The 71,511-nt window shown below is 45.4% G+C and overlaps 2 protein-coding genes across 4 annotated transcripts; one reads left to right on the plus strand and one right to left on the minus strand.

Annotated features, from left to right (window-relative positions):
• The first annotated feature begins 3,386 nt into the window (after positions 1 to 3,386).
• On the plus strand, positions 3,387 to 19,578 carry Tdrd6 (tudor domain containing 6). 3 transcript variants are annotated; one of them, XM_060369692.1, is made up of 6 exons: positions 3,387 to 4,980; positions 5,560 to 9,447; positions 12,229 to 12,356; positions 13,929 to 14,018; positions 17,723 to 17,786; positions 19,187 to 19,578. In XM_060369692.1, the coding sequence occupies exons 1-6, from the start codon at positions 3,387 to 3,389 to the stop codon at positions 19,246 to 19,248; spliced, it is 5,826 nt and encodes a 1,941-aa protein (XP_060225675.1). In that variant the 3' UTR covers positions 19,249 to 19,578. The 3 variants fall into 3 exon arrangements, with proteins under 3 accessions (XP_060225675.1, XP_021498873.2, XP_060225674.1); XM_021643198.2 differs by having other exon boundaries at positions 3,387 to 9,447; XM_060369691.1 differs by having other exon boundaries at positions 3,387 to 9,447; positions 19,205 to 19,578.
• Positions 19,579 to 22,289: 2,711 nt separating this feature from the next.
• On the minus strand, positions 22,290 to 55,352 carry Pla2g7 (phospholipase A2 group VII). The gene is made up of 12 exons (XM_021643201.2): positions 55,167 to 55,352; positions 41,540 to 41,679; positions 37,218 to 37,339; positions 36,678 to 36,822; positions 34,815 to 34,908; positions 33,683 to 33,751; positions 32,869 to 32,992; positions 30,948 to 31,061; positions 28,754 to 28,845; positions 25,823 to 25,993; positions 23,278 to 23,426; positions 22,290 to 22,817 (listed from the first exon to the last, which is right to left on the minus strand). Exons 2-12 carry the CDS (start codon positions 41,643 to 41,645, stop codon positions 22,681 to 22,683), a joined length of 1,323 nt encoding a protein of 440 aa, XP_021498876.1. The 5' UTR covers positions 41,646 to 41,679; positions 55,167 to 55,352; the 3' UTR covers positions 22,290 to 22,680.
• Between the last annotated feature and the right edge of the window lie 16,159 nt (positions 55,353 to 71,511).

Below are 71,511 nucleotides of genomic sequence, written 5' to 3' on the forward strand. Positions count from 1 at the left end.
CAACGCTGGCCTCTGATTCACGGAACTCCACCTGGCTCTGCTTCCCAAGTGCTGGATTTAAAGGTGTGCACACGGGGCAGGTTGGTACCCACGGAGGACCTTCCCCTTCTCTGAGGAGAAGGAGAGGGAAGGATGGGGATGGCTGTGTGAGGGGAGGACTGGGAAAAGGGAAAGGGCTGTGATCAGGATGTAAAGTGAATAAAAAATTAATGGAAAAATACATAATAATATTTAGATGCTAGAAACAACTCTTACAATGATAAAGTTACCAATGTATGTTTCATTTCTCTCTGTTTATCTCCATGGGCATACATGTGCAATTTTCATGTTTGGCATTTTTATGTATATGAATTATCTATGTAATAAAAACTTCATAATCTGGGGTAATAAATAAATAAATGCACCACTATACCTGGCAGCTGGCACTCTATTTAAACTCTAATCTCACTTTAGGACCCCAAAGATACATGGACTTGGGAGATTCACTGGATCTCTTTGTTCCTCTTCCCAATGTTGCTGCATTGGATAAATCCTTTTTTCTCCTTTGCACTATTAATTTGCCTTTTGTGATTGTCTTATTGAGGGTGGGTGGCTGAACCTAGCTTAGAGCACAGGCCTTGACCTCCAAGTCCAATAACTCTTAGGCATGGACAAGACAGTAGGTTAAATGGGAAGGAAGGTCTGGGGTGCAACACTATGGCAGGGTACTTGCCAAACAAATATAAGGCCACAGGTTCAATTTCCAGTACCTATGCATAAATGAGAACTCATTGTGTCTATAAGCTTCTGGTGTATAATAGTCAGTTGTATTACTTAGTATATATGCTTGTACCTGGCATATTGGAATATCTGTTATTCCTTGTGGTGATCAAACCATTTCTTAAGGTGAACTCCCAACTTTCATGGTATAGCTCTTCATTCTAGATTTAATCTTTCCTTAAACCTTTAATGGGTGTTCATATTCCAGTGCTGTGCAAGGCATAGAGAACAGAAATTAAGAGTTTCCTACTTTGATGAGGTTCACACTGCGATAGCATGGGAAATAGCCAACAGTTTTAAAATATCATAGGATACATAATGTGATGGGACAAGACAATACCTATGTTCCTCCATCTTGTATTCTTGCTGAAGCCGTTTCAAGTTTAAGTAGAGTTTAATCTCCTTCCAACTTTGTTCTAGGAATCCAAGGTCAGGATGCCCTGGCTAACTTAAATTAGCTTCTGTTAAACTTAGCTTCTGTTAAACTGTGCAGGACCCCCTCCAGCTCACCACTTATCTTAGCTTCTGTCAAATTGCTTGCTTGCATAAAGTCACCCTCCACTCCCCAAAGTGAGATATCTAAGTTTCTGCCTTCAAAACCCCCGTGCTTTAGGTACTCCATGCTACACTTCAGTCTGGAATACCTGGGTATAGTCCCAGACAGCTGGAATAAAGACTTTTAATCAGCTACAAAATGTGTCCGAGTGGTTATTTCTAGTGGGCTCCCTGTCACATTAGCACTGTAAAGAGGCAGGGACAATCAGATCTGCCTGCTGAATAACAGAGTCACCAAGAAGAGACATTCTTGCTAAATACTTATTAGTGTTTATTTTTATTTTTACTCACGTGTTATGGGCGTTTTGCTTATGTGTGTATATGTGTTCAGTGTGCTTGCCTACTGCTCACCAGATGCCTTGAAACTGGAGTTACAGATAGTTTTAAGTAGCCATGTGGATGCTGAGGGCTGAACCTTCTGATCCATATGTCAGCCCCCAAATTTATTTGTGTGTGTGTATGTTTGTGTGTGTGTGTGTGTTCATGGAGTCCAGAAGAGGGCAGAGAATTATCTGGAGTTATCATGAGCTATCCATGGTGACAGGATTAACTCTGTCCTCTATAAGAGCAGTAGCTGCTCTTAAACCCCTGAGCCATCTCCAACACCTTGCTAAATATCTTTTAAATCCAGTGTTTGTTTTTCTTCCATAATGGGGGAAAAAGGAACTACAGAAAAAGAAAAGGGGTGGGGGAAGACTGGAATTGAATTTTTCAAGGATAAGATCGTCGTGGAAAAGCGAAGGCTTTGGGAAGTCAGATTTATTCATTCAATATCATATGTGTATTTCATTTCCTCCACCCTATGTGGCCCGGTGGGAAGCCAGGTGATAAATTGCAACACAATGGGGAAAGAAATAGTGCAGGGAGATTCAGAAACCTTTGCGGTTTCTAATCTGGAACATACTGCAATTTAGTTGGGCCTGGGGCACAATTAAGCACTGCTGTGTGTTCTTGTATTCTGAAGCCTGCAGTGGGATATGTGTGGGCAAACTGAAAAGTCCTGTAGGGATGTGCGAAACTTTGTGAATGCACAACAAACCTAATGTCCTTGTCTACTAGGCACATCTCAGACTATACCTGCACTCCCTATGCCACTTTCATCCCCTTGGGAGAGATTTCTACGATTTTCTTGGTAAATTAGGAGAGGGGGAAGAAATCTGATGTAGCAGGCACAGCAAGAATTTAAGAAATAACTCAGTCCTCTTGGCTTTTTTTGGGGGGGGGTTCATCTCCCTATGTGTTCACCCTGAATCCATAAATTATCTTCAAAGTTGGGTGTCCTAGCTGGACATAGCTTGGCAACAAGGAAGGGAAGGAAGCCACACAAGAGAAGGAACCATTGACCTCTGACTTTATCGTTAAGTGTTTAACAAATCTGTCAGTCATATGTGAAGCAGGGCCGTAGATTAGAAGGAGACTAAAGCAATCTACTCCAATGCACCAGGCGGGAAAAATTCATCCGGGCCCTGCAGGGCGCAAGCGCACTGCTGGGCCTCAGCCAGGCCTTGCCTAGAGCAATGAAAGTTCTAGCCTCAACGACGGGAAGGCACCGTTGGCGCCTCCATGTTTTTTCCCTTCCAAGCTTCACTTTGGGAACTCCAATGGCTAGCACCGTGCTTGGCGCGCAGTGCTCCAGCCACTGCGGGAAAACCGAAAAAGAAGTGACCTCCCGGCCCTGCGCTCCTGCGGATCTTTGCCAGGTGGTAACACGGAGCACCCTGGAGGCAAAGGCGTCCCAGGAAGAAGCAGAGCAGACCCTAATCCTGCCTCCCCCCAGGCTTGTTGGCTGTCCCCGGGAGTCCCCTGTCCCCAGAGGCCACCCCCCAGGCCAAGGTGAGACTTCCCCCGCGCCGGGGAGGCAGGCAGCCGCGCGCTCCCCGAGCCTGCGAGGCGCCGTGGGCGGTTGGCCGGCCGCCGGCTGCTACCAGTCGCGAGTCCCCGAGGCCCTGCGCCAGGCGCCTGGCCGAAGGGTCTCCTCTCTGGGCGTCCCTCCCTTTGCGTCGGCGAACCCCGAGCCTGGCTCGGTGGGACCGTCTCAGGACGCGCGGGGCAGCTCTCCGGCGGCCGCAGACATGAGCTCGACTCCCGGGCTGCCCACCCCGGGGGCCTCGCTGGCCCTGCGGGTGTCCTTCGTGGACGTGCATCCCGAGGTGATCCCGGTGCAGCTGTGGGGACTGGTGGGCCAGCGACGGGAAGAGTACGTGCGGCTGAGCCGGGAGATTCAGGAGGCCGCAGCCACGCGCGGCCCTTGGGCGCTGGGTGGGGCCTCGGCGTCGCCGGGAGAGCTGTGCCTGGTGCAGGTGGGGCTCATGTGGCACCGCTGCCGCGTGGTCAGCCGCCAGGCGCAGGACAGCCGCGTCTTCCTGCTGGACGAGGGCCGCACCATCACGGCGGGCGCGGGCTCGCTGGCCCCGGGGCGCAGCGAGTTCTTCCACCTGCCCTCCGAGGTGCTGGGCTGTGTGCTAGCCGGCCTGGTGCCCGCGGGAGGCGGTGGCGCCGGCGGTGGCGAACCCCAGCACTGGTCCTCTAGCGCCGTGGACTTCCTTAGCAACCTGCAGGGCAAGGAGGTGCACGGACGGGTCCTGGACGTGCTGCTTCTCCATCGCCTGGTGCTGCTGGAGGTGCCCGTTGTGGCTCAGCAGATGGAGGAGCTGGGCCTGGCCAGGCAGGTGCCAGACAGCCTCTTCTGTTCCCTGCTCAAACGCTACCTGACCGCGGCGGGGCTGGGCAACTCCGGAGCTCCAGTTCTGCCGCGAGCCGCGCCCAAACAAGAGCATCCTGGGTTAGATTATTTCTATCCCCAACTGCAGCTGGGGGTGACGGAGCCCGTGGTGGTCACCCAAGTGTGCCATCCTCACCGCATCCACTGCCAACTCCGGAGCCTCTCGCAGGAGATCCACCGCCTCTCTGAGAGTATGGCCCAGGTATACCGGGCGTCCACGGGGACAGAGGATGAGGACTCTGGCAGTGCCACCTGGGAGGAGAGGGAGGAGAGCCCAGACAAGCCGGGGTCTCCGTGTGCTTCCTGTGGCTTGGACGGACAGTGGTACCGGGCTCTCTTGCTTGAAACTTTCAGGCCTCAGCGCTGTGCCCAGGTGCTGCACGTCGATTATGGAAGAAAAGAACTAGTGAGCTGCAGCAGCCTTCGCTACTTGCTGCCCGAGTATTTTCGAATGCCCGTGGTGACCTACCCGTGTGCCTTGTATGGACTCTGGGACTGCGGAAGAGGCTGGTCCCGGTCACAGGTTGGTGATTTGAAAGCTCTGATCCTGGGCCAGTCAGTGAACGCCAAGATTGAATTTTACTGTTCCTTTGAGCACAAGTACTATGTCACCCTGTATGGGGAAGATGGAATTAATCTCAACAGTGCCTTCGGAGTACAATCCTGTTGCTTGGCTGACCGATTTCTCGAGAGTCAGGGGCTAGAGGAGGATGAGGAGGAGGAAGATATGGAGGCTGCTTTTCACTCTCAGTCCCCTGCTGAGGAAATGGAGGAGGAGGTTTCCCTCCCGTCCTTGAGCGCCATCAGGCTGAAGATGAATGCCTTCTATGATGCCCAGGTGGAGTTTGTGAAGAACCCCTCGGAGTTCTGGATTCGCCTGAGAAAGCACAAGAACACCTTCAGCAAGCTGATGAAGAAAATGTGCAGCTTCTACTCTTCGGCCAGTAAGCTGGATGGCGTGATTTTGAAACCTGAACCGGATGACCTGTGCTGTGTCAAATGGAAGGAAAATGGCTACTACCGGGCCATGGTCACCCGACTGGACAGCAAGAGTGTGGATGTGTTCTTGGTGGATCGGGGCAACTCTGAGAACGTGGACTGGAGCGACGTGCGGATGCTGCTGCCTCAGTTTCGGCAGTTACCAATACTGGCTCTGAAGTGCACCCTGGCCGACATCTGGCCTTTGGGGAAAACGTGGAGCCAGGAAGCGATCTCATTTTTCAAAAAGACAGTACTCCACAAAGAATTAGTGGTCCACATCCTTGACAAGCAGGATCGCCAGTATGTCATCGAGATCCTTGACGAATCCAGAACAGGGGAGGAGAACATCAGTAAGGTCATCGCCCAAGCCGGATACGCCAAGTACCAGGAATTTGAGGCAAAAGAAAACATCAGGCTCAGTGCCCACTCGCCGGGGCACGTTTCTGGTCATTTCATGGCGGAGCCTGGCAAAAGACCTTCCGTCAAGAAGGCTGAAGGAGAACAGAAGGCGAAGCGAGACAGTAAAACCCTGCCTGTTTTAGAAGCTTTGGCCAAGGTGGCAAACCTTCCGAGTATCTCCGCTGGGCAGGCCGCACACGACAAAGAGAAGGGAACGGCCGACTCTTCTCTCCTCACTCTGAATTTCTTGAAACTGAAGCCAAGCTGCTGTGGGAAAGGCGAGCTGGAGGTGGGCAGCACCGTGGAGGTGAAGGTGTCTCATGTGGAGAGCCCCGGCTCCTTCTGGTGCCAGCTGATGAGGGATGCGCAGGGATTCAGAACCCTGATGTGTGACATCGAGGACTTCTGCAAAAGCCAGCCAGCCCCCTACGAGGGGGACACCCGCGCTTGCCTGGCAAAGCGGACCGCCAACGGAAGATGGTCCAGAGCTCTGATCAGCGGGGCCCAGTCTCTAGAGCACGTCAGAGTGGTGTTTGTGGACTATGGAGACAAGGATGTGGTCTCTATGAAGGACATACTCTCTGTCAGTGAAGCGTTTCTCCAGGTCAGAGCTCAGGCATTTAGATGCAGTCTTTATAATTTAATTCAGCCAATCGGTGAAAATCCCTTTGAGTGGGATGAAAAGGCAGTCCAGGCTTTTAGTGGGTTTATAGATAACGCCTGGCAGAATAACTTAGAATTAAAATGCACAATCTTTGCTTTGGCATCAAGGCATGATGAAGAGTGGTTCAATGTGGTGGACTTGCTAACGCCCTTTCAGAGTGCCTGCCATTTTTTGGTAGAAAAGAGATTTGCAAGGCCTGTAAAACTCCAAAAGCCCCTGGAACCTTCGGTCCAGCTACATTCTTACTACTATTCTACCCATGACCTAAAAATCGGAAGTGAAGAATTGGTGTACATAACACATGTTGATGACCCTTGGACATTTTATTGCCAATTAGCGAGGAACACAAATATTTTAGAACAATTATCATACAACATTATACAGCTAAGTAAAGCCTCATTGAATTTAAAAGCATCCAACTTGAACCCTGGAACCTTGTGCCTTGCCAAATACACCGATGAAAATTGGTACAGGGGGATAATAACAGAAGAGGAACCAAACAAAGTCTTCTTTGTTGATTTTGGGAACACTCACATAGCAAGTGATGGTCTGCTCCCCATCCCTCGAGATGCCTATGATGTCTTACTTTTACCCATGCAAGCTGTTAAATGCTCGTTATCTGACATTCCTCATCATATCCCGGAGGAAGTCACGGCATGGTTCCAGGATACTGTTTTAGATAAGTCATTGAAGGCTTTAGTTGTAGCAAAAGACCCAGATGGAAGATTGATTATAGAGCTATATGATGACAGTATCCAAATTAATGCTAGTATTAATGAGAAGCTAGGGCTCCTCGGATACAAAAACAGAACAAGAAAAAAGGATAAAGAGAGTGACATAATCCTCCACGCAACCGAAGCTCCTGAGGATAAAAATGAGAGCGTGAAGTCACCGCCTACAGAATACTTGAGTAAATCGGGAGATGGCAAATCACACAGTATAGAGATTATGGGCGAACCGTGCAAACCCAAGATGAGCCCAGCATGCAAGGAGCTCAAGTATTTACAAGGCTCAACCAAGGCCAACCTAGTCACTCTGTATCAGGACTCTATGGGAAACAAAAATGATGGGGGCTTTCCCTTAACAAGAGAAAAGAAGGAAGACATGTTTACCAGCTCACCTGTGGGGGCTGCCAAACTAGACTCCGCTCTTCCTGAGGGAAGGCTAGGGGAATCCGGCAGCAAAGACCTGCCTCCGAAGTTCTGTGAATTCCCACGGAAAACCATAGCGCCTGGCTTTAAGACCTCTGTGTATGTGTCCCATATCAACGACTTCTCCGATTTCTACATCCAGCTGATAGAAGATGAAGCAGAGATCAATCGTCTTTCTGAGAGATTAAATGATATCAGAACAAGGCCCCAGTTTCACACGGGTCCACCTTGGCAAAGTGGAGATGTGATATGTGCCATTTTCCCAGAAGACAACTTATGGTACCGAGCAGTGGTCATGGAACAACAGCCCAACGACTTCCTCTCTGTACAGTTTATAGATTACGGCAACATGTGTGTGGTCCACAATAACAAAACGGGTAGGCTTGGCCCCATCGATGCCGTGTTGCCAGCACTGTGCCTCCATTGCTCCTTAAGGGGGCTTTTGGTACCTGACATGGTGGGCTGCAAGGAGATGGTGGCTTACTTTTCCCAAAGGACAGAAGAGGCTCAGATAAGATGTGAATTTGTTAAGTTCCAAGGCACCTGGGAAGTGGTCCTCTCGGATGAACATGGAATCATAGCTGAAGATATGATGAGCAGGTTTCCGCTCAACGAAAAGTCTCAAATGGGGCTTACCACCCAAATCATGAAAGGGGACTCTTCAAAGTCTGCTAACAAACCTGACATGGACACTTCAGTGTTTCTTAACTGGTATAATCCCAAAATGAAGTTGATAAGAGCCTATGCCACTGTCATAGATGGGCCTGAGTACTTTTGGTGCCAGTTTGCCGATTCTGAGAAGCTGCAGTACTTAGAAACTGAGGTTCAGAGTGCCGCAAAGCAGCTTGCAGACAGGAAAAGCTGTGCCCAGTGTCCCCGAATTGGAGATCCGTGCATCGTGAGGTACAGAGAAGATGGACATTATTACAGAGCCGTCATCACTAATATCTGTGAAGATCACCTTGCGTCTGTCAGGCTTGTGGACTTTGGGAACATCGAAGACTGTGTGGACCCCAAAGCACTTTGGAACATCCCTTCTGAACTCCTGCTGGTCCCCATGCAAGCATTTCCATGCTGCCTTTCTGGTTTCACTGTCTCTGGTGGAGTATGCCCTCAAGAAGGAAATGATTATTTTTATGAGATAGTCACAGAAGATGTGTTGGAAATAACAATATTGGAGATCAAGAGGGATGTCTGCAACATCCCCTTAGCAGTTGTGGAGCTGAAAAGCAAAGGCGAAAGCATTAATGAGAAGATGAAGAAATATGCCAAGATGGGAACCCCCAAGAGTGACCTGTACTATGATAAACATGGAGCAGAGAGAAAGGGAGGCCTTAGGCCCACCAGTCCTGACCTTGGCCTTAAGAAACCAAGTCACAAAATGGCACAGGATAAGCCGTTTTATGTGGAAGCCCGGGCATGTGAGCTCTCTGAGAGGATTGAAAAAGATTTGAACATTGAAACCAAGACAAGTAAATTCTATGAGCGTAGCACCCGGAACATTTTCGAAGCTTTCGAGAACTCATGCAAAGGTAAAATGGGCTCTGAGAGGCTAGATGGCAACATGGATTACCATTTTGTGGACAGAGCCAAGTTTGACGATACCTACCTCATTACAGGATTCAACCCTATAATGCCCCATGCTAGTGAGCCGAAGGAGCTATTGGAACTGAATTCACTAGAGGTACCGCTCTCTCCAGACGATGAATGCAAGGAATTCTTAGAACTGGAGTCCATTGAGTTGCAGCACTCCCCTGTCGGGGAGGAAGAAGAGAAAGAGGAACTAGGCCTGGGGTCTCCGATGGCACCTCCGTCCCCCGGCTGCGAGGCAGGAGCCACCCTGGAACCGTTTATGGTGCAGCTTCCCCTGGACTGTGAGACGGAGAAGCAGCTAGACTTGGAACTCCCAACGCCCCAGCTGTCCTTGGACGACAGCCTCAGCCCTTTCTCCGCAGTCGTCAGTCCGAACATCCAGGAGTCCACGTGTGCCGAGGACGAGGGGAAGCCGGGTTGTGCGGGCTCCTCTGACGACGGCCACAGCAGGTCACCAATCCTCCACCACCGGAAGAGCGGAGATTCTCCCACCCATGATGACCTGAACCTATCCGAAGAGGAGTTTCCACAATTTGAAAGCAGAGACAACACTGCTTTATTGGCGCCTTTGTTCTCGGGGGAAGAAGCCAGAGACGGAAGGAAGTGCGGGGTCGCTGTGCCAGGTGTGTTGGTCTCTTTCCCCTTGAAGCCTTTCACTGGTTCTTGTTTGTGTTCTAGAAAAGGGGTAGCTATTGGCCGAGTTACATTAAAAAAAAAAAAAAAAGAAAGAAATTAAATACAAAGAAGATACTCAGTTTTGAATTTTATGTCAGGCGTTTGATTTTTGCTTGTTTTGGCTTTAGAGAAAAAGTCCTGCTCTATGCCCCAGACTGGCCATGAATCCACTGGGATGGCCGGCGTATGCCATCTGCCTCACCAGGAAGGACATTTTGAAGCATGGAAAATACAGTTGTAAAATCAGTGGAAATTAAAAAGGCTGAATAAAATGCCATAATATTAATTTTATGTTTTAAAATAAGATGGCTCAGCAGTTAGGGATACCTACTGCTTTTGCAGAACGCCCAGGTTAGGGTCCCAGCACCCACAAGGTGGGTCACAACCACCATACTTGTCTCCAGTTCTCCCCGGGGGATCTGGCCCCCTCTCCTGACCTCCACTTGCTTCCGCATGCACACACTGAGGCACACACACATTCATATAATTTAAAAAAAATAAACAAAATGACTAAAATCTGTGTCTTAATAAAGACAATCCCATGTAAAATGCAAGGAATTGTTTTGTTAAAATCAAAACAGTAAATGTACTGCTACATTTTGAAAATGTGGGCTTCCCTTAGTCCATCATGCCTGTAAACAGATTTACAGTGGAGATCATTTTGCCTGTGTTTTTGTTGTTGTTGTTGTTTGTTTGTCTGTTTGTTTTTTGTTTTTTCCTGGACTTAATTGTATCGTGTTGACTTTGCCATGCATTGAGAAATCTTTAAACAGAATTTAGGTTTAGGGAGCTTCTATTAATAAAAGAGTCAACAGTCGATAGAAACCTCGGGGGGCAGTCAATAAATATTAACCTTCTTATTTGCTATTTTCTGCTTCTTAAAGATTTGAAGGAAACAACGAAAACCTCCTAAATACTTTAAAGTGGGTGTGGGGGGGTATGGGGGTGTGGGTGTGACTGTGTGGGTGTGGTTGCCCTTGGAGGGTGGGGTAGCCAGACTTCCCTGAAGCAGGAGTTTCAGGCAGCTGTGAGCCCCAGATGTTGCTTCTGGGACCCACAGTTGAGTTTTCTGGAAAAGCAGTGTGCATTCTTCAGAGCTGGCCACCTCCCTAGCTCCAAAAAAAAAAAAAAAAAAACAACAGCAAAAAAAGTTAAAGTAACATTAAATGGTTACCACTCTCAGCTTTGCATGAACAAGCTTGTGCTTTTCAGATGTCTGTGTTTATATTGTTGAGTTTGAACCATGATATAAAAATGGAGAAAGCAGTGGTAGAAGGAGAATGAAGAGTCACAGATTTCTACCACCTGGAAGTTCTCAGGGGTCACACCATGGTGCACTTTCCTTTGGTCATATTTTAGTCCCCTGTGTATGTTTGTTGCAAACAGTTTAAAAGCTAAATGCAGATTATACTGCCATACAGAAATGGAACCTCTGCTTTAAGCCCTTAAAGCCTGTTCAGTGGGCGAGAGAGATGGCTCATCAGTTAATAGTACAGCATGCTCTTGCAGAAGACCCAAATTGGAGTCCCAACACCCACATCGAGCATCTCCCAACCACTTGCAACTCCAGGTCCAGGAGATCCAGTGCCCTCTTCTGGCCTCCGTGGGAACCCACACCCGTGTACGTAGACACACACAAATACAAACATACATGAAAGTCAAATATTTTGAATGTGTCCAGAATGGATGATAACCTTTGCCAGATATATTTCATACAGATGGCGCACATCTGAAATACACAAAGATCTTTTAAAAATAAACACTAAAAAAATGTCCACCAAATTTTTCAATCAGCAACTTGGCCAATTAACTGAATTGACAGTTCTCAAAAGTAAAGACACAAAATGGTGTCCATGGCCACCAGGGAAATTCAAACTGAAGGTACTTTGAAATTCCTAATTCTAGTAAAAATGGGTGTCAGAAAGAAAACAAATGAAGAAGCAAGAATGCGGATGTTACCAAAAGTGAGATGAAGGAGGACCCTTTACACACTGCTAGTGGAAGTATAACCTAGTGTATGGAAATTGCAACGGAGCCTTCTCAAAAAGTTGAAAATACAGCCGGCTAAGATACAGCTGTCCCTGGGTGAATATACCCAATGGGCTCCTGTATTTGGTTAGAGTGTCGTAATAAAACACCAAGGCCAAAAGCAACTTGGGGAGGAAAGTGTTTATTTCGTTTTGTAGCCTGTAGTCCATCGTGCAGTGAGGTCATGGCAGGAACCGCCTCCGGGCTGATACGGCTCATACGGGAGCTACAGAGGGGTGCTGCTGACTGCCTTGCTCCCCATGGCTTGCTCAGCCTGCTTTCTTACAGAACCCGGGACCGCCAGCCCAGGGATGGCACCACACACCGTGGGCTGGGCCCTCCCACATCCTCAGCCACTAATCCTAGACCGTGCTCAGTGATAATGACGGTAGCTTTTGGTAGGGATTTTCAGTGTAGAGGTCAAATTCAGTTCTTGTTTTTAGCTTTGTTGTTTTGGTGGAAGTGGGAGGATTGTATAGAGTTGTGCCACATGTATATGTGTGTGTATATATATATGTGTGTGTGTGTGTGTCTCTGTGTGTGTGTGTGTATATAATAAAATTGAGGAAAGATACTTAGAAAATATACTAATATATAACTTGCATGTTACTAATCAAATGAGGCTAGGAGAATGCTTCTCCTGTGTGTCTCGTGCTAAGGTGCTAGTCTGTACACATTGAATCTTCCTGTATTCGATTTAGCCGTCCAGCTGCAGAACACCTACACTCTGAAAGGCTTCTCTGTTGGATCGAAATGTGTCGTGTGGTCGAGCCTAAGAAACACGTGGTCCAAGTGTGAGATTCTTGAACTAGCCGAAGAAGGAACAAGGGTAAGGGAAGGTGAAGGAGTTTGTTTCAAAGTGCCCTTGCTATGAGAGCTTTACTAATGTCACCACAACATCAACGATTCCAGGTAGCTATCTGTCTATCTCTGTTCGCTAATCCCTGCCCATTTCTCCTGACGCCTTGATGAAGTTTTTGAGAGTCAAATCTACCCTTCTTTTAGTGTAAACACTGGTAGGGGCTTACAGTTTATTGTGGTGTTATTATTGTTTTGTTTCGTGTAATCTGGAAAACATACTAGAGTTGCTGGCCTGTTCTTTAAATTCTCTATTCCTGGGCCTTGGCCTGACGTAACGTGTTCTGATTTTCTTGAGGTGGGGGTTCATGAATATCCGTTTTCACACTATTAAGACTGACTGGGCTGGAGAGGTGGCTCACTGCTAAGAGCGCCTGTGCTCTTGTAGAGAAACCTGGGTAGGTTCCCAGCACTCCTGTCAGGCAGCTCAAAACCACATCTCTCTCCAGCATCCTCTCCTGGCCTGCACACCCGGGTTGCACATTGGGGCAAGCAGGCACACGCATATGCAGCTGAGTAAATCATAAAATGGGAGAACCACTGTGTAGGGTATAGATGGATTTCATAAGCATTATGCAGACAACCCTCCGCTGAGTGTCAGAGTGCTCTCCAGCCTTAGGTGTTACTTAAAACTTTGGACCATATTTTAGACATCATCCTGTTTTCCTCATATACGCACACACATATATGCATGCTTTTGATCTGGTGTATGTAACAAAGCAGTCCCATTGCACCTGTGTTCCATCCCATCCGCCACATGATCTTTATCTTCTTTTGCTGCTGTTTCGTTTTTGAGACAGGGTTTTTTTGCCTTGCAAGTGCTGGGGTTAAAGGCATGCCCCGGCTTACAACATAATTAATTGCAAAATATCATTAATGATTTCCTTTAGCCATTTCCTCTTTGGAGAAACACAGTTTGATATTATGAATAGGTTTTCCTTATAGTTTCAAACTCTATCCTCAAGAAAGAGCCAAATACCTGTAATCTATCCAGTTCTTTGATATGGCCACACACCTTTTGAGGCAGAAGTGTACATGCTACATTTATTGTCTTTGTCTGATTTTAGGTCTTTTTTCCCGTTAAATTTGGAACCCTTGAGATCTTAATTTTAATTGTTGTTGATCTCTTAGCATACGTACTCAAAATGTTTGTAGTGCAGTGCTGAGGTAAAATTTAATACAGCATTTTTTTTTTTTTCTTTTGAGACAATGGCTTGAACAGCCAAGCTAGCCTCAAACTCTACATGAACCAGTTTCCTTGAACATGTGAGCCTGCTGTTTCCACCTCCCATGTGCTGGGATGACAGGCATGCATCCCCACACTTCGGGGGTGGAGCCTAGGGCTGTGCCTGCCAGACAAGCACCCCACCAGCTGAACGAGATGCCCCACCCCAAAGCAACCATCTTTCCTGTTTTATTGTAGACATTCCCACGACACCTTGGGCATCTTCAGTTTGTAGAGCTTGTCTTTTTGTTTTGTTTTGCTTTGCTTTGCTTTGTCGTTGTTGTTTTCTTTCTTTCTAAGTGTTCTCTTTCCTCCTAGGTTGTGAACCTTTCAAATGGTGTGGAAGAAACAGTAAGCCCCGAGAATGTCTGGAATGGCATCCCCAAGGTAGATAAGAATCGCGCTGAGGTACGGCTGTGGGACCATTAACTAATGAAAGCACTGTTCTTTATTTTTCAAGACGGTTGCACAAGCACTTTCAAAGTCCTTGTGTTAGGAAGAATGAAGGGGGAAAAAAACCTGCATCAACACAGTTGACAACATCAATAACAAAATCAGTTTCTGGGATTGGAGGCCAAGTATCACTTTGGACAAACAAGTCATCCATGGTTTGCTCATTGATTTTTCCAATTTGAGGTTAAAGAATGTTGGTGAGTTATACGGTATATTTTTGATCTCCCCCCCCCCCAAAAAAAAATCCAAGACATAGGACAAAATTTAAAATGAAGTTGCTGGAGATAGCTCAGATCATTTCTTGCAGAGGACCTGAGTTGACTTCCCAGCACCCACTTTGGATAGCCAATAACTGCCAGCAACTCCAACTCCAGAGTATCTTATGCCCATTTCTGGCCTCCAAGGACACTTGCATTCACACAAACACACACACACACACCACATATATACATACACAAAATATTTTTTTATCTTAAAATGAGAAAATAACCCCTCCTTGCAATCAGCTTTGCAGAGCCGAGCTGGTTGATGCCTTGGTTTTTTTTCACACCTTTTACCATTTAAGTTGAATGTTCGTTCATTGCCAACACAGATGGTACTGCAGCACACAGTTTTACAGTCTGCTGAGGACTCTAACGGTGGACAGTTTCCACAGTCACCAGGATTGTGTCCCTGGGTATTGAAGTTTGTTGTGTTTGCATAGTTGGATTTGGACTTAATGCTTCCGACAGGCCTGCTCATCATGGTTTGCCTCTGCTGATTGTCTTTTCTCTGGAGAGATGCTTCAGGTTTCCCAACCTTTTTAAGCTGAGTCATTTGGGATTATGCCCTGAGCATTTCAAATCCTATAAGACCTGGGCCCTGTAAACATGTTCTGGAGGAGGCTGAGGTTTTCATTTTAGTGGGGTATTGCCTAAGGTTCCTCTTGCAAACTCCGTCTGTCTGTGGCTGATGGCTCACACGTCAGTTAAGTTTTCAAAGCCTTTGCCGTGATGCTCGGGTCTGTCTGATTCTCGGGCAGATCTGGAACTCAACAAGGCGGTGGTCAGGTGTGAAACACTGTTGGGCTGCTGCTGCGAAGCAAAAACATGGAGCCATTCTGAGACTTAGCCTCAGCCTGTACTTAGTGTGAGGGTTAAAACCATGCCGCTTCTCTCCTGAAATTTCCTCTACGCTGTGTCACTTTCTGGAAGTGGAGGACACACATGCGTGTATACATGCGTGCATGTGAAAGACAGAGGTCAACCTCAGGTGTTCCTCAGGAGCCATCCGCCATGGTGACTTTTGCTTTGATGGTCTGGTTATTGTTTTGAGACAAGGGTCTCTCGCTGAAGACTGGGCCTGTGCTGACTGGTTGCTGCCTGTCTCTGCCTGTGTCTACAAAGCATGCTCTACCGTACCCAGCTTTTTATATTAAGGTTGTTGATTGACGTGAGTCCACGTGCTTGTGTATCAAGCACTTTGCCCACGATAGTGCATCAGCCCTGACAAGCTTTGGTTTTGATCCCCTAGGGTAGAGTTCTATGTTTCTTTCTTTGTCTTTTGTGGTCTTTCTGTTCTGTTGTGACTGAGCTTGCCACTGGAGTGAAGCAGGTGTAGGGAAAGGAATAAACCTAGCCTTGTTCAGATAACAGAAGGGCAGAGACAGGCTCCTCCATAGTCTAGGTCCCCACACACCCTTGTTACTCAGTACAAGACCAGAAGAAAATAGCACAGTAGAATTTCTCCCCATTTCCTGTCTTCCGGTATTCAGGGTCATTGCATTCCAGCCTTTGGCTAGAGACAGAGCCTTTCTCTGATACTGCTGTCTAACCCCACAAATGGTTTCCATTTGGCCTGCAAAAGGAGTACAGGTGTGTGTGTGTGTGTGTGTGTGTGTGTTTGTGTGTGTGTTTGTGTGTGTGTTTGTGTGTGTGTGTGTGTGTGTGTGTGTATGTGTGTGCATAGCTCCCACCTACCATGAGTCCCAATTATTTTCATTGTCAACCTCTTTACTCTTGAAAACTTGCATTTGCTTTTTTTTCCATTGTGTCTGGAACTGTCAGTGAGGAGAGAAGTTAGGGACCTCATTCCATACTGGCCACAACTGGAAGGCCATAAGCAGTGTCTTGACGTTCAGATACTGCAGCCTCTTCCGGGCATGTGACTGTTAAAAGCGTTGGACGTCACTCTTTAGCCCCCTTTGTCAAACCACAACATCCTGTTACAATTTTACTAATTTTCCCCCCTTCTGGTTGGATCCAGCTGTTAATTTTGAAGCGTCCATACTCCAATATAGATCTGTGGAATTCTAGCTGGATAAAATGCCCCGTACCAGCCAAAGCAGGGTGGAGCGGGACTAGTTAGGAATACCCAAGTGGTACACTCATATATGCAATCATTGGTGGCATTATCTAAGCCAGCTAGCACAGGCAAAGAGACCACTTAGGAGGAAAATATTAACATTGTTAAATTTGGTTCCTACTGGGGCTTAAATGATCCTGTAATGTGGGGGAGCTCAGATAAGACACCCACTCACCAACGAGCATTATGAGTCACTAAATCATGCATGGCTTCATGAGACATGAAGCCATTAGTGTCTACGTGTGTGATTTTTAAGAATTTTTATCTGAACAATTTAATTGTACCACAAAATGCCTTGCTAATGAGTTTCACTTGCACATTATGCTTTTAGTTACTGAAGGGACTGCGATCATTAATAACTCACTGGGGTCTCAGCATGGATAACAGGTCTGAATAACAGCTATCTGAAGAGCGACGTCCCCCTTTTTAATTCATTTAGAGTTCCAGGCAGTGTGTTCTGATCCCGTTCACACCCTTTCCCCTGCTCTTCCCAGATCCATGAGTCTTCCCTCCCCACCCATCTTCGCATCCTTTGTTTCACACCCTTAAAGACTAATTGTGATGATATCCAGATATTCTTGGGTGTCTGGTTTCCCAGTGGGGCATAATCGACCTCGCAGGAGCAAGGCTCTAGGGAAAAGCTGTCTCTTCTTCCAGTTGTCAATGTCTCCGTGGCTGGGGGGCGAGTGGGATTTCAGGCTCAACACCCATCTCCATGCTGGGATTTGGTCCAACTTGGGTTGGCACAGGTCTTGTGTGTGCCGTCCTAATTTGCTGTGGGCGCAGCTGCCCTGCTGTTTCCAGAACACAGTTTCCTTATGGCTCTTACACCTTTTCTGGCCCCTGTTCTGCAATGGTCCCGGGCTTTGGGAGGATTGGGTACAGTCTATATGTTCCCTTTAGGGCTAAGTATAGTGCATCTTCCCGGGTAGGCCTGGAGCTCTCTGGAGTGTGGAGGATGACCTTGAACTTCTGGTCCTTCTGTCTCCTCCCAAGAGCGAGGATGATAGGTGCACACGCATTTGTCCAACCACCTCTCCCTCCTCCATCAAAGCTGCCAGGGTTGGGAGAGCTTACATTCGGGAGACTGCTGCCTCCCCGCCGGGGTGACATGCCCCAGCAGATGTAAGGAAGAGGGAGGAGTCGGTGGACCCAGGGTGCGCTTCTGACCCTGATCCCTGGCTCTGAAACCAAACCATGATCACACCAGGAACGCACTTTCCCGTGTATCCCCATCTGCAGTGAGGTTCTGACTTTAAACTACTCTGTGCTTACCGTTTTGTCAATGATGATAACTCAGAGGTTTCATTTGTTAGGCTGTCTTCCAAACAGTGGGGAAGGACCTTTCCTTCATGTCGTCAGATGACACCACCATCAAAGGTAACCCGTGCGCTTAAAACCACACTATTTTTGTCACCCAGAATTTCCAATTCTTAAAGACAGCATTACCTTTAATCTCTCAAGTGGAATGGTTTGTCAGCTTCTGTGGATAGTAGCAGAATAGCAGAACTGTGTGTGTCGGGGCGGGGGAGGGATGTTTAAATGTAGTGAGTTGGGATAAATAAGAGGAAGATTTGCTAAAATGTCAGAGGGAGTTTGTTGGTGAACTTAAGTTAATCTTAGAAGTTAACTTCTGAAGTGGATAAACTAATACTTTAAAAGGCATGAAATGGTTTTCCCAGGGTAAGCAAGGTGGCATCAGTGGGTAGGTTAAGGCACCAGCTGTCATGCCTGGAATCTTGAGGTCAAACCTAGGGACCCACGTGGTGAGAGAACTGACATTTGCAAACTGTCCTCTCGCCTCCACACGCACGTGCCCACCCATTCTCCCTTAATAATGATAATAATAAATATAACTTTAAGATTAGGTGCTTTCTCAGAATTAACTTGTTTACATATTTAATTTGTCCATCTGTCAATCTTCTGGAGTTTCTTTCTGGACATTTAGTTTATCTCCATGGTGCCGTATTGCTCGGTGGGTATGGGGACCCGCTGCCAAGCCTTGCTGACCTGACCCTGGATCCCACACGCTGTGTTCCAGTTTGCTTTCAATTCCTGTGATAACACAACCAGGACCAACAGCAACCTGAGAGGAGAGTGTTTGCTTGGGACATTCCAGCCGCAGTCCGTCATGGAGGAAATTGAGGGCAAGAACTGAGGCGGGAGCAGAGGCAGGCTAGGTTGCACTGCAGTTCATCTTCAGCCACCTTTCTTGCACCTCCCACGACCACTCGCTCAGGGCTGGCACTGCCCACATAGGCTGGGTTCTCCCGCGTGGTTTATTAATCAAGAATGTGCCACACAGACTTGCCCAAAGAACAGTCTAATACAGAAATTTTCTCAATTGAGTTCCTTCTCCTGGACGATCCTAACATGTGTCACTTTGAAAACAAACAAAAACCCACTTAACCGGTACGTGGCATAAGGAGGAACTGACTTGCCAAGTTGTCTGTATTGCCACACATCTCCATGCACACACACACACACACACACACACACACACAGTGTACCAGCATGCTGGCTCTTAGAACTGTAGACAAAGTCAGCCCCCCCCCCCCCCCCGTGGCTGTAGTAGAGATTGGCTGCTGTGTTACTCTCATTCTAGCAAAAGATGAAATCAGCCAACTTCAAAGCGCCTTAAAGAAGCTTTAGTACTAGGTACGGAGAAGAGTGTTAAAAAGGAAACGACTGATTTCTTAGGAATAGTTCTGAGTCCTTTGTGGGGCTTTCCTCCTCCTCCTCCCTGCCTGCCCTGTTGTTACTCTGCTTTCTCTTCTCAGGCTTTTCTTCTGTTTCAGAGGAGCAGCATGGAGGAGATGCAGATTCGACTCTGGAGGTATAGGCCCTGCCAATCAGAAGCTGCCTTTAACAAGCCACGTGCTACCCCAACTGGAGGAAATGTAAACCATGCGGCCCCTGGAAGTTGTCCTTCGTGGGGGAATGATCTGAGATGGAAGCAGTAGGTCTCAGGTTGACAAAGCAGCCTGTTTATTGCTCTCTAGAGGCATCTGGGCTTGTCCCTCAGCCTGTAGTCTTCTAGTGTTTTAGCCAGGATAATTTATTTTGCCAAACAATTGGCTAGCTTACTACTATATTCATAAAATTATATCTTTCCAATAGATTGTTTATATTAAAGTAGAAAACTCTAGGTTTGTGACTGACAGGAGCTGCCAAGTAGCACATCTTTGTTAGCAAGGTCGTCAGAACCCTTGTTTTGCTTTGGAAGCAGATGCAACACAAGATTTAAATAAAGTTTATTCTTAAAGCTGTGGTGGTCTCCCGTGTTCTTTTGTTTCTCCTCTGTAACTGAGGAGTGGAGAGGCTTGGTGCTATGAAAACTTAGCTCTGATCTGGCATGGTGGGACACACCTTTAATCCCAGCACTAAGGAGACAGAAGCAGGAGGATCTCTGTGAGTTTGAGGTCAGCCTGGTCTAGATAGTAGGTTCTAGGCCAGCCACAGCTACATAATGAAACCCTGTTAAAAAAAAAAATAGCTATTACCTAACTGGTTACTTTTAAGTTTACATTTCAAAGAGAGAGAGAGAGAGAGTGTGTGTGTGTGTGTAAGTAGATATGAATGTGGATGCATGCATGCCAAAAGACACATGTGCAGACCAGTAAACAACTTTGCAAGAGTCGATTCTCAGTACACCACCTGGGTTCTGGGGATAGAACTCAGGTCATCAGGTACAACATGAAAAGCGCTTGATACATGTAAAGCACATTTGTCCTTTCCTATGAGAAATGCCCAGTGTGCTAGTTTATGTTTTAAATTGTAGTTCACGGAATGTTTTTGCATTATTTTTCTCCTTTGAGCATATGCGTAGAGAACTGTAAAAAAAAAATCTTAAATAAAACATCATTTCGGGCACAACACTTAACCATTTTAAAAATAAAAAGGTATGCCCAATGTGAATAAGGTGAAGGTATATATAAATATATATATATATATATAATATATATTAAAAATAAATAAAATATTATCAGCCCCTGAAGTCCCATGGGAACAGTGAGAATTGAGCACCTTAAAAACTGGGTGTTGCTGGGCAAGGTGACACAATTCTTTACACCCAGCACTCATAAGGCAAGGGCAAGCAAATCTCCACATTCAAAGCAAACGTGGTCTACATGCTGGGTCCCAGGCTAGCCAGCATTTCACAGTGAGACCCTGTCTTAAAAATGTAAACAACAGCAACAAAAAATGTGGGTATTGTTTCAGCGATTGGAAAACGGGAGAGGTTGCGTCACAAAACAACTGAGGAAGAGGCTGGAGAGATGTCTCAGCAGTTAAGCCTTCATATTGCTCTTGCAAAGGACCAGAGTTCGGTTCCCAGCACCCATTCAGGGCAGCTCATAACCACCTTTAACTCCAGTTCCAGGAAACCTGACTGCCCTCTTCTGGCCTTCATCAGCACCCACACAAGTGGCAGGCTCACCAGAAGCATTCATACACACACACACACACACAGAGAGAGAGAGAGAGAGAGAGAGAGAGAGAGAGAGAGAGAGAGAGAAGAGGGAGAGAGAGATATATTCTTACAAACTAATAATTGAAGAAAAACAATGCTTGCTGACAGTTTGGCTGACGCAGAGAAATGTCATTAATGACCAAGAGGAAAAGAAGGTACACCATGGCCAGATGTGTAAGCCTTCAGTTTTATGTTAAGGAATTTTATCTATTTAAAGACTTAACGTGACTGGCTACCAGGGACTAAATGATGGCAAACCGGAACACGGTTGCCTCCTAGGTGGGCAACAGAGGGTGACCATTGTCGTCCACACCGCCCAAGGCAAATTCACACTCTGTAGAAATCTGTAGAAGTGACAGGATGCAGGATGCTTAAACCCAGATCATGTGCTCCCCTCGTGGACAGCCTAAATGCTTGCAGCCACTGTGAAAGACTCCTTGTCTGATTCTCAGATGCAGACCCATGTACACACCCCTGAAATGCCGGGGAGATGGGCCAGTGGGTGAAGCATTTGCTACGAAAGGGCATGAATTTGAATCTCTAGAGCCCAGGTAAAGTCGGGGACAGTAGGACTTGTTTGTGACACCAGCGCACCTTCATGGGACAGGTGGCAGAGACAGGTGAATTCCTGGAAGTCTGAGGACCAGTTAACTTGATAGATGCAAAGAGAGCCTGACTCCAGCAAGGCGGAAGGATGCTGCCTAGTCTCCACGCATGTGTGATGACATGTGCACTGGCATGTCCATGCACACATGAATACACACATGTACCTCTCCATGTGCAAACACATAGCACACACAAAATGCTATAAAACCCCCTTTAGACTTTCACTTAACTGTCAATTTTACAATATTGTGTGTGTGTGTGTTTTCAAGACAGGGTTTCTTTGTGTAGCCCTTGCTGTCCTGGAACTCGCTCTGTACACCAGGCTGATAGGGAACTCAGAGATCCGCCTATCTCTGCCTCCCAAGTCCTGAGATTAAAGGTGAATGCCATCACATCCTGGCTGTCATATAAAATTAAAACACCCAAAGCTGGCTGAGAATTTTGAACGTTTCCTTTGTGTCCTTGGAAGTCTTTGCATGAGTGGGGATACCTGGCCTGCTTCGCACAGCCTGGATGCTCACAGCACGTCCATTTAGTAAAGCGAACACATCAGAGATTACGGTATTGAAAACCTAAATTACCAACTCTGATTCTATGACACTTGTCTCAGATATTCTAAACACCTCACATCACCTTTCATCGTCGATTGAATTGAACAGCACCACCAATTCTGCCCCAAGACAATGACTTCCTGATCAGAACAACTAAGTTTCTTACCTCAGCCAAAGGTCACAGAGAAACGCTACACAAGACTCTCATTTTGCTCGAACTCGACTCTGCTGCTCAGAACAGAGAACCAAAGACAGGACAGTCTGTTCTGTTTTTATTATAAGTTTGAGGATCTCGTGTCATCTGCAACAGCTTTTCACTGGCACTGTTCCTGTCAACACACTTCTGTAAGTGCAATATGAAAGTGGCTTTTCATTTGACACCTAAAGGACCAGCCTTGCAAAATTATGATTTAGACTGTTGATAATTTTCGTATGCTCTATTTTATGTTTTGTTTTTGTTTTTTGTTTTACATTTAAAGGGGGAAAGGTCTAAGCATCCATTACTATTCCATAGTAAAGTGTACATTTAAAAATGGTTGGGTAAATACATTATGGTTTCTCTATCTCCTGCGTATTCTCTCTCTCTCTCTCTATCTCTCTGTCTCTCTCTCAATTTTGAAAGGAGACTCTCTCTCAACAAGCTCTTCTAATTCTGGGTGTGTGAGTCTGGAGAGTGCTGCAGAGCCGGGGGCTGAGTGACTCCATCATAGGGTGACCCAGGGATCAGGTTCTCATTTTTTCCTTCCACCAGAGAGTCCCACTGATCAAAGTCTTTATGAAGTCCTATTTTTAAAAAAAGAGAAGACATAAATGTTGAGACTATTAAACAGTTGGATGCCACTAGGTGGCAGCATAGAGTCACAGATTACAGAGCCAGTGCAGTACAAACAGAATTCCCAGAGGACAGGCGTTCTGTCCAAGGCCACCAGGTTGCTTTAGCAAATTCATAACCCTCCAGAGAGGCTTACAAATAAGCAAGATGCTGTCAGTATCCCCCAAACGAAAGTTCACCTCAGGATCCATAGAAGGACTGTTAGCTTCAACATTGACATATATACACATGCACACACCTATTAAACAATGCAAGGCAACAAAATTCACTTTTTAAGCCTAACTTTCTGCTTTATCTACTGGAAACCAAATGGAAACAGCTACAATAAGAATAAGACTGAGTGAATAGAAAATGGTTTTGTCCATTGAGAACCAAGCACTCTGAGGACCAGAAGAATGAATTGTTTCTTACCTAAATGCTTTTGTAAGAAAGCCAGAGAAGCTTTGTTGCTGAGGCCAATGGCTACACTGGAGTCTATTTCCCCTCTTAATTGCAGCCTTTTTCCAATTATTTTGCCAGATAGATAAGTAAAGTCGACAAAAGTCTGGTGCACTGAACCCCTAAAAGAGAAATAAATAACTTACATTGCATGAAAAAATATATTATTATTATTATTATTATTATTATTATTATTATTATTACAAATGTACAAAAAAGTTTTGGCCCCATTGAATAATTCTCTGCAAAATAAGGAAACAAAATGTGGACTCTGGTCATTTTTATGTATTTGAGGGTCAAAATCCCTTCATTTAATCATCCTAAAATTCAATTCCTCTTCTGGCTAGAAAAATAAAAACTTCAACTATTTTTGCTTGAAAGTCTTTTTAAAATCTTTATGTTCATTGAGTGTGTGCATGCACACTTGCTGGCAAAGACCAGAAAAGCTCATTGGATCCCCTGGAGCTGGAGACATGGGCCTTTGTGAGCAGTCTGACTTGGGAGCTGGGATTCAGAATCAGTCCTCTACAAGGTCAGCAACTGCTCTCAACTCTAGGCATGTCTCTAGCCCCGCTTTGAATAATCTTGTTGTGAGTTTAAAACCACATCAGGATATAAGCACACGGCTATCACTCAGGGCATCCCTGCGTAGCTTGGCAGTGCTTACATATTGTTCCAACAAAATGGATGCTCTCACCTTTTCCTTAAAGACTTTCAACTACTTAAGGATGAACTGCCATCCCTCAGATCTATAGGCATTCGGACAAAAGTAGTCAATACCCAGCTATCTATTAAACCGACAATAGCAGCACTGTATAATTCATGGCATTAAAAGCCTTTTCATTTAAGTCTGGGGCTGAAGAGATGTCTCCATGGTTAAGATCACTTGCTGCGCCTGAAGATGACCTGGGTTTGTTTCTTAGGGCCTACACAGCGGCTCACAGCCAGTTCCAGAGGGACCTGACAATCTCTTCTGGCCTCTGCAGACACTGCACACACTTGGTGCACAGAGATACAAGCAGGCCAAGCACTGAAATGCACCACATCAAAAAAGAAAGCGGGTGTGAGCGGATGGGGCTGAAGACACCTAGAAGGCTTCACTACGATGAGCAAGTTCTGTGGTGGAGCGATAGAAGGGGAATGGTTTGTACGTTATGAAAAGGGCTGGCACTGGAGACTAGAGGGTGGTGAGGAACAGCTGGATGTGAGTACCCTGATGTGAGTAGCTTGTGCTGCCACTTGAGGCCATGGTGAGGTCCAGGCCCACGTCTGGCTCTGTGGTCCTGCAGCAAAAGGGATCTCCGTCAATGTCCATGGCCCATGTTCCCACCAAAGGCCACACAGATATTCTTGGTCCTGGCTGCCACCTGGGGCCATGTCAATGTCTGAGGGCTGTGCAGAGCTGGCCTTGCCCCTCCCTGGTTTGTCTCTCAGGAGAGCTGGCCCCACCCTCACTTGGAAAGTATGGCAGAGCTGGCCTCTGTGGTGTCGGCACAGAAGAGCTGGTGATCTGACTAACTCAGCCACCATCCATGTCCAGATCCAGGGTTTTGAGATGGCCTACCCCAACATCTACCCAATCTACCCCATCTGTGAATTGCTACGGTGCATGAAGGCACGGGCCCTGTAGAACTAAAGCTGCAGGATCTCCAACATACAGGTCAACAACAGGATATCAGAAGTCCCAATGAGGATCCAGCATGGATAGTGTAGCAGAGACCAGAGGCCTCAAACCAGACCAAGGACTCATTACAACGAGCATTTCCATGTAAAGCTGTTTGGGTGTAAGGGTCTACTGTGTGTCACACCACAGCTTCGGCAGAGAGATTTACTTCCTTATTTATTTCCTTTTCTTTTTATTTATTGGGAGGGGGTGATTGCAAAAGTAGAGGGTAGGTATGGAGGGTCAGGGAGATGAGTGGGACTGGGGTGCGTGATGTGAAATTCACAAAGAATAAAAGTTTTAAAAAGTTGAGGCTGTCAGTTACATTTTGGTAAGCTTTTCATGACCAGCATGGCCATTGCAGAGTACCAAGACATCAATGGCCAACATCTGTAGCATCAGTAATTTACTTACTAAAACAATGAGTTTCATCTTGACAAGTTTTTGCTGCTTTAGATTAGCCAATGATTTTTAATTTCTTTTTAATTCTGAAATTACATAAGATGTCACATTGAAATGAAGGCAGATGCTATTTAGAGTCCAAGCTTTTACATTACATTCTTGGATCTACACAGTAATCCATTAGACATGCAGAGTTTCAAATGTGTTTTGCTGTACGGTTGAGATTACTTTTTAGTGTACCGCTATATGATAGCCCAAAAGGTTTACTTGTGACCTTGCTTTAAATAATGCAAGTTACTCCTTTCACAAGAAAAAAAAAAAAAAAAGAGTAAGCGTAAGAGTACTGACAGACTATATTCTAAGTATTAAAAATGTACCACTCAGCACAGCCTATTCTGCAGTGGTTCCCAAATGTTTCAGGTACAGACCACCGCCCACGCCATGAGCACTTACTTGAGTGTGATCATTTTCCTTTCTCTGCCAGGCTGGTAGAATTTTTTCATTTTTTTGACGTCGTTGGGAGACTGGAAGTGGGCAGAGTTGACAAAGAAGAGAGGCTGAGTCACCCTGGAGGGCAGCTCCTCGCTCACGGGATACATCCATGGGTCAAGAGCGACCCCACATCTGCAGGCATCGTCGACAGTGACTGGTTATGGGCTGGCCAGAAGAAGCCTTCCTATCTCACCAACCATCTTACTACAGGGATCTCAAGGAAGCTACAGTCAGCTCTGTATCACAGCTGACCTGGAATTGCATGATTATATTCTTTAAGAATCATGGTATAATATATTTACTCAGTTGGAAACAATTATTTCTACATACTGTTTTTTTAAGTATCTACTAGATGAAACATACAATAAAACTAACTGTACTAAAATTTGGGAGAACTCTAGATCCTTTAAAAAGTATTAATAATCATTAGCTACATCTATGATAAAAGTGTTTATTCTGGTTTACTTAGAAGTGATAAACATTTAAAGTGTTAGCATCTATGAATGCAGGGGATTAATAGAATAAACATTTTGCAAAAATAAAAAAAAGAATCATAACAAAGAAAGCTATTTCCTTAAAAGGTTTTCATATTCTTTTTTTTTTTTTTTTTGGTCACATGGTTTTCAAAATACATTTAAATCGGTTGTAATTTCTTCAAGGCTGAAAAGTAGCAATTTTGCCCCATTTCTTCTGTGTTTCAAGACTGCGGAGGATAACACAGGCAGGGAGAATGGGGTTATGTGGCGATGCCCAGAGAGGCCAGCAGAGGACACTGCATCTCTTGAGGCGGGAGTTATAGGTAGTTATGAGCTGCCTGAGGAGGTGCTGAAGACTGAATGCTCTTAACTGAGGATTAATCTCTCCAGCCCTTTTCCAGAGTCTTAGGTGCTTCACAGAGTGTCCGTTACACCTATTTCAGAAGAGCAAGCTTCCCGAGACACTCAGGATTGTACTGAGAGGGCAAGACACCTTAAGCACGCCATGTGAAAATGTAACTTTGGAGACCGGAGAGATGGCTCAGTGGTTGAGTCTTTTCTGTTCTTCAAAGGACCAGAGTAGGTTGCTCACAACCACCAATAACTCTAGCTGCAGGGCACCTGACACCTTTAGCATCCTTGGGCACCTGCACTCATATATACACACACACAGACACACAAACACACAGAGAGAGAGAGAGAGAGAGAGGGACAGAGAGACAGAGAGAGAGAAAGAGAGTCAGAGATACACATTCACAGAATTAAAAATATAAAAATAAAGTTTAAAAATTAAGAATCAATTTTTCTCCTTCCCACTAAGTTTGATCTTATGTTCCTTGGCCTCTTCAAAAGCCCATCCACATGCAAACTGGATGATAGCAGAGAATGCCCTTATATTGATGGGAAACGTCTCAATTAGTCCAGCAAACTTCCTGGACAGTTGGTCTGATGTGACTTTAGGATGAAGTTATTCAAGAAAAAAAAATGTTTCTATACATTAGAAAAGCGGGCTCTTTTCTGACTAAAAATCACAAAATGACTATGATTTTAGATCGAGCCTCACCTCAAAAGACAAAAGAAAAAGGGAGCTAATGATAAAATTAAAAACTGAATGTGTTAAGGAAGATTGTAACAGTGGTGGCAATGTTATCACAGACATGACACCGAAGAGACCCAGTGATGAAATTCCAAGTGAAAATGTCAAACCCTTCATAGATAAATAAGGACAATGGAGGATGGGTGAGGATAGGTGGAAAAACTGCTTTTAAAATCAGCTTACAAAGCAGTAGGTTTCTTTAGGGCTTGCTCATGAATACTTAACTTGGGAAGACCCTCCCTGCACTCACTCTGCTCCATCTCCATCCACACATCCCCACTCAAAGCCTTCATATTATGGCTTCTGGTGTGTTACCCACTCCTCTCCCTCAGAGCCTCTGTTTCACTGCTTATGAGACCCTCTCTAGTTTCCTGGCCTCTACACAGTCAGCCCAATGAAGCCAAGATCCACAGATGAGAGGGACATAGATATACAAAAATATATATATACAAAGAGCTACAAACAAAGTAACAAGAAAACGACCCAACTTAGAAACAACAACAGAAACAAAATAAGAATGGGCCAAAGTGTTCTAAACCAAGAGTTCTTGAAAGGAAAACAAATGGCTAGTAAGCTATTTTAGAAGTGTTCAGCATCTTTAGCTGTTAGGGAAGTGATGATTAAAAGACTTTGAGAGGCCATCTCTTCCCAGGGAGAATCAACAACGGATGGCAAGGGTGTGGGGGAGGGGGAAGCCTTATTCACTGTTGGTAAGAGTGTGAACTGCTGCAGGCACTTTGGAAAACAATGTGGAGGCTTCTCAGAAAGCTAGACATAGAGCTACCGTAATCAGCTGTGCTATTCCAGGGCATACACCCAAAGGACTCCGCATCCTACTATAGAGAAGCCTGTGCAACTGTGTATACTGATGCTCTATTACTATGGCAAGGGAACACTGTTAGCGGCAGGACAGACAAATGGCTTCTGCCTAGGAAAGGTTATAATCTTTATGAAGCAAAGAACAATAGTAAGGCTTGAGTTGGAGAGACAGATCGGTGGCATGGAGCAGTTCTTTCTCTGGCCAAGGATATGGACTCAATTCCCAGCATCCACATGGTGGCTCACAACGATCTCTAGCGGTGGTTGTAGGGCGTCTGGCCTCTTTCAGCACAAAGCACGTACAAGCTTCACACACATAGAGACAGACAAAACATCCATCCAGGTAAAGTGAAACACCAACATGAATAAAGTAATAAGACTTATAAACCCAAAAAGATCCCTTAAATCACTAGAATTTCAGAAAAAGTTATCTGTCATGTGTGTTACCCTGCCCTCTATCCCAGCCATTTTCAGTTGCTTTGCTCTGTCTCATCCTCTTACTTGAATCTCTGATCTTCACTAAGGGATTGAATAACTGTTGCTCCTCCAAAAGAATGTCCAATCACAGCTACTTTATTCCTGTTGATAGCACCCTGGGTGGAAAAGTGAGACACTGAGTTATCATCTCACCAGGTATTAGAAGAGTACATGAAATAATTCTGCCGTATAATTATTTATCCATTTCACAGCTCCTTGATGACTTAAAACATAGAATATACGCACACAAACACGCATACACACACACCTGGGTACATGTGTTCTAAACACACACACTCAGAGGTAAACCTACTGATCTTTAACACCCACACCTGAAACTGAGCCCCTCTCCTGAGCTCCGCCTCACCTCACCCCGTGATTATCAGTTTATTCATTCTAAGAGTATCCCTCCAATGTCTGACATGTCAGACCCTGTAGTGTCATTTTTAGTGAGCTCACAGTTTATCATGAAAAAAAGCGGTAAAGACTTTTGGTGATGCCACGCAATACAGCACACTGGGGCCAAGGAGCACTAGGGTAGTGTGACAGCTAACCCAGGCTCTGCCAAGGTGCAGGGGCCACAGGAGCTTCTCGGAGGAGGTGGGGTCTGAGTTGAGTTAATAAAAAGGAGTGTCTGCATCTGGCCAAAGAAACATGTATAGAAGCAGGAAGACAGGGGTGGCTGGTTGAGAGTGAACGCTGGATGGTACAGAGAGGAGGCCACCATCTTATCCTCAAATCAAACTAGTTCTAGTTCCCTCTGCGCCACAATTCACGCCATTTACAGTTATATCCCCCCCTCAACAACGTTGTTTGAAACATTTCCCTAACTCTTTCAAGATCGAGCTTAAAATGATGCCATCACTGTTCAAAAAAGTTATACTTCCCTTGGAAGTCCAAGGTTGAACTGTATGAAATTGCTGTTTTCAGCTCAAATTGGTAGTGTTTCTTTACATACAATTCAACCTGGGGCAGGTCTCACGGCTGCCTGTCTTGCATGAGTGTGCATGTGTGAGTGTGTGTGTGTGCCCATTCTAGTCCTGCATTATTTCTCTTGCTGTGATAAAATATCCTAGAAAAAATAAGTCAAATGAGATGAGAGAGTGTTTATTTAGCTCACGATTCCATGTCTTTAGTCCATGATGGCACGGAATTCAAGATGATAGGAATTTAAAACAGCGAGTCATATTGCATCAACAATCAACAGCAGGGAGAAAGTAACGTATGTCTGATTTACTTGCTTGTTAGCTTACTTATCTGCTTGTGCTCAGCTGTTCAGGACTCCCTGCCTAGGGATTAGTCCTGGTCACAGTAGAGTGGGTCTCCTCCATCAATTAACATTGGGTTGGACTGTGGTTATGTTTTGTAGGGGACTGTCTTAAATTAATTGATGGGGGAGCCTCCATCAATTGTGTCTCTCTCTTCCTAGATGATTCTACATCACGTCAAGTTGACAATCAAAACCACCCATTACAAAGTCTCTTATCATGTACCTTGAAATATGGTAGCAAAAAAGCAGCCAAAAGAAAAAAAAAGAAAAGAAAACAAAACAAACAAAAAAAAAAAAACCAATACAGAAACATAGTCCAAGGAAGAAAGAGCTCTGTTAAAATCTCACCTTCAGCCTATCACAGACGGCCTCTGAAAGACTCCACCCAGCAGGGTATCAAAACATATGCTGAGATGCATAGCCAAACTTTGGGCAGAGTGCAGAGAATCATATGAAAGAGGTGGGAGATAGAAAGACCTGGAGGGAACAGAGCAACAGAACCAAAAAATCTGGGCCCAGGGTTCTTTGGTGAGGCTGATACTCCAAACAAGGACCATGCATAGAGATAACTTAGAACCCCTGCACAGATGTAGCCCATGGCAGCTCAGTGTCCAAGAGGGTTCCTCAATAATAGGAACAGGGACTGTCTCTGACATGAACTGATTGGCCTGCTCTAAGATCACCTCCACCTGAGGAGAGGGCAGCCTTACCAGTCCACAGAGGAAGACAATGCAGCCAGTCCTAATGAGACCTGATAGACTAGGGTCAGATGAAAGGGGAGGAAGACCTCCCCTATCAGTGGGCTGGGGAAGGGGCATAGAAGAAGAAGAGGGAGGGGGTGCAATAAGGAGGGATTGGGGTAGGGGACTACAGCTGGGATACAAAGTGAATAAACTGTAATTAATAAAGTAAAAAAATTACCTAAAAAATAAAAATAAAAAATCTCACCTTCAGCTGTTTCATATCAAAACCTGAACCTAGAATGTTCTCTTTTGGGGTTCCATGTTCAATGTCGAGAATCGCACTGAGAGCCTGGGAACATTCTTTCGCTCTTTGCCGAACCTGATACAAAAATCAGAAGGAAATGATAACATAAGATATTCTAACATCTTAACGTTTGTGTAGGGTTGCCTGTGAGAGAAAGGGTTAGTTACACACTTAAAACACCTCATCAAAAATCAACGAGAATACAAGCTAGCATGGTGACTGGGGATTCCAGCTTGGGTACCAGCTTCAGCGAGGCAAGCCTCACCTCTGGCATACCCACCCCCGGTGTGACTTGTTTGGGTTTCTATTTATTGTACACTAACGGTGGGGATGTGTGGACAAAGCCTATCCAACCCAACGAGGATACCAACTGACCAAATAAATTGTGCAAGCCAAGTTCCAAGCCTAGCTTGGTGAACGAGTAAGTTTCTCAGGGTCGCTTACGTGTGTGTGCATCTCCCTGGAGAGAAGTCTATAGTAACTGCTTCCTGCCTGTGTAAGCTCAGTGAGGGACCCTGGGAATCTTGTAGCTTTCTCAGCTTCCTGGGGTCTCCCTCCTCCCTCTGCAAAGGAAGGTGCCCTAAGTGGCATAATAGTCTATTTCAATGAAATGTGGGCGGGCCTAAGTATCTTGCCACATCTGACACAACCAAGATAAAGAAGCAACTGGAATCCTTTCTCTCAAGTAATCAATCAATCCAATGACCAGGGGAGACAGATCCTGTTATTCACTGATACTTTGTAACACATCAAAGTACAAGGTCTTCCCACTGCCAGGTGATAGAAACTAGCATTCTCAGACCAGTGGTGTATGCCTCCACACCTGGGCAAAACCTGAATATTTAAGACTATTGTATGCTATCTCTCCGAGACATTTTAACTAATGCCTCTGGGGTTGAAAATCTATTCATCTGGTGCCTAGTCCGATTGTCCCCAGAGAGTCTCCCTCTGGCAGCTGATGGAAGCAGATGCAGAGACCCACCGCCAAACATTAGGCAGAGAGAAAGCACAAACTGGAGACAGGCCTCCATCAGGGCCTTCTCCTTGGAGCTCAGAAAACCCTGACGAAGAGGAGGAGGAAGAATTGCAGGAGCCAGAGGGGTGGAGGAAACCAAGAGCCCACAGCCCAACATGCTCCCACTAAGCAGGGTTCATAGGGGCTCACAGAAACTGAAGTGGCAATCATAGAGCTTAGATGAATCTGGGCTTGGTCCTCTGAATATATATATATATATATATATATATATATATACATATGACACACACATGTTATGGTTGTTAGCTTGGTGTTTTTTATGGGACTCCTAACAGGGGGAGTGTTAACAGGATGTCTCTGACTCCTTTGCCTGCTTTTGGGACCCTTTTCTTCCTACTGGGTTGCCTCCTCCAGCCCTGATATGAGGTTTTGTGCCTACTGTTATAGTAACTTGATTTTACAGTACTAGTCTGATGTCCCTGGGAGGCCCTGCTCTTCTCTGGAAGAGGAAATGGAGGAGGATTGGATCTGAGGAAGAGGAAAGGAGAAGGGAAGAGACTATGAGGCATGAACAGAGGGGAAACTGTGGTCAGGATGTATTATATAAGAGAAGAATTTAAAAAAGAGGAAAAAAAAGAGAGGAAAATACATTCATCTATTTCATATTGGTTTTGATAATCAAAAAACTAGACACTTTAACAGAAGAGGATTCTGAATACCACTGCCATTTCCCAGGGTAGTTTTGTTTATTTTTCTGTGAAAGAGAACTTTCAATAAAAGGAATTTTCACCCCTCAGAGTCTTCTAACAGATCTGTGGGTAAGTGAGAGAGCTAATAAATTTAACAAAGGTCATCATTTTCTTTGGCTGTTGAAGGATGCCATGCCCTTCCCTCACTGAAATGCACCTGCTCTTTCCGACCTCTTTCCGACTCCTCCGGTTTTATCCTTTTTAAGTAAATCCAAGTCCCGTTTTCCGCTTTCGCAGCCTCCTGGTCATCAAAATAGTAGGTTGCCGATGCAGATGCGTCTCTAGGACACAGAGATTCGATTACACTCCGATCCTCATCTGACAGTCTTCCTCAGTTCCATCCTCCATTCAGCTTTCCCCTCATCCGCTGAAATCCCTTTCCTCTTCCACTCTCCCCACAAATAAAAGAGGACACCAAGGGAGAGCTTGGAAAGGACCTAACTGTCCATTGTCTGGTGAAACGAAAAGATAACCTCTCCATTATCACGGTCCTAGAAGGCAACATTGCGACCATGTTGAATAGCCATCCTCATGAGCTGTGTACCCAGATCTGTGGTAAAGTGTTTCCAATACCATGTGCTGTAAAAATAACAGGAAACAAAACAAAACAGCTCTCTAAAACCAAATTCCTGGATTGCCACCTAATAGCTGTCTGACTTTGGGCAAATCACCCTTGTGCCTTCATCTGTATCTTGTGTGAAATGAGTAAAATAACCATTTCATAAGATTGTTACAAATTCTAAAGGACTGAAACAGTGTCTGAACACCTGCAGCTGAACACAGCAGACCCTTATCGAATTCAGAACACTGTTCTGAAGGTCTTGACAATATAGTTCATTCCCTTTTTGTTCTCATCATGTAGAATTCCGCCCATGGTTTCTGTGTGCATATAAAACAGTTACAAGTATAGTTAAGGATGCTAATATAATTTATTTGCTTTTTTTTTGTATTTGAAATACACAGGAACATACCTGTGTTCGACAGCAGCAACTATGAACCCATAAGATGCCAGGTCCATGCCAATAGCAGAATAAACTGTCCTGGAGAACAAAAAGCAGGGAGCATCACAGTTACCAACCACAATTACAAACCTAAGTTTGCAAGAAAATGAGGGGCATGGAGCTTGTTACACCCCACATAAGCACACTGTAGAGCTCTGGTCCTCAAAGAGCTTTTACCCCTTAGGAGGCACCTGCCAGTGTCTAGGGGTGTTTTATTTCCACCGGGGAAAATGTGGCTACTGGACGGGCATCTAGTGATTAGAGGGACACTGCTAAGCATCTTACAGTACACAGGAAAGGACTGGTAAAGGAGGCAATTACGCAGCCTGAACTGTCAAGGATGCTGAGTTAGTGAAATAGTAACTATGAATAAAGAGAACTGAGTTGATGTTATAGTGATTACAAATACTGATCTTGAGAGATGAGGCAAATCCATCTATCTCTACAACATACACACAGATTTAATTACTCTACTTCACACCTCTCCTGGCCATCTTCCTCAGCTCCATCCTCAATTCGACTTTCCTCCTATCTATTGACCTCCCTTTCCTCTTTCATATGTGTATTTATTAAATAAACAAGAGCTCCAAGAAGTTCTCGGAGGAGAACCTGATTGTCCATTGTCTAGTGACATGCAAGTATCCCTTCCACTATCACAGTCCTAGAAGGGAATGTGGGAACCAAATTGAAAAGCTCTTCTCGTGAGCTGGGGACACACCTTGGTGGTAAAGTGATCCCAACTTAAGTTTGAGGGTTTTTAATCTTTGTCATTCATTAGCTGTGAATGATTTTAAGATAGTTACTCAGTTTTGTCATCATCTATAAAACAGCTAAGAACAAAGGCTTACATTTAAGATGGAGGAAGTAAGGGTTTAAGATGTAAACATTTTTAGTTACAGCTATACTTTTTTGTGCATGTGTGTGCGGGTACCTGTGGAGGCCAGAAGAGGGCACTGTATCCCACACACAGCTGGAGTCACAGGTAGTTGAGAGCTTCTTGACGTGGGTGCTGAAATCTGTTTTGTTGCTATTGTTGTTTTTAAGAAATGGATCTAGTCAGTGATGGCTTGGAAGTAAGACTGTCTAGTCTCCCAAGTATTACCTGAATGCTCCAAGACCATGAGAAAAGACAATTAGTGGATATTTTTCGCCAGTCCTCAGAGGAGAATTCCAGCTGGCAGGTATCTTCGTTGAACCTAGGCAATGGTGGGAGGTAAATCAATGTTTCCTCTGGCTTGAATGTTGCTAGTTAATTTAACTTACATCTCCTGAGTACAAATCACCAAACCATGGAGTTTTAACTATGATTTTATAGTTTAGTACACTCATTTAAAAAGCCAGATACTAGATACTCACCAACCAGGGACTTCCATGTGCCTTTCCTATAAGGTCCAGCCCCCAGGGGAGAGATTTTTTTTTTCCTACTTATAGGTGTATTCTGGAAAAGATACTGATTATTCCTATTCTGAGGCTTTGAAATAATGTTGAACATTTAATTTTAAACCAACCATCCAGTAAACTTAGGACATTACGCTCGCTGCAAGCCAGGACCTGAGAGCCAGAGACCCCCTCGCATATTGCATCAAGGTCCAGCCACAGGTAGGGAGACCGTGACTTCACACACCAGAGGGGGCTTTTCAGTGGCACTGGTGAGTTCTTGGCCTTGGGCCTGGTCCTCAGACTTGGCCAGCCTCACATGCCTCTTCTATAAAATGGAGGGGGTGATTAGATCTTGGCTAGTTATAATGAAACTCATATCGCATTAGGCTTTCTGTATAAAGTAACCTATCCAGTTACATAGTAAAAACAGCAAAACTAGAAAGTATCACCTCCCTTCCCTTGAGTCTCAGCTGTCTTCACCATCATTGTTATGATCATTTGTATGCCATTTTCGTATCGTAAACAAATAGGTGGTCACGAAGACTGAACGTGACAGTTGCCAAGGAAGTGACTTATAAATTACTCCACACTACATAGCAGTATTTTCTAGCTTAGGGCATTTTCCTAGTTTAAAGCAATTTCTGTGCAAACCCTAAGATAAGTTTGAAATGAATTCCCAAAGCTGAACACTTTGAAGGCTGAATTTGAAGGTGCAATTAACACAGGCTCAGATTCACACCTGAGCTAACAGATGTTGGGAACAGAAAGTCTCCCTGGCATAATGCAGACATATAAAATGATGACTATCTCAGACTGTAAAAGAGAAGGGCATCATTTGGGAATAGGCATGAAGTAAGGTCTCTTTTTAAAATGAGTGTAACATTAGCAGGGCTTGGCTTCCATTTGGTATTCTCGTCTGACACAAAATGGATGGGGCAACGGTCCCACCAAACCATTTGTTACTCTTATCACACAGGTTGCAAGAATGGAAACTGAGGATCAGGCATAAGAAAATATTAAGACAAGTATGACATTCCCATCCGGTCGCATCAAAATCTGAATGGGTAAAATGGTAAAGAACCCTTATTTCTCTCGACTAATCCCTTAAGAAATTCTGTCTTTCCAGCTTGGGGGATCAGTCAACTGGTGAAGCGTTTGCCTTGCAAGTGGTGACATAAAAACTCCGGGCACACACCTGATATCCCAGTGCCGGGGAGGTGGAGCCGGGAGGGTTCCTGGAGCTTGCTGATGAGTTAGCCCAGGCTAACTGGTGAGCCCTAGACCACTGACAGACCCTTCCTCAAAGCAGGTGGACTGTGTTTCTAAGGAATAACAAACATCTCAGGGTGTCCTCTGGCCTCCACATGAATGCACACTCATGAGCATAAGAACACACACATACACAGTTTAAAAAAAAAAAACAACAGGAAAACAAATCCCCTCCTTACCATCTTAGGAGGAAAATCAACCTCAGTCTTATTACTTGTAACTCTGTTTCTAAACCACTTACACTTGTGCATGTATACTCATGCATATAAACATACACATGCACATAACTTCAGAATGGGACCAACAGAAATCTTACCATAGAGGAAGCCCAAAATGTCGCCTACAAAACTGGATGTTCCAAGAAATTTGCTAAGACCCCAAAAGTATTCTTTGTAGGGGATCCAAACAGTGTCAAAACGATATTGATCTTTAGCCGGGTAGTACAGACGCAAGAAGATGCTCTGTTGGGAAATGAACATAGGCTCAGTCAAATGTGGTCAGAGAAGTGCCGTGCTTTGAACATTTTAATACCAGGTGCCAGATCCCTATCTTTTCCTAAGAGGTCTATGGAAGTGTGCAAGCTGCTGGGGGGTTGAGTAGAAGCATAAAAGAGAGAAAAAAAAAGATGGAATAGTCATGCTTTGAGTAGAAGAAAAATCCGAGAAGAAGTAAAACCCATCAGTAACAGGGAGATAATAAAGGATGATAGGAGATAATAAAGGATGACACAGTAGTAAAAGGCATTGCAAGGGGAATGGCCAATTAGTCATTCTCAGGTGACTGCAGGGTCAAGTTATCACGTGTTCTAGAAGTAAGGGCAAGCCCTCAGGGTTTAAGATTAGAAGCAGGGCATTACCTCATTGGTATAACCAAACATCAGGTCTGTACAACCGACGGGGTAAGATCCATTTCCTTTGGGGATTTTACTGTGGCCAGAGTTGGCAGCAGACATCACCTCTTGAAGCTTATGAAACAATGCTGAAAAATAGGTTCATGCAGTTTCATGTAAACACATGGCAGCAATCCGGTCCACCTCGGGCTTTACTGTGATTAGAAATCCAAGGCAATGAAATACGGCTAATAGTTTCTGTTCTCTCCCTCTTCCGTGTGTGTGTGTGTGTGTGTGTGTGTAATATTATAATACGCCAAAAATGATGACAATGGTCCAAACCAGCTACTGCTCAAGAGCTGGCCCCACTAGTCTAAATTCAGCCTCTGAAGTACCAGGCTGAACACAATTTTGTAGAAAGGAGGAGAACTAAGCTGAAACACCACCAACCTCCTTTGTCCTTCCTTCAAACCCATCACATACATTCTTTGACTCGCCCACTCCTGAATCTCCTCCTCTTTCTGGAGCCCAACCCCTTCCATACACCTGCAACTGCCCTCCTTTCTAGACCTCAATCAAATCCATGCTTTACTTTTAGCTGTTACATCCAAATCACAAAAAAAAAAATCCAGACTCCTACTTTCTCTGATACATTGAGCCTGCCCTCAACATTCATTTGACTGATACAGAGCTGCACAGGCTCTGCCAAACAGCCACAGCTATGTAATCTTTGGCACCCGCATCCTTAACCATGCAACATTGTTCAGAAAGGGTTTGAGTCTTGGCAATCATCTTATTCACATCCTCCACCAATGACTCATATGTGAAGCACCAAGGCCTCCTACACAAGGCTGGCATCATGGGTTATCACCAGATCTTTAGAAATGCTGACTTGTGGTCCTCACCCTAATGCAACTGCACCAAAAAGAGTCAAGTAGTCTGATGCAAATTGAAGAACTACTGGCTCACGGTCCAGGATCTCTTGGCTCACCACACTGGCAAAGAAATGGTAGGAGGCAGCTTCAAGGGACAGACGGCAAAGCAGAGTAGAGCCCAGTATTGGATCCAGGCGGTTCTGTTTCAGACACCAAGCTATGGTGCCCTGGCCTAAGCAGTTTAACTCTTCTCTCTGGTGCCCAGTGGTAAAGCTGTCACCTGCACGACAGTCATGCAGACAAAGTGCATGTATTCACTGACTGTAGCAGGTAACCGGCAATCAACAGCCTTTACTTCCTCCTCTTCCTCCTCCTCTTCCTCCCCCTCCCCGCCCAGAGCTAGTGAACCCTGAGAGTCAGAGGCTGGATTTAGCAGAGTTACCCTAGGACTTCAGCTCTCCCTCAGGGCCCATTCAAAATTCAGAGTGTTTCCTCAAAGGTTTCTGTTTTTTGTTTTGTTTTGTTTAACTTTGCCCTCCTATTGGTGAACATTCCAGGGCTTCTTTAGAATTACGAAAGGTTCTTCCACTCCCATTTCAGGTTATCTGCGGAGCCAGGCCTGGTGTAATTGGGAGGTGACAAGCAGCTGTGTCACCACCCATAAGCAAGCGTGGCAGGGCTGGGGGGGAGCACTACCACTGAATTCTTAGCTACCTTGGAGACCCTATCATCAGAGTTCCACACCACAGAAATGGATCTCCCCTTCTATGAGATCTTAATGCCACAGAAACCAAGGGAACCTCTTAATAACCCATGGTCCTCCTAAACCTTCTCTACTTTAGGAGCCTGTTCATCTTGAATTTGGGAGTCACGGGCAGCACACTGGGTGCGGGCAAGGGTGAGTGTCTTACAGCTTGCACTTCCTATGTGCCTGCATCTCCGTCTCTCCATCTACCTGCATCATAAGGTAGAAGAAGAAAGAGACCTGTTGGACCAGCTGGAGCTTCCGTGCTATAGTTCGTGACTTAGAACTTATCTTTTGCTAGTCCTCTTCAACTTCATTTGAATAGGAACTTTGAGCCCTATAACAGGCTACTCAGTACATGGTTTTGGTAGTCAAATATTCCTGCCTTGAGATGTTCTCATTCTAGGGGGGAAATAAAATGCATTCTTTTTTTATACTTTTATTGTCCTTCATCAGCAGGCGGTGTTATCTCTAGCCCAGACTTGTAAGCCTTTCCGAGTACGGCAGCACGTGCCTGTAATATCAGTGCTTGCCAGGAGCAGACAACAGGATAAATAATTCAAGGCCAGCCTTTGCTACATAGTGAGTCAGAGGTCAGCCTGGGTTACCTAACCTGGTAGGTAACCAAAAGAGGAGTTGGGAGAGATGGTTTAATAGATAAGAGTGCTCACTACGCAAGCCTGAGGACCTGAGTTTAAATCTGTAGCAGCACAAAAAGGTAGGCATGGCCACGGAGAACGGAAACCCCGGTGCTGTGGTGGGTAATGTCTTGGGTTTGCTGACTGTCAGCCTAATTCAGTGAGAGACCCTGTCTCAAGGGAATAAGGTAGACAGTGATAGAACAGGGCCTTGGACCTTTTCCTATGGCTTCCACCTATATATAGAGGTGTGGACACTCACAGACACTCATGCACTTATAACCCACACACTCACCAATTAAGTGAATCATAACCCAAATAGCTATATTTTCTATATAGTCATCTAATAAATTATAAAGAATAATCATCATTTATTTTAATCTATTTAATTATCATTTTTAAATATTCATGTACCCACTTTTGAGCATCTAGAATGAATATGGCATTGGGTTAACACAAGATGATAACTCAGGAGGATGAACAATCTAATAAATAACCCCACCCTTGAGATTTCCAAGTGATGTTTAAAGATAGGAGGAGAGAAAACATGCCTTTAAATTCTCACCCAGCACCACTAAGAGTATATTATGTAAAACATACCCTGAACGAGAACTTACCTGTCATGTGACCTAAAATGATACCTGGGAAGATGAACTTCATTTCAAGTAGGTCACAGGTTGCCTGATTGCAAGCTCTGCACCTTAGTCAACACGGTACCCATGGTGCCTTCGCTTCCTGGCAAGTGTTAAGGGATAAATGGACCTCTGACATATCCGATTAATTACCTGTGCAAATATCAATACAAAGCACAGTCCCTTTCCTATTGATTCATCCATTTCCCTAATTACTAAGTAGGGCAAAGTTTATCTCAATAACACCGAGTTATGCAAGTCCTTTTGTAGATGCCGTGGTAAGAAGTCACTCAACAGACCCGACAACTAGATCCCAAGTGAGTACATCTACCCAAGTATGGGTGTAGACAACGTGACCTCATGCTCAAGCCACCTCAAGCTGTGCTCTCCACAGGACACAGATGGACACACTTGTGCGTCACAGTTCTTTAAGATGAACGGCATACACAAGGCTCCAGAAGCAAAGATGTGTCCTTCTTGGTGCCACGAGATGTACCTGTCCCACACTGGCTGCCCTTCTAGTATGGTCTCTACTGCCATCTAGATCTTCTTCCTCTTTTCTCCTCTCCTGAGCACAACTGAAGAGAAAAAGTGAGCAAGTCCATCCTCTGGAGTTCCAGGCGCCTACTTGCCTCCACTTCTCCTCACACTTAGGTGGAGTCAGTCATGTCCCTTTGGACCTCAAGCGTCCAGGTTGTTATTTTCTCACCTTTCCACCTCCCTGGGACTAGGTTCATTTGCCAAGACACGAGCCCCATCCCACCCTCATGGATCTTGGTTGGAGACTCTCTTGTACACTCCCAGCCAAGTGTCTTCTACACCTGGCAGGAGTTGAATTAGGGCAGTGAAGGAAGGGAGGAGGTGTTGAGGGAATTTTTCATGGTCATAGCAAGCTGGCAGTCTGTATGTTACAATGCCTATGTTGCAAGTATTGTGTTGAAGAAAACATATTCTTGTTTTCGGTTGTAAAGAGAAGAGGGTAAGGTTTCCTCCCTACCCTAAAACAAAGATGTCCCTGAATATAGATGCTCTTATGCGTGTGTGCAAGGGAGCAAGCATGCATATGTGAGCGTTGTAAGCACTCGTTAGTGTGTGCATGAACACACGCATGTTCAACTGCACATGCTTATGTGTGTACATGATCATATAAGCCAGAGGTCAAGGACCAGTGCCTTCTTTGATCACCTCCATCTTTGCTTTTTGAGGCAGGATCTCTCACCGAACTTGAAGCACATGAAGTCATCTAGGATGGATTTCCAATAAGATTAGGAGCCTGCTGCTTCCACCCACCCGACACACACTGAAAACTTTTTACATCAGTGATGGGGACTCAAACTGAGATCCTCATGTTTGCACAGGTCATCGTGCCAGCCTCCTGCATGAACACTTCTTAAAAGGCCTTCCTCATACATCAAAACATGCGACATCTTGAAGTCACTTGGACTTTGATAACTCTTACCTGATAGCCTAAAGTCAAAAGGAGGTGGGTCTTGCCAGTTAAAGGGATGCACCACGGCAAGGCAGCAGAGGAGGCAGAAAGGCACATGCAGTTTGGGTGGCGCCATCTTGGAAGCTGAGCCGTGGCTTCAGTTCAATGTTCTTCAGAGCACATAATTAAAAGAAAAGAAAAAAAGTTCAATGAATGACCTTCACACTGGGAGATGGAGTAAAGACAGGCAGTAGATTCCCAGAACTGGCTGACCAGTCAGCTAGCCAATCACTGAATGCTGGGTTTGTGGGAAGCTATCTCAAGAAAAAAAATGTAGAGAACAATAATGGTAGATACCTAAGGTCTACTTCTGACTTCCACACACATGTGCACACATACCTACAAGCATGTACACACACACATATACACACCCCTAGGCACCTTCTTCATTAATTTCCAAAAAGGTGCTTTACTCTTAGCCTAGGCAGCTGGAAGTCCTACACTAAAGCCTCCAGAAGTTTTCTCCAAAGGTAAGAATCTCCTGCCAGTGGGGATAATGTTTTAGAGAAAACAGAATTATTATTATCTTATTTGAGACTATGCCACTTAGACTCGCCTTGTCCTCCTCCTGCCTCAATCTCCTGCCTCCTGGGTTTGCAAGTGTATGAATGGTAAAGAGGACTTTTAATGTCCCACAAATCAGATCCCATTCAGTAATCCACTCTGGCTGCCCCAGCGCCTCTGGCTGCCAAGCTTCAGACAAGAGTGAGGAGGCAGCCGTCCACTCTCCACGCTGTCCTTGAGGACTCGGGGGCGTCCTTGACGGCTCTACTGTGGCCTCAGTGCATGGGAGACAGGGTAGGCACCCTTCGGAAAGCATGCTTTGTGGGGGAGACACCGCAGAGCAGGCAGATCTGCTGCTGAGCGTGCTGCTCTTCTTACAGCGGAAAGGAACAAGGGGAGGAGTGTTCTGCGGCAAAGCACAGGATGCCCTGATGGGGACACAGAGGGTGACAGTGAGGCAGCCCTAAAGTCCTGTTGGAACTAAGCCTCAGCTTCATTCTGAAACTAAACTATGCTCTTGGGACCAAGTGCTAATGGAATGAGAATAAAAATGAGGGGGAAAAACATTCTTTTTATTTTGCCCTTGGTTTTCTTAAGGGGTAGGGAGTAGGGGTGGGGGAGTCTTATATATCTCAGGCTGGCCTGGGAGTCTCCTGTGTGACCAAGGATGACCCTGAACTCCTGCTTCCACTTTCCAAGTGCTAGGATCAGAGATGTCACAGACATACACCTCCAAGTTGGGGCTCAGAAGATGGCTCAATGGGTAAAGTCCTGCTGTGCAAGGGTGAAGATCTGAGTTCAGATTCCCAGAACCTACATTAACCTGGACGTGCCAGTGCATGTCTGCAATCCCAGCTCTCCTGCGCCTGATGGAGGAGAATCTCTGGAAGCCCAGCCAGCCTGGCAAAGGCAGAGGTGGCCAAGAGGCTCTCTCTCACACCAAATGGAAGGTGAGGAGCCACACCCAAGAATGTCCTCCAACCCCCACACACTCATGGAAGCTGACGTGCACCTGGATTTACACACATAAACACGCATGATGTAAATACAGACAGAACATCAGCAAGAGCGCTACAGCCCAGGGAGAGATGCGATGAAGCCTGTTTCCTGTCTCTGGAAAGATCAACAAGCCTGCGAAAAACAGAGCACAGCCTCTGGGGAGAGATGGGCCAGGCTTTCTGGTTCTCTCAACCTGTTGGTTTGGGTTTTGTTTTGTTTTCACATTAGAACAGAACTCCACAAGCAAAGACGTCTTTTGCCTTCCATTCAGACTTCTGGAAGCACAGATCTGAGTTGCTATGAAATTTAAAAATGTAATATGAGGTATAAACAGCAGTCTACTCAGTACCTGCTACGCAAAGCACGGTCTGGCTTCATGGGTCACATGGTTTCCGTTGTTTACAGCATGGAGCCATTGGGAGGCACCACACTGATGCCATCTTGGTGGCACTGATGCCCACCTCTGGCTGGGTCATGTGAATGGCAGGCTTTAGAGCCAGAGAAATAAGCCCAACACTGATGCAAATTAGAAAAATGTATTCATGTCATATGGTCTTGCTTCTGCTTAACATATATAATTTCTAGATAAATAGAAAAAGCAAACACATAGAATCCCAGAATGGTTTCAGTGATCCCTCCTGAGGGATAGGATAATGGCTGGTTTTCTTTTTGTTTTAACATCTATTTGGCATTCCCCACAGCAGGCAAAAAGAGAGTGTCCCCAGGAAGTGAAACTGCCCCCATCTGAGACTCGGCAGGTGACATCAGGAACAAAAGCAACACCCAACACCGGCAATGGTACCAACCTGGCGTGGGAAAGCAGATGACACACACAGGGCTGAAAACGCACACAGAGTTGAAAATAATCAGGAGAATAGCAAGCTGGGCCACATGCTTGCCATGTCTAGCACCCTGGAGGCTGAGGCAGGAGATTGTCACAAGGATCAAGGGCAACCTAGTGTTATTTAGAGAGTTCCAAGTGGATTATAGAGTGAGATCCTACATAAAAAATAAAATAAAATAAAAAGAAAATCAATTAACAAGTGGGCATAATGGCATATACCTGTCATCCCAACACTTGGAAGATAGATGTAAGAACACACTGGAAGTTCAAGGTCATCCTCAGGTATACGGTAAGTTCCCAAGACCAGCCTGTGCTACATGTTGTCTTAACAGCAATGTACAAACGGTGGAGGGGAGGGAGACGCTAAACCATAAGTCCTAGTGCTAAGCATACAGTTTTAGCTGACATCGTAAGGAAGATTTTGATTTGGTTTTAGGTTTACCAAGACCCATGTATTCATCAGTAAAGCAGCCACCTTGTAACGGGTACACATCACACTGTTTCCAGCATCCTACCCAATCAGTGAGGTTGGTGCCTCTCCTCCACGATGCTCTTCCTAGCTCCCTCAGTCAGAGCCCCCGCCTCTCCACCCACAGTGCCCATAGCAGAGCGTCCTCTCCTCTGTCTATTCTTCTCTCAATGGGTGCACACCTCTTTGTGACAGACCACATCACTCATCTCATGTGCTCAGCACCCCCAATCTGTAGCACTCTGAGTACTAAATATATAACAGCTTCTCCAGGAACGCTAAACCTTATGGAGGGAAACAAAACAGCAAGAAACTCATGGACTTTTGTCGTGAAGTTAGTGGTGTTTCCCAGTGCTCTTGCTAACGAGGCCTTTCGACCACCGGGTACAGCACACAAATCTGATCGTCTAACACAGAAATGACTTCTGTTCCATAGAACCCTGTCCATCTATAGTCCACGAGTGTGTGTAGGCACCAGTCTTAGTAATACAGGATGTATAGTGGAGAAGTATGCTGTCTCATCCTCTGCCCTGAGCACATCTTGCTTCAGGTTCCATCTGCGCCATAGGGAGCTCACGGCAGCCTTCCTGACTTACTAGTTCACATTTCCCTACCTAACTATACTCTCCCTTCCTTCCACATGATTTCCCAACCCTTGGGAATAAAGGATAATGAAAACATTATCCTTTAAGGAACAGGAGCTATCAGAGCCATGGTCCTCGTGTGACCCTCCTTCCAAGTCCTCTCCTGTAGGGGAGAATATCATCCTTTCTCCCTCACCATCCCTGTGCCTTATGTCTGGGGATCTTGAGCTGCCTGTCACTGCCTTCAGCTTCTCCCAGAGCCTCTCCAGCCCCTCCAGGCTATCCCCAGTCCATGCTTTCACTCTGCATTGATTTCTGCTGCTTCGGCACACTTAAAGCGAGTGTGGGGGTGAGGGGAGGCTATGGTTCATTGAGAATCTTCACAGATCAGGGGTTTCAGCCCCACCCCCATAGAGAAATCTTTTCTGGTCCCCTCCCTATCTTGGGTCTAATAAACTTAACGTTTTAACATTTCTTGATGTTCTACGTACCTGGGAGGGGTGGGACTTACAACACATGCCTCTGGCCAGCCTTCTGGTCTGCTTGTCTATCTTGTTTTGTTTGTTAGCTGTTTTCTTGCTCAAGTGATTATACGCTAAGGTGCTGCCAATCCTCTTGAAAGTATTACACGTTTAAAATAACGATGACCCCAAACTTCTGAGGTTACACAGATGAACACAGAGCTTCCTGCTTTTCTGAACAAAGCCCTGGCATGAACAGCCTGATGTCCTTGCCTTCTCCGGGCTGCTTCTGGCTTCCAAGGGTCACTGAAATGTATGGGAGATAGCCACAGGCCCCTGACAGTGGAACACAGTGGAACCTTTCCTTAGGAGGCTTTAAACTCCCTCAGTCTCTTCAAGTTCTGCCTGCTGATAAGCATTTAAGTCTGCATTTCACAAGTAGAAACTAAGTCAGGTAGTAACTTTGGAATTATCTTAGGACTAGAGAATACAAATGTCTATTTTTACTTTGCCTAGCTAGGAGAAACACTGGGGGCCTCTTGTATGCCAGCCAACAGCTCTTGCACCGAGCGTGACTCCAGCCCACGAAGTGATCATTCAATAGTCTCCAACATGACAACATACAGAAGCCTGTTTCCACAGCCGCCAGCAGTGCTGGCCAACAAAATACAACCTGATCTTTGAGAAACATGGAACCAGGCTCACAGCATCCACTGGTATATCCTCAGACTTTGAAACAAAGGAATTTACAAAACAAAGTCAGTCGTGCTGGTAGGCTTAAGCAGTAAGTTTTTAAAAAATGGTAAGAGTGTGCTGTGGGAGGGTGAGGATACTCAAACCTAGGTGATAAGCTTACTGTGGCAATGCACAAGCCTGTAATCCTGGCACTGTCTGAAGTAGAGACAGGAGGATCACCAGGGCATTCTGGCTGCCTGTCTAGCCCCAGGTTCAGGAGAGACACTGCCTCTAAGTAATAAAGTAATAAACTGAATCACGATAGAATAGTGATAGGCTCCTGACATCCTCTTCCGGCCTCCAAGTACACACATGCGTGCACTGATGTGTGCGTGCGCGCGCACACACACACACACACACACACACACACACACACACACACACACCTCCCTCCCTCTCTCTCTCTCTCTCCTTCCTTCCCCCAACACACATACACACACTAATAAAAATGGCATTTTTGGAAGCCTTAAATTGTTCGTATCTTCCCTTTTTAATTAAATTTGAGAAAGTAGTATAGCATCTTATAAATGGGAGGGGGAGCTTTGAACTTAAAATTCAAGCTGAGCGTGGTAGCTCACACTAATAATCCCAGAAGTGGGGAGGCTGGAGAAGAAGGTTTTAAGCTCAAATTTAGTTTGCAGTATAAAGCAAGATTCTGACAAAAACAAAAAACAACAACCCGCAATTAACCAAGTAAATGCAACTAACCAAGTAAACAAAAAATCTCAGTACAGTACAATGCGTTCCACATTGTCTATTACAAAATACTACAAAAAAATCAGCACACATAGGAATATACAGGCACCCACAAGCAAAACACTACAACATCAGACAATTAGGGTGTGCATCAGTGGGATTTTACTTGACACATTTTTAAGATAGCTCATCTGGCTGAGAAAATGTCATGGCTGAATTTTAACTAAAAAATATAGACCTGCCACGTAACCATTAATGTTGAGAAAACAGTCCAAGGCCTGTCTCTCCTAGGAAGGCAAGCACCCTGTCTTGAAGGTTACTGTTTCATTCTTGACTTCCTCTCTCTTTCTCTTAATGCCCATTCTTCAATCTCTGTTAAAACATTTTCTTTATAAATATTGCTCTTATCACCTAAGAATTTCATTCCTTGTGTTTTGATCATATACTCTCCCCTCTCCCACCGCCCAACTCTTTCCCTCCCCCTCTCTCTCTTTTCTCTCTCATCAAGCTAAGTCTCTGTCTTAACAAACAAACTCTGTAAGTCTCTGTCTTAACAAACTCCAGCTTTGTTTTACAAGCTAAAAAACAATAATGAACTCATGTGGGTTTTTCCAGGCATGCATCATTTTTACAACAAAGTATGCTGTGTTGATAATAAGAATATATTATAAAAGGATACAAATTTATATGGTCATGCAGCGTTTATGTTTAAAATAAAATATCAGTAGAGAATTAAGAGATAAGCTCTGATTTCAGACAAAACTGTGTATGAAATAGGAGAGGAAGAGGAAAAGGAAAAGGAGGAGGCTGTTCACATCGGGCTGGATCAGGAAGTCAGAAGTGAGACCAGAAGCAGAAGGTGGGTACCTTCAAAAGCCCACCCCGAGTGAAATACTCTTCCCAGCTAGGCTCCACCCACTACGGCCTTCCAAAATAGCAACATCAGCTGGGGAAGAAGCTTCAAAAGATGAATGTATGAAGGACATTTCACATCCCAATCAGAACATACTCTGAGCCACTAGATGGCAAGTTGTGATGGCACCCACAGAAAACTAATACATGGCTTGTAAAGTTGCCACACACATGTATGTATGTATATAGGTACATATGTATGATATATGTGTGTATATATGTATGTATATATGTGTATATATGTATATATGTGTGTATATGTATATATGTGTATATACATACAATGTATGTATGTATGTATGTATAAACAGATAACAGGTAGACTCAGTTTGGACTAAAGTCTAATAAAACAGTTTAAATACCTCAAAAACTGATCCAATACTGGGCTGAATAGTCAGGGAAGATTAAAAAAAAATATTCTCCCTTGGATGTGATGGTGTAAACAGCTTTTCTTGCAATCACCAGGGTTGATTTGGGAATGACTTGGAAATATCAAGTAGTGTCACTGACCCTCCTGTCAAGGGACTGCTACTGACATAGAATGGGCAAAGGCCCAGCACGCTGTTAAATATCCTCAATGCGCAGACTGGCCCCCACCATACAGAGATACCCAAAACATCTGTGATCCTGGGGTTAAGAAACCCTGGTCCACCAGAAAGCTGCATCCCTGTTCAACGAGGAAGAAACAGTGGCTGTGGAGGTGAGTCAGGCAGTAGAGAGCGCTTGCCTTACAAACACAAGGACTGGCATTCCCCCCTGAGAACGTCTGTAAAAACTACAGGCACGACGGGACACAATTTTAGTCCCATACCACAGAGGAAGAGACAGGAAGATTTCCTCCAACTCCACAGCCACCCAGCTGAGCCTACACCATTGAACTCCAAGCTAATGAGACTTGTCTCAAAACACAAGGAGTACAGCCCCTACAGAATGACACCTGAGGATGTCGCCTGCTCTCTACCTGCTTGTGTATACATGTACCAATGCTCTCACACCTGTCTACACACATTAAACGTGCATACACACAATAGGAAGAAACTACAGAATTTCATATTGTTCAGACACTGGACAAGAAAAGGAAAGCATGTTGGCCATTCATTCATTTATAATGCCTACCTCAATTACCATTTGGAGTTAAACACTGATAACTGGTCTCCTAGGAACACTAAAACAAAGATAGTCTGTGGATGCTTTATGGATGGAGCTGGACTCTTTTATTCCACCTTTATCAAAAACCTTTTGGATTTTGTTTTTTTTTTTTAATTCAACAAGATAATTCCTACTCAGTGTTTGCTAATATAAAAACTAAGAGAGACAACAGTTATCTGCTCATTTAACATTATTTCTATCCCAATCACGTCAGCTCGTGAACTCACATCACCTCCAAGGAATAAGAATCAAGCAGTTTCTGCAGAAATGTCTAGGCCTGCTTTGGGGGCTGTTCATAGATTCTTGTGTAATCGTTTCACAACCTCACAAAAGAACTGAGGTGAAGAAAAAGAAACTAAAATGCAGTTCTCTGTTATGAACACAACATAGCTACTTGTGGGAAAACCCACATCCAGGGTAGCAGTTAAGAGCACTGGCTGCTCCTCCAGAGGACCCAGGCTGATTCCCAGCACCCACATGGCAGCTCACCACCGTCTGTCCCTCCATTCCTCAGGGACCTGATGCGCCCTTCAAAATTTCAAGGCACCGTGGTGTACAGACATACATGTAGGCGAAACACCCATCTACTGAAAATAAAGTTATAAATTAAGAAAAATCAAAATCCCTTCATTCAATGTGCAAATATTCAGGTTTTGTTCACACGTCCATGGGAAAACCACAGAACAACATAGTGCCAGAGTTTATTTGTCCTTCCATGCTGGTTCTCATTTGAGGCTATCATAAAGTGGCATCATCAGGGTTTGTTAAACACATGACAGCTGATCTGATAAACAAGAAAGCTACGAAGTGATTAAGGGATGGGTAGCATAGACAGTGCAGACACACTGGATGAGAAGTAGGTCTTTTCTGAGCAGGCTGGGATGGAGTAGAGCAGGAAGGACATCATGATATTTCTTCATGTCACTCAGAATGGTACACAACTTGAGATTCATAAATTGTTTATTTGGGCAATTTTCCACTTAATATTTCCCGGCCGCAGGTCCAGAGTAGTGCTGCTATGACGGAGGTCAAAAAGGGAAGCCAGTTCTGAGATCTCCCAACAGATCTTTGAAATACTCAAACGCACCTATGCACAGCACTCTAAGTGATAACTCTCAGGCTTTACCAACACATTTTCCTGATGGCTTACACATGAGGCAAAATGACTAGAGAGAGGAAGAAAACTGTGATAACATCTATGTGACAGTTGGCACTAATGGTAACTGACAATACCGGGCAGCATCCTAACTATTTTCTACAAATGACCTCATCTGATCTGCAGCGCTCAATATATAGAGCTAGATAGATACATAGATAGATACATGATATATATATGTATACACATATGTATATATATTTTATGTGCATATGTGTAGATGTATATATGTAGGTATACATATATATATACACACATGTACATACATACAGAGACAGGTGGTTAAATGTCATGTCCAGTGTCACAGAGCTAGGGAACAGCTAAGCCAGCACCTGAACTAAAACAGTTCTTAACCTTATCATGCCTGGCATTCAAGGCTGAAAAGTCATGGGTGCAGGAGGTGGGATGCTTGTAGCAGCATCTCTGTCCTCTACCCACTAAATGCCAACTATATGCCCCCTGTGCCAACTAGATATGTGTTCTACACTGTCAAATATCCCAAGGGGAAGCAAGAATCATCATCAATTGAAAGCCACTGCTTAGTTCTGCTAGGGGCTCAGAAACAATTTAATTGCAAAATAAGCCCTAAAAATGAGCCCCTGTCCTTCCAAAATAAGGAATTGGCAAAATAAATAAATGAATGAATAAGTAAATAAATAGATAAATAAATAAGCCAATCCAGTACAACCTCAAGATATCCCAGGCTGCATAACTGAAGCATAATAACATCTTACAGAAAGGAAAGTCCGCCTCCCGTTGAACCCTGTACCTGCTGGACCACCTCTCACTAAACTGGTGGCACTTTAAGGATTTTAAACCAATGAGAGTTCACGCAAAGATACAGTAACCTAACAGAAACCTGAGTGATGTGGGGTCAGGACAGCAAGTCAGAGGAGTAGGTGCTGAAGGAATATGGAAAACCCAGGTGGCTCATGACAGATACAGCGCTGTGCAGAAGCTCTCGGCCATTTGCTAGGGTGGACCTAGACTACCTGAACCTCTTCACGGGGGAGGCTTTCCATAGTCAGCAAGGCGCGGGGCTGTGCCCTCCCAAAGGGGGATGCTGCATTAGGGGAGGCAAGCTGGACACGGCGGGCCTGGCCTGAGGTCAAGCCTGGAAGCCCACAGGTAACTTAAATGAGGAAAGCAGACCTATGCAACAGAATACGGAGTGTGGCCAACTGGACTAGCCACAAAAGAGCATTACCAGTCCACACCAGTAGGTTGCTTCCACGTAGGTTTTGTTCACGCTGTTAAATGTTAAATGTTCACACTGTACTGGCAGCGCTCCAGTAGGGCCTCTTCCTACGTGGAAGCAACTGTTTTCAAGAAAAACCCGGATGCCCTCACTGATTTTTGAAGGATAGCAGGAAAGTGAACATTTCCACACCATAGAAGTCAAACTAAATAGATCTACAGCCTGTGGGGCTGAGGTGATGGCTCAGTGGTGAGGTTCTGGCAGCAGAAGTATGAGGAGCCGAGTTCGGGTCCCCAGAACACTTATACAGAGCAGGGTGTGATGGCGTATGGTCTGAACACTGGAAGGTGGAAGCAGGAAAGTTTGAAGACTGCCCAGCCGGCCAGTCTTGCTAAATAAAGGAGCTGAGAGTTCAGCTGAGGCCCTGGATCAAAAGATAAGGTGGGCATACCAGTGGAATGCCGGCAACACTGGCTTCTGGCTTCCATGAGAGCGTGCACATGAGACATAAACTACACACACGAATTAAAAAAAAAGGGAAATGAATAGTGTATGTGGACAAAGGCAAGACTGCAACCTCCCCCTTAAAGACATCCCACAAACTCAATCGTAAGGGAATGTGGTGGATACGCCCCAGGATCACCGCCACACCTTGTCCTCAATGTGAATCAGCAGGCTGGCTAGCTCAGAATCAAACTCAGACACTCATTCCTATATACCTAACGGCATCGAGCAAGAGAATGTAACCCACACAGGCTGTCATGGGAGAAATTTCCCCAGCACACAGGGCGAATAAGGAAGGGGCCCCTCTTCTAAAGCAGGACATCTCGTTCTTGTAGGCTGCACCTCGAAGCAAGTGAGGAAGGAAGTAGGGTTGCGTCTTGCAGCAGTGAGTTGTCCTGTCATGGGAAGGTCACCCCTGTTCTAGTTAGTAAACAACTTCAAAGCCCTCCTCTCTGACTTACCCATCAACCAGGGAAGTTGCAGAGCCTCTTGAGAGAGAGAATGCTTCGCTAAGGGAACACGATTCAGTGCTTGTCAGGGCCCTTCGGGGGAATTCTGTTCCCCCATGGAGATTTCCATTCAACAGATCTGTGCGCTCCTGGACATCTGCACCGTCCTATCCTGATCCAAGACCAGCCTGTCCCCTGAAAAGTTTTCCAACATTTTTTTTCCATTCCCAGTTTCTAATATTACCTTTTGGAGCATGTTCAACTTTTAGGATTAAATTTGCTACTGTTTTAGCCTTTGTGTCTTTATAGTTATCATGGTTCATCTAATGGTTTCTGGTTTTCCGAAGAGAGCAAAATGTATTGTTGTCTGTTTCAGAGTTTAAGACTGAACCAGGCTTTCTTTGCACAAGCTAGTCAAGTTCTCTACCACTGAACTATCAGCCCGGCCCTCAGTTATTTTCACTGGGACATGATCTTTCTGTGTAATTCAAGCCAGCCTTAAATTCACTACAAAGCCCAAGCAGAATATGAATGTGTGAGATCCCCCCACTTCAGTTTGCCCAGCACTGCAAATACAGGCAAGAAAGGTTTTGACATGGACGAATGAGCTTTGTACCACCACATCCAGCAAGAAAGATTTTGACATGGACGAATGAGCAAATGAATGAACACAACTTTTTCTAGGAATTAACTACCAGCGAATATGAGTATTCTTATAGTATCATTTCTCGTTCTTATAGTATCAGTTCTCAGCTGCTAAGTTCACTGAAAAACAAAAGCCCTACAAGCCAATGGGAGTCTGTTCTGTTACCATGAGTCTCTATCATAAAACTTATCACAATAGCAGGGGTGGTGGGACACAGTTGGCTGACATTTGATAGAGAAAAGGGGTAGGGACTTTCCTTCTGTCCCTGCCAGCAGACCACTGAGCTTCCTCAAAAATTCTAGAGCAACCTAATTTACAAGCAAGCATTCCCTCACTCAGCTTCTTTTTATTCAGTACTTCCTCATCCAGGCTTGATGGAACTGTCTCCGTGGTTTTCTTGGGTCAGTGGGTCAATCCAGGCTCATCATCATGAATCACGAAATAATGGCAGGTTTAAGACATTGGGCTGGGGGAGGGCGGGGGGAGGAGGCTGCTTGAAAGATAGCTCCATGGTTAAGTGCACCGGCTGCTCTCCTAGAGGACCTAGGTTCCATTCCCAGCACCCACATGGGCAGCTCACAACGATCTGTAACTTCAGTTCCAGGGGATATGGTGCCCCTCTTCTGCCCCTCTCCAGCACCCAACACATGGTGAAAAGTCTTACAGGCAGCACCCAATGTACATAAAATAAAATAGTAAAAAAATGACATGCTATAAGGATGGGGAAATAAAGCCTAGTTGGTAGAGTGCCTTCATCCCCAGTGCCTCATGGACCAGGAGGGGCGCCTTAGGCCTGTGATCTCACAGTTCAGGAAATTAAGACACCAAAGCCAGAAAGTCAAGGTCCGTCTCAAGATATATAGCAAGTCTGAACGCAGCCTGGGTAACAAAAAGATAAGGACAAAGGAGGGCTTGAGGAAGTCCTTCCCAGGGACCCCCATTCCAAGTACCCCATTGGCCTTCTCTTAATGCTGTATGCTAAGGCAGTCTCAAAGAAGATGTTCAGTTGTGTTTGTTTACAAACAGAGGTGGGGGGGGGTCAGTTAGGTTCCTATGTGTTCCTTATGACCTAGGTGTGCAGATGAAGAAGAAATGAAAGGCTAGCTGCCTGGCTGTGAGGGAAACCTGAACCAGCCTTTAACAGCTCACAGGGAATTTCTCACTTGCTCAACAAGTGGCTGAGACTCATTAGCATCCCTCCTCACAAGCAATCCCTGACTCAGTATGTTGAGCCTTCAGCCTCATTGTCACTGAGGCCAGTGACAGTCTGGAATGACACACCAAGCTACCACTTCAAGGATAGTATCAATAGTACATGGTGAGGAACAGGTTCTGTGCACAAATGTCTGCAGAAGGAAAAGCACGCCTCCACTCCCCATGGCAAGGAGCTGAAGCTGGCGTTCTGAGGATGCTAAAGCAGCAGATTGTCTCCTTTATAAGTCTACCAGGATCATGTCGGTAAGAAAACAAAAACAAAACAACAACACCTGGGTACTGGCGCTCTCCAGTACCCTCCAGGCCTTCTCTTTGTTTTGACTCTGGTACTCTGACCCAGAAGTTCAGTGTGACTGCAAAACTTGCTTGCCAGCATCCCTGCTTCAGGGAATGTATTTTTTTTTGGCCCGCTCCTGCTCCTACGCCAGTGCCCAGCTCTGCCTTCTCATTTGGGTCAGAGATAATTTGTGTAAGTCTGATTTGGTAACGTGTGCCGCCCAAACCAGACTGCCCTTTAGAGGTGACAGCTCCTGCGTGAGTAAGAGCCTGGTACACCTATCCACCTATCCATTCTTTCTCGCCCCCTCCCCAATCTGGGAGTGATTGCCATGGACCAAAAGGAAGCCGCAAGAGGATCATGCTGTTTTCTAGTTTTGTTTGGCCTTGTAAAAATCCAGCGTTAAGGGTGGACTAAGCAGCAGTTCACCTGGCCAGCAGCAGGATGCTCCAAGCAGTGGCAGAATTGCTTTATCTTTATTTTACTATTCGCAGACTTCTTAGACCTGGGATACTCCTCATTAGCAAGTGTGCGCGCGCGTCCCAGAAAGTGATCTAAGAACAAAACATTTCGCTGCTGCTCATTTTCACCTGCCGCCCTCTCAGTACTGAATTCTTGGAAGCAATCCATCAACTCCAAGCAACAGTTCTGGGGCCCCTGTTTCTGGGGTCCTCCGAGGTCAGTCCCGGACCAAACAGGAGGGCGGGCGCTGTGGTTCCAGCCCGTCCTCCCTCCGGGCCGCTCAGTAGCCCCACACAAGCCCACAGCTCAAGCCCCACGCTCTCCTAGGGCTCCTTACCTGCTTACCGCGCTGTTACTCCCGGGTACCGGGGTCCTGGGAGTACCAATGCCGCCACCAGGGCGAGCCAGATCCTAGCACCGCAGGATTCCGGACAGTCGTTTTCACTGGAGGACAGCGTAGCTCAGAGGTGGATTGAGCACCGGGCCTCTTAAAATCCACCCTTAGACTCGACCCTCCCCTTCTCTGCTTGCTGTGTGGGAGGGACAGGGGAGGAGCGTGTGGCTGGGCCTCCTCGCCAGCTCCCAGCAGCTGCGGCTCAGGCTCACACCGCACTCCCGACAGGTCATCACTTGGACCTTCTTAAGCGCACTACGCGTGGATCCTGACAGCACCCGGGGCTGTGATGGGCTCATAGGTCCCTAGTCAGATACCCGATTCTCAGCAGGTCCCCGATGAACTGTGTCCCACCCCCAAGCCTATCGTTCAAGTTCCATCCTGTTCTTTAAAATCAGCCAAGTTCGCCGAATCTCTGAGCACGGGTCTAGAATCCGAAAGGTTCTGCGCAGTTCCTATTTTGATACTTTGTGCCCGGAACCCCACTTCACACCTTCAGTAGACTCTGCCCCAGATCAGGAGGCCTGCCGCAGCGTAGCTTTTCTTGCTTTGCAGATTTTGAGGAACATGGCAATTTGAAGTGTCCGACTCGTAGCTCAACGTGACTCGGTTTTTAACCAAAGGCATTTCCATCCAAATGGAAGCATTCCCTCCAGGGGTGACAGGGAGTGCAGGTGGAGAGGAAAGAAGGAGCCACAGGAGGTAAATAAAGGTCCCGAGACCGGGGGAAACTTGGAAGATTCTTGAGGGCAGCTTCTCAGCAGCATAAAGAGCAGTAAACAACGTTGGGGGTGGGCGCTATTGGAGACTAACCGCTGAAGAGCACCGGAGAGATTTGGTTGGCTGGGGTGCTCGGAAGTATGTAGAGAGCTCCGGGTTCCGGCTTTAAGGAGTCCTTGCCTCCTCCCAACCTGTGGCCTTTTCAGTGATGCCATTGTGCATTCCTTGTAAGTAACCCTTCTCCCACATCCCTGCTAGGAGCCCCAACAAGCACTCATTGGTTCACCAAGTTAGACACTGAAGAAATTGTTATTTGGGTATGCTGGCTTCCGTTTCTGGGGTGAACAGGCAAGTGTCTTGCATCTTCCCCACAGTCTGTCACACAACCCCAGCTTCCCTGAAATGCCATCCCTGATTTTCCACAGGTTTCTCCCCAAACCCACTTTCCAATAATTTTTAAACACCTTCATCTAAAACTGTTTAGAAGCTTGAGAGAAATTAGGTTGAAATTTATATGGATTATTAACAGCATTATATATTTTTTTACATTTTTGGATGTACATTTGAATTTTACATTTTTTTTAATTTCTCTTAGTCTTTATGAACTTTTAAACAATAATTTTCTGCAGGAGTGAGGGTGGAGAGACAGTACAGAGTGGACACGAAAATGATGAGAGCTCCTCAAAGTCAGAACAAAACACCCCAAGACTAAGTTCTCAGGAGATTTATTTGCCCCAGAGGGTATGCATAGATAGATAGATAGATAGATAGATAGATAGATAGATAGATAGATATGAGACAAGGACAGGAAACAGAGAACAAGGAATAAGGGAAGGGGCAAGGGAGGGATATTTGTTCCAGAGGACAAAAGGTTGCCCCTGGATAGAGGAGGCAGACATGACCCATAGGAAAATGGTGGTTTACAAAGGTAAAAGGGAAAGCCCCTGTTTGGATGAGGTGTTTCATTTTAATTAGGCATGTTAAATAAGTGAGCCCAAAGGGGGAAGACTTTTGATTTCTGGACTCCAATACTTCCATAGCTGGACCTTGGTAGTCAACCTCAGGAGGAGGAAGTAGCCAAATAAAGAAATGGACCTTGATGGTTACCTTTAGGAATGTAATCTAAAGGTTTAGCGAGGTAGGGGGAATGGGAGAGAAAGGCCACACCTTTCAGAGTCATGATTGCCTCAATCGGCCTGCTAGAGACCTTTAAATACAAACACAGTAACTGAAAACCACTTCTAGGATATTTATGGTGGCCTGCAGACACCAGTCAATGGTCAGGCACCTGCTTAAGAGATCTTAAAGAACCAACCTGCCTCCAGTTTAGACTTAAGAGCCATCTTATAGTAAAGGCATAGTAAAGGTTCATTCGTGTTCAGGATTTAAACTCTTGTTTCTCAAAGACTGGGCTATGCCCCACCTGTAACCATGAAACCAAAACAGGAGCCACATTGTTATACATTGTTATTATGTCTCCAAGCCTTACAAAAATAAGCCTCATGCACCCTGCAAACCATGTTTTTCAAGCCGCACTGAACTTGTGACCCTATGATGTATGCCTACCACTTTGTCTTGATAAACTCCTGAACCTGTGATACACAGTTGCCCTTTTGCCTTCTGAAAATGTGGAGCCCCAGACACTTTGATGACTCCCCTTCCACACGATGTATTCTTGTGCTTATTTTTATTGCCTCCTTTTAAACAGCTAGTTATACTGACCACCGTTTTCTACCACATTTCTCTAACCCATAGGCATCCCTGAGCCCTAAGTCCTCCACTCTTCTGTCTAGACACCTAACAGAGAATTAATTATCCTAACAGCTGTTTTCTGTCACACACTTTCTCTTCCCCATAATAGGAACCTCAGAAACCATTGAGGAGCTACTCCCTGAAATCCGATTTGGAGAGAGGTGACCAACTGGCTAGTCTGAATAAAACTTGTTTCATCAGACAGCCATGAAAATGGGCCATCTCACCTCAGAAAGACTCTACCTAGCAGTGTACCAAAGCAGATACTAAGACTCATAACTAAACCTTCGGCAGGGTGCAGGGAATCATATGAAAGAAGGGGGAGTTAATATGACCTGGAGAAGACAGGAGCTCCACAAGGATCAAACATATATGGACACAGGGGTCTTTTATGAGACTGTTTCTCCAACGAAGGACCATACATGGATATAACCTAGAACCCCTGCTCAGATGTAGCCCATGGTAGCTCAGTATCCGAGTGGGTACCCTAGTAAGGGGAACAGGGACTATTTCTGACATGAACTCAATGGCTGACTCTTTGACTTCCCCCCACCCCTGAGGGAGGAACAGCCCTGCTAGGCCACAGAGGAGGACTTTGCAACCAGTCTTGAAGATACCTGATAAGCCAGGGTCAGATGAAAGCGGAGGAGGTCCTCCCCTATCAGTGGACTTGGAAAGGGGCAAGGAGGAGTGAGGGAGGGACAGTGGGATTGGGAAGGAATGAAGGAGGGGGAAACAGCTGGGATACAAAGTTAATAAACTGTAATATTTAAAAAACGAAAACTAAAATAAAATAAAGAAAATGGGCCCTCTCCAAGGTCTAATATAACCTTAACTACAGATGGTTCTACACTGCCTATTCCAGGAATGAATCATGCCTTTGTTTCAAAAAGTTTTTATAATCATCTTGCAACCCTACCTTTGTTTCAAAAGGTTATATGACCACCTACAACTAATAAGCCAATTCAAGCCAAATCAAGAATATAAAAGCAGGTTCATTGGGAGATAGCTCGTGGGCAGGTTCAGTCTCACATGAGGAAGTCAGTAGAGACATGCCCCAAGGCTAAAGCAAGGGGGTTTCATAGAGTTTAGACAAGGAGTGATGACGTGTCAACCAGGAGCTGGAATCGTGCCCATATATATCCAAAACTAAACACCTGGGAGGGCACTCTTGGTGGGAGACAATGGGTGATAACCTGCTAGTCTTTTGTTTTCTGCCTCTGGGCATGGTTGAGGGAAGGAGAGCAGATGGGGTTTGTGCACAGCTGGTCAGGAGTTCTAGCCTAACAATGACTCTCTTGTGTCCACCTTGCAATCATGCCTTTGTTTCAGTGGGACTGACTTGGTAGGCTTATGTTCTATGCCCGTAACCTTGCCTGTTTTGCCCACCACCACCACCCCCCATTTGGAAACTCTTCACCCCTGAACTATAAAAGCCTTGTCTTCCTCACATTCCAGGCCGGCCTCCCGAACCCCACCTTCGGGGGAGGTAACCCCTTGCACATGAATTTTTAAAATTGCTTTAATTCATTTGGTCACGATGATTTGGGCCCTTGGTTTTTCTCCTCCCATCTTTGGCATTAACAATCAATCCTAGGTTCGGTCCTCGGGATCACATAATAACATTTGTGGAGTTTCAACAAAATCCAAAGAAACAAACAAGAATAAGACATGGCTGTAGACCAAATAGGAGAAAACAAGGAGGGTAAGAACATGGGAGTGATGTGGGAATCTTTCGGGATACGTGGGAGGCTTTCTGAGTCCCACATGAGCTGATGATAGTTAAACTCACTTCAGAGTGGGGGAGGTCAGCCATGCTGGAGTCCAGCCGCACAGTGATATCTCCGGTGTGGGAACAAGTACAGAGAGGAAGGTCACCCGCGCTTACAGACTGGGAGGTAGACTAGGAAACTCCAGAGCCCACATTAACTTTAAGAGATGTATTTCCATAGTTAAGTACTAATGCCCATACGTGAATGAATTGCCCAGCCCTCAGCAGAGAAGTTTTGGTTTGCAGTATATGGTGATTAACACAGAGATCCATACCTGGTCAAGGAGCAGAGAATTCTTAGCCCTAATTGGAACATCTATACTGCACCCTCTCCTCCCGAGGCTCGGGGATCATTGTGGAATGGCGGTGAGAGAGCAGAAAGAGTTGACGAGCCAGAGGAAGAAGACAAATACAAAGGACCAGTGTCCATTGGACACAACAGGGTAACTGCACATAGTCAATCACAGTAGTTGACAGGATGCACAAGCTCCCTGAACACTCAAGCCCCGGTGTGGGGAGGGGAGGTAAACAGGAAGTCCCACCTCTACACGAGGTGCTATTGGAAACTGATAGCTCCTGAGACAGGGGCATCAGCTTTCCCTAAGAGTGTTGTCCACTGGGGGGCATGCTCCAGTGGGAGGCCTCACACACATGAACATATGAGCATCACAAACGGGCTTGACTGTTTGAGAGGGGTGGAGGGGGAAGGTACAAAGTTGGGTGGAAAGAAGAAGGGTCGTGGGCCTGGGAGGAGTTGCAAAAAAGCTAAGAAGAGATCTCTAGAATGATTTAATAAACTCATTTTCCAAAAATCTAATCAAAATAGAAAAATAAAAGGAGGAAGTGGATATTCTTCCGTAAGCCTGATGTGGGGCATCCACCAGAGAGGACAGCTCAGACATGAGTTCAAGCCAATAGAAAGTGTTTAACAGCCAGCAAGTACACTGGGTGTTCAGGATCCCAGGACAGCACTGAGCTGAGCCTTTCTCGAATGTTCCTGGTTGACATACTTCAGTTAACAAGAACAGTTAGCTAGATGCGGGACTCCAGAAGTCAAAGAACAAGGTTAGTACACTGAGAGACTTTCCCAGAACGATGGACTTTAATGGGTTAGGTCTCTGTTTTTATCCTGGCAGGTGGTGCTTTCAACATGCTGATTTTATCGCCTGAATGAATGGTCCTCCCGTCATGGCAGCCAGGTGTTCTAAGGTCTCAGGGCCAATTAAATTCTGCTGCCTTGTAACATTCCCCACTGGTCTTAGTGACTGAGTCAAATCCTGGGCTCATCCTGCTTTAAGGTGGTGTAGCTGGTTCTAAGGACCATTCATTTCACGGAGCTGAGAGACAATTAGCTGTATAGTTTAAGATACAGGGCTCTGCCAGTAATAAGAACCAGAATAAGAACTAAAGGCCCAGCCAATGCTGATAGCAGAGTTGTTAGCCAGGGGGAACAAGAGAACAGAGGCTGGTATTAATTATCTGATCAATCTCTTTCTCTTTGAAGGTTTTTTTTTTCCCAGCCATCAGCAGATTTTTTAAATTACTCCTGATCAATCAGCACGGAAACCGCAGGTTTTTCCCAAAGGCAGACTTAGTTTCCATTATCTAATGAGCAGTAAGTCTAAGCCTCTCAAATTTTGTAGGCCCAATTCTGCAAAGGAATCTAATTGCCGTTTTAATACTTTTAGGTCCTGATCAACCTGCCTACTTGGTTTGGAAAGCATCGGAAGAGGCACATTTAGTCAAACCATTAGTACATGCTCAGCAAGGGCTCTCAGGGGCTCTGTAATATTGCTCTTATCCAGATCAATTAACCCAAGGGACAGAATGGAAAGTATCAAAAGAAGGCAAAGTGTGTAGGGTAAAGCTTTGGGCATTAGACAGGTTTTACCCCCTTGTCAGTTCTTTGACGTTGACTGGGGGGTCTCCAGTCACAGTGAGTTTTGCCGGTGAATGGGCTGATAGTCTGGTTGGCTGCTATCCCCATGTAGTACAAGGGTCTAATCATAACCAGCAATCCTGACCAATTTCTGGCTGGGAAGGATTAGCTAAGCAGTGGACCTTGTCTGGAGTGGAAAATAGAGATGGGGACCCCTCAGCTTCCTGGGCATCAAGTGGTAGGACTTTGACCCTGGGTGTGTTTAGGACACAAAGGTCTGGAGACCTAGGTGGGGTAATTTCTAGTAAACCCATCCCCATGGTCCCTTCCTGCAGCATAAAGCCTGACTTCCCAGGTTTTGCCTGTTTCCCCAAGGTCAGAATATTTTTTAAAGAATTTTCCAGGAAGCCTCCGTTTGCTAATCCCAACTTTTGCAATAGGGGGCCCAGTGCAAGGCATACATAGAATGGTAATTGTTACTTCAAAAGATAAATTCCCATATCTTTCCTTCCTCCAACCAGACATTTAAAGTGGGCAAAGTTCATGATGAATATGGGTTGTTGTCTGTAGCCACAGTAGCTAATAATACCTTCCCTGTATCTGTCTTCCTGAGTTCCCAGGTCCAGATGCAGAGTGGGTAGACCATGACCCTGTATTCATATCAAATTCAAATCTCAGGAGGAAGTAGAAGGGCAGGGAATGAAAGGTCTTGGGGCCTTAATGAAACCTTCTTTTTAATGGGTCCAGTCTAGAGACAGCCCATTTGGCACCATCTGTGGCTTTGATTTTTTTTTTACCTGGGTGTGGTGGCTTCATGGTGTAATTCCAGTTACACCACAGCCATAGGAGAGGAGACAGTCACCATGTATGGCCCTTTCCACGTTGGTTCCAGCTGTTTGACCCAGGCAGGATCACCAGACTCGAACAGGTGGAGACTGGTGGTGGATGCAGAGGTCGGCTGGATCTCTTGGACAGCCTGATAAGTAGCCTTTATGGAGAGGTGGGGTTCCTGGAGTGACCTGAGAAAGGACTTCTTAGTAGTCCTGCCAGCTGCTGGTCTCTGAGCCTGGGAAGCAGCAGAGGTCTTCCAAACAGAATCTCATGGGGGTAACTCCCTTCCTATATGGGGTGCTGCAGCATGCCAAAGCAAAGCAAATAAGAGGGGTATATCCATCCTTTGCTGGACTCTAAAGGGTTTCTTTCTGTGTCCTGTTTGTTTATTTGTTTGTTTGTTTATTTTACCTTCCCAGAATTCTAAAGGCTGTCTGCACAATAATGTTTTAAATCTATGTCTGAAGCTTTAGCTCTTAATTGAGAAGTTTGGCTATGAAAGCCAGGCTGTTGTCAGACTAGGAGGAAGCCAAGTCAGGGAACTAGTTCCTGCAGGAGCTTTTTCGCTACTGTTTGAGCAGTTTTGGTCGGGGACGGGGGGAATGGGGAGCGCTTTCACCCACCCAGAATAGATATCTATTAAAATTAGCATGGATTTTTATCCATCTGATCTCAGCCAAGTCAGTTTTGCCAGAGTTTGCCCTTTATTTGGGCCACCTCCTAGGTAAGGGTTCTTCATTTTGGATTTACTCAAGCACAAATCTGGCATTTCACTGAGACAGGTGGGCTAGGCTGTCTAGTCTGGGTATAACATACCTTGATCTGAGGAACTCAGGTTTTGTGGACCCCAGATGAATAGCCTAGTGAAGGTCAGTTACAGGAGCCTTGACAGTTGTTTCGGGAAGAATAAAGTTTCCCTCCAGTGTCTTCCATCAACCTGTGAATTTGAGCTGTTCATTTTTTTCTTTACCGTGGAGTCTCAGGAAGCATTGTGTTGGGGTATGTCATCAGAATATCTAGAGGCCCCACTGGTCCTAGGGCCGTTTTCAGGCAGCCAGGTCAGCAACCTGGCGGTGGAGGACAGAAATTCATTGGGGAAGTCAGATAGCCTCTCGGAGGGCCAAGATTTTCTCTTTGTTTTTAATGTTCTTTCCCCTTCAGTGAGAAGACCTCTTTCTCTATCAATCAAACCACGGACATGCACAGCAGTAAAGCCACAGCAACTGTCCATGTGTATGGTGGTGGACTTTCATTTTCCCTGTCTGAGAGCCTGGGTCGGATCCACCAGTTCTGTTCTCTGAGCTGAGGTACCTGGCTTGAGCCCAAATCATTTCATTTAAACTAACTCGTCTAGCTCTCACATATCTGGCTTCATCTTTCTTCTCACGACAGTCACGGATAAACCCTGCAGCTTGCCGTCAAGCAAGAACTTAGCAAGATTGATGGCAGTGGCTTTCTCAAACTAGGCTCGGGGCTGGGCCAGGAATAGGGCCTGGTACTGGTTCACATAGTCATTAAACAGCCAGCGTTCTGATGTTCCTCAGAGGAGAGCTCAACTGCATCTTGGGGTATTGTGATTATAAGATATTAACCCAGAGTTAACTTGTTTGTTTGTTTGTTTGTTTGTTTGTTTGTTTTAGACTAGTAGAAGCCACCACAGCCCTTAGACAGGTAGGCCGTCCTGTGGGCACAGGGTCCAGTCTTGCTGCAGGTATGCCACAGGGTGTTTCTATGCCCCCAAAGTTTAGGTTAAAACCCTTTTTGTAATATCTCTTGTTTCACGGGCCAACAGATAAAAAGATTTTGACATCTGGAAGTACTAGGGTTAGAGGCGAAGTCAGTGCTGGTTTTAAAGCCTCAAATGTCTTTGGTTAAGTCTCAGTCCAGACTGGGGCTCAGTGCCCCCCATTTGTGTTGCTATAGAAAGTCTTGCTATTTCTGCAAACTCTGGTATCCAGAGGCAGCAATACTTAACTGCACCTAAGAACTCATGAACCTGTCTCTTTGGAGTTGGGATCTGAAGGTGATGGCAGCAATCCTACACTCAGACTCCTTTTGCCTCCCCCCAACTGGTAGCTAAGATAGGTAGTCTCTGATGTATAAAATCGGGCTTTCTTAGCTGACATTTTTTTAGCCCAAGGTCTGTAATTCTGGCAGACTTCCCTCCATGGTCCTTTTATAATCTATTTTCCAGGGAAACCTCTCCTAGAAGGGCAGGTTATCAACACTGTTTCATCAAATAGGATTGGAAGAATTTTTAAATCTTTGAGGCAGTCTGGTCCATATAAGTTGCCTGCTGTTACCTCCCACTGGGTTTGCCCATTCAAGAGCAAAGATACGTTGGCTCACCTCTGCCAATGGGAGGCTGAAGAATGACGCTTTCAGGTCCAAGACAGTGTTTTTCTGGAGGAATTGGACTCATGAGAGTCAGAGTTTCTAGAGTTCTTCACAGGCAGGAGAGGTGTGTGCCAGGGTAGCTGGCAGGTCACAGGATGTCTGTTTCTTTAAGCCAGGCAGTATGGCCTTCAGTTTCTTTTTTTGTTTCCAGGGTCACTGTGTATTGTTCAATCTGGTTGGGAGTATCTTAACTGATTAATAGGAACTTGGTGTTGGGCCAGTCCTGGGGGGTTCATTACTGCCTATACAGCCAGAAATTCTTGTTATCAGTTTTAGAGATCCTCCCACTGTTATCTTCTGATTAGAGGCAGAACTTTGGTCCTGGAGACATTCTTCCATCAGAGGGTAAGACACCAAAATTGTGCTTGGCATCTTTACCTGTGTTTCTTCACCAAAGAAGGTGACAGTGGTTTTCAGTTCATGCAAAAGTTCTTGTCTCTCAATCGACTTTCTGTTATTAAATACCTTTTGAGCCTTACTTACACCTTTAAATTTTCTGACTTTTCATAACTTTTTCCTAATAACTGGGGCTGACTGGGTGACAAAAGACATCATTCTAGAAGATGCCTTTAGTTCTCCTAAAAAAAAAAATGTTTAAAGTCTCCTTGGTCAGCCTTAAACAGAAGGGAAACTCCTTTTCTGTCCAGGCTGTGGACATCAATCCCTCTGTCCAGTCCATGAGCAGTTTTTTTCACTCTCAGTTTTTTTCAGGGAATGGTGGCTTTTGAATTTTCCAATTATCCAGATCACTGGTTAAAGGGGAGACATAAATCATGAACAATAAAGGAATGGAACTTTCTCTTTTCTTTCAGGCTCAGCCTATGGGAACATTTCCCCTTCCCTGTACTGCTTAAGACAGGCACTGAGTGAAGAGATCCTTAGCATGAGTATGTATACTTAGTTGGCATAGGCCCTAGATGAGTCCAGACCTTCCCCAGCCTCCACACAGGAACCAACCCTGACCATAAGCAGGAGTCAAGCAACCAAACAAGCAAACACTCCACTCTCAGAGTGGAAGAGATGTTGGGTTTTTTTTTTTGGGGGGGGGGAGTTCCTGCACAAGCTGGAAGAGACAAAAGGATTCAGGTCCCCAATAGGAGCAGGAGGGACCACAGGTCAGAGAGAGAGAGAGGACTGGGAAATCTCAGGTTATGCACCACTCCCCAGGAGTCCCCTCTCTTCTAAGGGCTCAGAGACACCCCCCACACACACACCAGTGTCTCAAGGCCTGGTCTCCGGGATCTTCAGAAATGTTGTGGGGTATTCACCAGAGAAGACTGCTTGAGCATGGGTTTAAGCCAATAGAAAGTCTTTTTTTTAGCGAGCTGGTGACTACACTGGGTGTTCAGGATCTCAGTGTAGCCCTGAGCCTTTCTCAGGGTGAGCTTTGAAGTACAAAAGCCTTGTTCTGGGTTGACATACTTCAGTTAACAAGAACAGTTAGCCAGAAGCAGAACTACACAGGAGCCAAAAAGCAAGGTTGGTACTTTTAGAGGTTTTCCCAGAACTATGGACTTTGATGGACTAGGTCTTTGTTTTCATTTTGGCAGGTGCTGCTTTCTACATGCTTTTATGACCTGAATGGTACTCTCATCATGGAGCCAATTATGCCCTGTTGCAAGCCCAATTGCATCCAATAATTATTTAACAGTTTGATACAATATTATAGATATTTTATCAGATATAAATGTGGTTTAAAGCACAGAGCAGCCTGGTGGTGGCACACACCAAGAAACCCAGCACTCAGGAGGCAGAGGCAGGAAAAGCTCTGTGAGTCCTAGGCCAGCCTGCTGTACAGAGCTAACTTCAGGATAGCCAGGGCTACACAGAGAAACCCTGTTTTGAAAACAAACAACAAAATCACAAAACAGGCAGACCTGGGCTTGAGTCCAGCTCACTGAGTCTACCTCCAAGGCTTTGGGCAAGTTAGAGAGCCCATGAATTCCCAGCTCCCTAATCTACGAACTGAAAATAACAGCATTTCCTGCATGACAAGTTTCCACTGGGAGTTAAGAGAGATAATTCGGCCAAGGGTGAACATGTAACACTAATTCCAGCAGAAGGATAAAGAGTTCGAGGCCAACAGAGGAAGATGATGCAGCCAGTCTTGATGAGACCTGATAAGCTAGGGTCAGATAGAAGGGGACTCCTCCCCTATCAGAGGACTAGGGAAAGGGCATAGACAGAGAAGACGGAGGGAGGGTGGGACTGGGAGGGGGCAAGGGAGGGGGCTGCATCGGGGACACAAAGTGAATAAGTTGTAATGAATAACTATATAAAGAAAATTAAATTTAAACATATATTAAAAAAAGAGTTTGAGGCCAACCTTAGATACAAAGCAAGGCCCATCTGGGTTTTGTGAATAAGACTGTATTTCAATAAACAGACAGACAGATAAATAGTACAGTGTGCATAAATGCTTAGAAGAATATTTGGCAATCAAAGTGAGCACTTGGTAGATGTCAGCTACTTATACATATGTAAGTTATGCAAATTCATAAAATACAAAGGAGAGCTACTTCATATTATGTGAATAAGAATTTCGGATGCTGTAGGTGGATCAGGAGAAAACTCACTGAGGCGGAGTGAAGGAAGTAGCTAAACAGAATACCAAGTCAGAGAATGGAACCTGAGGTCTATGAGTTGAAGGGTGAAATAACAGGGGACAAGAAGTCCAGAATGGTGACTCCCCTGAGTTTCTGAGGTTCTGAAGAACCTCTTAGTCAATGTTTTAGCCAGGCCAGAGGACTGGCTTCCTATCTCACTGATTCAACACCTTTTATGGATTTGATTTTCTCCATTCACATTGGCTATCCAGAACTTGGGATGTCCAAACCATTTGTCCAAACCATTTCAGTAGGGGAACTTTGTGTGTAGACTGCCAAACTATCCTCTGGGTATGACCTTGACCTTGCTTGTTCAATTCAGATGTAGGACATAGCCTGCCAAACCCAAGACTCCTGGGTGTCTCAATGTCATTGTGACTGAGTCACCTAGCTCCTTCACCTGGTTGTGAGTCATTTGATTGTCTGGTGCTGAGATATTTGATCCTATGTTTTGAGTATCATTCCTTTACTCCACCATGTTAATTAAGAGATCGAAAGCCACACCCTTGATATTTACAAATGCTTTTGGTATGAAAAGCACACTCATGGGAAAATGGTATCGATTACTAAATCAGTATAGAGTGAAGATTTTCTCCTGACTCTATGGATATAAATGGATATTATTGTAAGCATTGACTTTATTATGTTTATAGCATACTGTTTTCATTTAGCAATGTAACACTGATGTCCTTCCAAGCCTTCTAAGAAGTGTAATGTAACCACATCTACATATCAGTTTTAAAAGCTATAGATTTCTCCCTTGTTAGCGAAAACTTGGGTTGTTTACTGTGTTTAGGTTTTAAAATGGCACCTCAGTGAACAGCCTTGCAGGCAAATCTTTGTGCATTTTTTAGTTCTTTCTTCATCAGGAACACCTAGGAATGAATTTTATGAGGCAGAATGAGCGCATGATTTTCTTCTATTTCCCCCCATCCATGATGTCCTGATTCTACCCAGAGTAGATTTTATGTTATTTATGGAAAAAGTTACTTCTCCAAAAGAAAGTGTACTGAGAGAGCTATGTGGATTCAACTTCCTCATTCTGAAACTGTCAATGTTTCTCACTACTCACTGGGAGAAATACAGCGGAGTCATGCTGATATGGCATTCATGTCCTTACAGCATCTGGCCACATTCATCTTCTCCTGGCAGTCTCCCATATTCAGCTCGGTTTATATTCAATGACTCTGAATATAATTGTATATTATATTCAGGCATCTCCTTTTGCTGGTAGGATTTGGCATTTTGTTGTTGTTCGGGTCCTGGTTGGAAGCCATGTGAATTAGCTGATGAGTGTTAATAAAGGGACTGTTGAAAAAGGTAGAAACAGAATTCAGAGAACACAACCAACTGACCACTGAGCAGCACTTATGGAGAGCGCTGACGGACTGTGCATCAGGAGCAAGGGCAGAAAGCAATGTCTGGGAGTTGGCCATTGTTGCCAAGTCCTGACAGGGCTGTGACCTTCACAGCCAGGCTGGCAGACCTCCCAAGGGCATCTTTTTTTCCAACTCCTCCCAACCCAGCTGGAAGTCACTGGCATGAGGGTCCATGGATGGCCTCCAGATAGCCTCTCTGGGCAGAATGATGGGGGAAAGGGGGAAGGAAGTGGCTGGATCTAATGAGACAAATGGAAGATTTCATTCTTATTCCAGAATGCTGAGTCTCAAAGCGCTTTGTTGCTCTTCTCAGGCCGTTTAAGACAGTCGGAATTACACTTGATTTTTTTTTTTTTTTGCAATATCTGACTTCCTTAAATATATTAATACACCCCCCCCCCAAGCCGGAGAGATCTGACTTTTTTCACACTTCTTACGAGAAGCTTAAAAAAATATTTGTTGTTAATTTCTCTTAAAGGGACTCCCTAGGGCTAGAGGGACAGCTCGGTTGGGAAAGTGATTGCTTTACAAATGTCAGAGTCCAAGTTCAATCCCCTAGGACCCACATAACAACAACCAAACATACAAAGTAAACAGATAGAGCGTGGTGATGGGAGTGAATGCCTGCTAGGGAGGCCGAGGCAGGCGGATCTCTAAAGCTTGCTGGCGAGTCAGTATAACCTGCTCAGTAGCTGTGGGCCAGTAAGAGAGCCTGCGCCAAAACACAAGGTAGGTGGTGTCCGAAGAACCGTAGCTGAACACACAACACGCGGTACACACACACACACACACGAGTTATCCACAACCCACTCAGGTTACACAGCATCTAGTTTGGGTGGGGAGTGAGCCACGGCTCTGCTCTTCAGACGGTCGCTCCTAGAAAACAGCGTCTTCGTTAAAGAAATGTGACCCCGCGTATTAGCAGGGCTTCCTTGGACCCACCAGCGGTTATAAACAGTGCAGCAACTTTTATTAACGTTTAAAGCTTAGGGTCTTAGCAGGGCAGGCTCTCGGCAGCTCACGTAGCTTATTCCTGCCCACAACCCCGCCCAGTGGTCCATCAGTTCCGGTTCATGTCCAGCTGCCTTCTTCCCCCCAGAGGTCCCTCTCCCAGAAGTTCCGCTTTCCCCCCCTTCTTGCCCAGCTATTGGCATCAGCTTTTTTTTTTTTTTTTTTTTTTTACATCATTTTAATTTATTTAACCACTGTGCAGCCAGATTCCAGCCCTCTCCCTCCTATCTTCCCGGTCTCACCCTCCCACGCTCTCTCCAGCCCCCACCCCCTCTTCTTCTTCTCAGAGCAGGGGAGGCCCTGAAGGGGTACCAGCTTTTCCTGGCACCTCAAGTCACAGCAGGACTAAGCACGTCCTCCACTGAGACCTGACAAGGCAACCCGGCGAGAGGAATGAGATCTAGGGGTGGGCACCAGAGCCAGAGACACCGGATACCCCCACATGTTCGGGGACCCACATGAAGACCAAGATGTGCAGTTTAGTCAGCTCTTTATTAAAGCAGCCAGACACAATTCTAGATTTCCTTAGGCAGGTAAGGAAGGAACAAAGATTTAAAAATATGAGCCTGGTGATGAGCCATGGCTCTCTACCGGTACAGCATTAACAGTTGAATAGTTGACAGAGACACCCCTTGACGCAAAGTACGCAGCACCTATGCATCTCCTAACTTGCATGAAGAAGGTGTCTTAAGTCTTCAAATAGATGCGCATGCAGATCCAGCTTGAGATGATGAGCACAAGGCCGGAATCCTAGCTCCAGCACAGCCCCTTCTCAAGTCTGAGGGAGCCAAATTCCTACCGCCTCACCAGGAGGCCCTGCCAAGGTTCCTGAAGGATAGATACAGATGGGAACAACAGCGCTGGGGACTGCAAAGGGACACAGAGTTTCAGCTTGCTGGCTCAAGATATGAGGAACCATGGAAGCTCCCCGAGACCAGGGCTCTGATGATGATGTCGACAGGCTCTGAGTGTGATCAGCTGAGTCACTACTGTGAAGAAGACATGGAACCAGGTGACCTGAACATACCTAAGCCCTGTGGACCTCATATTCCTTATGTGCAAACTCCCTATATTTCATTTTTGGAGCCAGAGGTAATGAGACAATTTATAGAAAAAAATTTCTGACGTCTAATACATAAAGGCGTACATTGAATAATGAGTCCTCACATACACATTACATTCCGTTTCTGCGGTTCTGAGTTCTCAGGGCAGCCTGTCTCACTGATTTGTGCACCTCACAACCAAAACTCTTTTAAAAGAGGCAAATTACATCATTTCCTAGACAGGAAGTCTCAAGTTCAGTAACTTTCTCATGGGACACTGATTGAACCCCTCAGGAGGCAATGCAAGACTGCAGAGAAGAGCACAGAGACCGTAACCACATCAGAGCTTTCTGAAAGAACAGCGTGTGACCTCTTATTCTGAGCCTCAGTGTACCTGTCTGTAAAACAGGGCTGGATAATCGTGGTACCTGCCTTACACAGTGCTCTGCCTGCATGTTCAAGCAGCCTGTAGCTGTGTGACGATGCCTGTGCGGCCTTGCAATCGTGATCATTTTCCTGGGAGTTATAGTGAGATACAAAAGAGTCAGACCATACAGTTCCGAGCGAGGAAGACAGCTAGTGTACCAAGGGTGACATGGCTGCCCAGCCCATGTACCCCACAGGTTCCTCTGTCAGCCTGTGGAGGCCTCACTGAGGTGGAGAAGGTGGCAATGTATCAGAGCACAGCAAAGGTTAGGTACTAGTGGTTCCCGATCTTTTCGTGTATAAAGCGAGCTTCTGACTCGTTATTTCTAGACTACTTTCTTTCCAAAGATATTTTATCTTTAATTTGTATGATGCATATATCTGTCTGTGGTTGGGTATATGCATGTGTGTAGGAGTGGGTATGTGCTTGGGTGTGGAGGCATATGTCCGTATGTGTATGTACGTGAGTGTGG

Source organism: Meriones unguiculatus, chromosome 16 (assembly GCF_030254825.1).
Source record: "Meriones unguiculatus strain TT.TT164.6M chromosome 16, Bangor_MerUng_6.1, whole genome shotgun sequence".
NCBI classification, from domain to species: Eukaryota; Metazoa; Chordata; class Mammalia; order Rodentia; family Muridae; genus Meriones; species Meriones unguiculatus.

Coding starts and splice junctions, on each gene's coding strand:
- Tdrd6 (XM_021643198.2), top strand. CDS start 3,387: ATGAGCTCGACTCCCGGGCTGCCCACCCCGGGGGCCTCGCTGGCCCTG. Junction 9,448..12,228: donor GTGCGGGGTCGCTGTGCCAG/GTGTGTTGGTCT, acceptor TATTCGATTTAG/CCGTCCAGCTGCAGAACACC. Junction 17,787..19,186: donor AGATGACACCACCATCAAAG/GTAACCCGTGCG, acceptor TTCTCTTCTCAG/GCTTTTCTTCTGTTTCAGAG.
- Pla2g7 (XM_021643201.2), bottom strand. CDS start 41,645: ATGGCGCCACCCAAACTGCATGTGCCTTTCTGCCTCCTCTGCTGCCTT. Junction 36,823..37,217: donor TGTTTGGTTATACCAATGAG/GTAATGCCCTGC, acceptor ATTTCCCAACAG/AGCATCTTCTTGCGTCTGTA. Junction 33,752..34,814: donor CATGGTCTTGGAGCATTCAG/GTAATACTTGGG, acceptor TTTGTTCTCCAG/GACAGTTTATTCTGCTATTG.